The 72,089-nt window shown below is 45.4% G+C and overlaps 1 pseudogene; it reads right to left on the bottom strand.

Moving 5' to 3' along the window:
- Positions 1–21,222: 21,222 nt before the first annotated feature.
- On the bottom strand, positions 21,223–41,375 carry LOC110587837 (annotated as a pseudogene).
- Positions 41,376–72,089: the final 30,714 nt, after the last annotated feature.

Consider the following 72,089-nt stretch of genomic DNA (forward strand, 5'->3'; position numbering starts at 1 on the left):
TGAACTATTGGGACTTCATCAAGATAAAAAGCTTTTGCACAGCAAAAGAAATAGTCAACAAAACCAAAAGACAACTGACAGAATGGGAGAAGATATTTGCAAATGATACATCAGATAAAGGGCTAGTACGTGCACCCCGATGTTTATAGCAATGTCCACAATAGCCAAACTGTGGAAAGAGCCAAGATCGACAGATGAATGGATAAAGAAGATGTGGTATATATATACAATGGAATATTATGCAGCCATCAAAAGGAATGAAATCTTGCCATTTGCAATGATGTGGATGGAACTGGAGGGTATTATGCTGAGCGAAATAAGTCAATCAGAGAAAGACATGTATCATATGACCTCACTGATATGAGGAATTCTTATTCTAGGAAACAAATTGAGGGTTGCTGGAGTGGTGGGGGGTGGGAGGGATGGGGTGGCTGGGTGATAGACATTGGGGAGGGTATGTGCTATGGTGAGCGCTGTGAATTGTGTAAGACTGTTGAATCACAGACCTGTACCTCTGAAACAAATAACACATTATATGTTTAAAAAAAATAAAGAAGATAGCAGGAAGGGAAGAATGAAGGGGGCGGAAATGGGAGTGGGAGACGAACCAGAGAGACTATGGACTCTGAGAAACAAACTGAGGGTTCTAGAGAGGAGGGGGGTGGGAGGATGGGTTAGCCCGGTGATGGGTATTAAAGAGGGCACGTTCTGCATGGAGCACTGGGTGTTATGCACAAACAATGAATCATGGAACACTACATCAAAAACTAATGATGTAATGTATGGTGATTAACATAACATAAAAAAAGTAATGAAATCTTGCCATTTGCAACATGGATGGATCGAGAGAGTATAATGCTAAGTGAAGTAAGTCAGAGAAAGACAAATACCACACAATTTCACTCATTTGTGGAATTTCAGAAACAAAACAAAGGAAAAAAGACAAATGAAAAAACAGATTCTTAACTATAGAGAACAGACTGATGGCTAGTTACCAGAGGGGAGCGGGGCTGAAAAGCACACTTATCTTGATGAGCACAGAGTCATATATAGAATTGTTGAATCACTGTATTGTACACCTGAAAATTATGTAACAGAATATGTCAACTATACTGGAATTAAATAAAAATAGAAATCATCTAGAGAAGTGATTTTGGAAACATGGATGGATTCCAGATTCATTGGCTATAAACATTTTTCCATCTCAGTTTGTTCAAAGAAAAGTTCTCAAAAAAGAGGGTTTGATTGCATGAGAAGGATAAACTTCTCAAATCTCCACAGAAGGAAGGATCCTACCTGTTTTGTTCACTGTGGTGTTTTAAGCACCTAGCACGGTAAGCCCAGAGCATGGATACTCTGAGTATCTAGTGAATGAACAAAAGAATGAGGCTGTATTTCTTAATTAACATATGGGCATGATGAGGTCATCTATCCAAAATGCTGTCTTTACATCCAATATTTAATAAAATTTTGCAAAACATGGGTTACTGTAAACAGTGATTTTTCCCCCCTTCAATAATGACATTTCTGGGCCTTTTTCATGAAAAGATTGGTTGGGATTTTTTTCTTGTGGATTTATTTGTCCTGCCACATGTCACCTTTTGTTCAGAGAATAGCAGTGGTTGGTTCAAGTTCATCGGATTAATGGTTTTCAGGGTTTTTTTTCCTTTCATTTAAGCGAACCCATTAAAAAAAAAACCCTGCATATTAAACCCCAATATATAAAAGAAAACTAAAACCTGGGGGGTTGGGAAGGCTCCTGTAGCTGCAATGGGAATGAAGTTCTGTTTTAGCAGTGCCCCTGACCCTACCTCCCCCAGCCAACCCCTGCAGTTGCTCCAGGGGAGGTCTCCCCTCCAAGGCCAAGCCTCTGGTAGAAGCAGCCAGGCCTTTGGTAGGGTTGGCTTGAGGCCTTGCTAACCAGGGTGCCCAACGTTGAGTTCTAGACCAGCTCTCTGAGAGTGAGATCCCAACCAAGAATGATTCACACCTCACCTGGTCTTGAAAGTCCCAACGGAGACTACAAGGAGGTATGGCTGGCTGGAGGTCAAGGGTTGGAGACTCCTGACCCTATGCATTCATATTTAGTGGGCGTTCTCCACTGTTCTGCCTGGGAGCTGCATGTTGCCCGACCTCTGATGCCCAGTGCTGGCCTTAGAGCCAAGAGACCCAGGTGATCTCTAGCCTCTGATCTGCTACCAATTCGCAGTGTTATTGCTGGAGATCTTTCCCGCATGGGAGCTCCATCTCCTCACCCGCCGGATGGGGAAGGGGCCTTATTGACCACGGAGAGAGGTCCCTTCGAGTTCAGACACATAGGGGCAGAGTCCAAAGTTCCAACTCAGCACCCAGCACAGAACATGTAAGGTGTCAGCTGCTTCCAAGAAGCTATTCTCAAAATAGATCTTTAATGTTCCTGTCTGCATTAGTCAGGGTTCTATCACTGGCAAGTCATACTAAGCCAACTCCTCAAAGAAGTTTACTCAGAAGAACAATCTATTGGTTCATGAAACTGCAGAAGACACAAAGTACAAAGTAAGCTCCAAGTACAAGAACGAGGGTGCTCTAGGGGGTTCTGGAACTGGAGTCTAGATACCCATGGTCCCCTTTTTCTCTGATTCTGTGTCTGTGGGCCCCAGCTTGGGTCTATTCTCCCCTACAGACGGTGGGTACCTCGTGAGAGGGAAAGAAGGCCCCCAGGAGTCCCTGCTGCTTGTCCTTCAAACTGTGTAACACAGAAGAAACATCAATGTCCTTGGTCCTCACTGCCCAAAGAGATGGTGCTCACAGGCAAGCTGGAGTCCCATACCTAGCCCTGGACCTATCACCGGGACCAGCGCACACGGTGCTGTCACTGGCTGAGTCTGGATCATAGGCCCACCTCTGTGGCCAGGGGACTGGATAAGAAACTGTGATTGGCAGCCCCATCCCGATCACAGGATCTGAGTGGAAGAGGAGCATTTCCTCCAAAGGGAATGGACGATGCTAAACACACAAACACAGATGTCCATCCACTTGCCACCACCAACCCCAGACTCAGGTGGCGTCTCGGCCTGCCAGTCCGATTCACTTCTGCTCAAGTGCCCCAACTGCCTCCACCTGCCTCCACCCAGCTCCTCAATAATTCCTTAAGGAGAAGGGTTCTGGGCCTGTCTTGAGCAAATCAGTCTAAATAAGTATCCTATGGATGGTGCAGAAGATTTCAGCCTCACTTAATCAGTCGTGGAGTATTTGTGCTTACGGGACCACAGGATAGATTTCTCCTTCTCTCCTTGTCGTGGGGCACACAGCTCATGAAAAAGGCCCCTATGACTGCCCTCCCCTAATTACAGTGGATGAGGCTAACCCGCCGAAGCATCGTCCACGTTTCTAGGATAGCATCCTCCTGAGGTCCTCCCAGTCTCCCCTCTGAGCCCCCTGCCACCATGCTTATCTGTGAGGAGGTGGCCGTGCCTTGCTGAGTTGGTGTGTTTGCTTCTAAGAAGGGAGCTGATGAGGAAAGAACTGGTTAGCCCCCTGGTAGAAAGCATGGAGGACAGACAGGCTGGTGGGCATCACTGTAGATTGGCGGGACTCTGGAGAAATAGGGGGAATGCTTTTTCAAATCACAAATCGAGACTGAACCCTTTACTAGGAATCTTCCAGGGCCTCTGACCAAAAGAAGGACCCCTCCTCCAACTTCAGAGTCAGATCATCCTGTGTCCAAACACTGGTTTCATGGTGGATCAGCTGAGTCACGTATGGGTCAAATTCCCTAACCTCTCAGGGCCTCAGCCTACCCATCTGTCTGTTGGGGATGATGGTTCCTTACAAAGCTGCTGGGAAAATATTAGAAGGACAGTGCACATATGAAATACACAGCCCCCCGTCTGCACACAGGAGGAGCTCGGTAAACGTCAGCTCCCCTGCCTTCACACCCCAGAAGTAAAAGCTCCTCAAAGGCCGGGCAAGGGCTCTATTTTCAGCACACACTAAAGGTCCTGACACAGAACGCGGTGTTGCCAGTGTTCAGTGAATGATTCTCTAATCCCATAATTTCTCCAGGGGCGCTGCATTGACTTTGCTCTCCACAATCATTCTGTTTGAGACTCGATGACTTCCTTAAGTCTCTATTCATGACAAGGTGCAACTTATCACCATGACTTCTGATATCCAAGGGAGATTTTCTCCAACAGCCTGAACTGCGGGACACCCAGCACTGCCCCCGATCTCTCTGGAGATTCTTGGGGAGACTCAAGCTCGGCTACAACCCTGGGCTCCACATACGCTGAACTGGTTCATCTTACAGATCACCCTTCTATTCTACAGGGGTTTTCTTCCCCCTTCTTTCTGTGCCATACCATACCCCCCACCCCACAATAAGCACCCGAACGCACCACCCCCACAAATGCTACTGCCAAGATATGCAGACAGAAGAGGTTACCAGCGCTGGTCAGGGAAGGGAAGGGAAGGGATCCATATGGAATGTAGTATTAGATACCCCCATTCTCAAAAGCCCCAGAAATCTCCCCTCCACCACTGGATCGGCCATGCAGTCTCCATTCCCAGTCTTCTCTCTCCTTCTGCCCACTCTCCTCTGCCCCGAAGCACAGCGATCCCGCTGCCTCTCTGCCGACCAGTCCCTCAGCGCCCCACATTCCACACCTAATGAAAACTATAAAGGGAGGTTCTCTCATAAGAGGCGCCCTAGAGCCAGCTGTGCAGGCAACATCCACGAACTACTTCCCCACCCTGATTAGTCTGACGGAACTACTCCCTGGCTGCCAAGTGGTGGCTGAGCACCTTGGCTTCATTCCTTAGATAATGCTTGTTATTTTATTTTTTTTTTTTTGGTAAAACCTTTGGGGTCTCCCCTCACCACCACAGGAATGATTCCAGCATCTCCAACCCCCGCCATGGGCACCTGCTGGTTTAACTGGGGATGAACGCTGGGCAGGTAGGTTTCAAGTGTCCAAAGACAAACTTGGATCAACTTCAGCATTGAAAATTGTTCCAAACAAAGAACACACACACTCTAGGGTTGGGTTCAATGAAGTACAGTTCTTCCTGCCAACTTTTGTTTTCCAACCTGGTCTATTCATGGTCTGTATCAGCAGACACTGACATTGCCTTTGTCATCAGAGCGTCTAGGATTTGTTCATCTGATATGGGTATTGGTCCAAACTTAGCTTCCAAGATGGGAAACAGCAGAAGGAACATCCTAGGACATAAAGGACATAGAACTCTCCCTAACTGTACCCTACCTTCAAGTCTGACCTTTATCCAGAAACCTAATTGTTACATCTCTCAGTGCATTAGTCAGGGTTCACCAGAGAAAGAGGACCAGAGGAGACATATAAACATATATATATATGATTATAAATTAACTTATAAGATTAATAGAAATAGGATTTACTATTATTATAAATTAGACTTATTATTTATTTTATTTATTTATTTATTTGAGAGAGAGAGAATGAGAGAGAGCACATGAGAGGGGGGAGGGTCAGAGGGAGAAGCAGACGCCCTGCTGAGCAGGGAGCCTGATGCGGGACTCGATCCAGGGACTCCAGGATCATGACCTGAGCCGAAGGCAGTCGCCCAACCAACTGAGCCACCCAGGCACCCAAATTAGATTTATTATTATAAAGAACTGGCTTACCTGATTATGGAGCCTAAGTCCCAAAATCCGCAGTCATGCCAGCTGGAGACCCAGGAGTCCTGACGATGTAAGTTCTAGTCCAAGTGCAAAGGCCTGAGAACCAGGAGAGCCAGTGGTGTGGTCCCAGTCCAAAAAAAGAACTGATGTTTTGGTTGGCATCTGAAGAAAGGAAAAGACCAATATCCCAGCTCAAGACAGTCAGGCGGGAAGTATTCCTCCTTGCTAGCCCGAGGGTCAGTCTTTCTATTCTATTCAGACTTTCAACTGATTGGATGAGGCCCACCCACAACAGGGAAGTTAATCTGCTTTACTCAGTCTATGGATTCAAACACTCATCTTACTCCCAAACACCCTCACAGAGCTACCCGGAGTACTGTTTACCCAAATATCAGGGCCCAGTCAAATTGGCAAGTAAAATTAACCAAAACTCTGTTTCTCTTCCTTTGTAAGGAGCATAATACCAGCCACATAGAGGCAATCCTGATGCAAACTGAAAAAGACTACTACGGGCTTACATTCCAATCCTCTGACTTATTGGTATTGTGACTTTAAACCAGCCACTCAACCTTGTAATACCGTGTTTCCATTTGTTAAAACAAAACACAAGAATAAGAAGGGGAGAATCTTACCTGCCTTACCATTAGTGAGGGGTTCACCTAAGATGAAACCATGGCTCTCCACGACAGCCACACAATGGAGTTACCTGGGCAGGTTTTTTAGATGCTCATATCCATGCCACGCTCCAAACCAATGAAATCAGAAATCTGGAGACAGAACTCAGGCACTGGTTTTTTAAAGATCCCAGGTCATTCCAATGTGCAGTCAAGGTTGAGAACCACTGGATTCAGCAGATGTGAAACCTTTCCCCCATGTTAGGGGTTTTCATGATTGCCCTATGCTTCCATCAGCCCCTCATGAGGGAAGCAGCAAGCTGGCTTGAGACCCCAGATGGTACCCATATACATCAGTGCCCCACACTGCTAAAATCAGAGCCACGAGGATAAAAGTGAGACCCAAGATATTAACAGAAAGCATTTCAATGTTCCAAATCAACTCAATTTTCCTTAAGAGGTGATCCTTAGAATTGTGTATCCTCCTAAGACCTGGGAAGAAGAGTATAAACACATCATCTGGTCTATTAGCCTGCTTCCAGCCAAAGCTGGATTTCATGAGGTCTCTGGGGTGGGGATGGGGACTCTGTCACCCGCCACCACCCAACCCCACCTTTCTTCTGGATCCTCCCAGGCAGCTTGGCTGGCTTCCCTCTGGCCCTTGCTCATGCTATACAACGCCTCTGCCCAAACCTGAGGGACTCCCCAGCTCTGTTCCAGAGCCAAAGCTAACAGAGAACTTACGTAAGCTTGGAATGCTTCTGTATCCCACAGACGCCTTCTTGACTGTCTTTTACTGGCATCTCCTCTATCACACTGGGCCAATGAAGAGAGAGTGGGGCCAGCACACAGTAGGGAAGCCCACGACCAGGCCAACACTGCCCTGCGACCGGCCTCAGACTGCGCGGCTGGCCGCAGTGCCTTCCCAGCTATTAAGCTTGTCAGGGAATAGGATCACGTGTTCTAGACCCGCCCTCCACGAAGCACAGCATCGGCATCACCTGGGAGCTAGTTAGGAAAACAGCACCTCAGCCTCCACCCCAGACCTACTCAATCAGAATCCTCATTTTAACAAAACCCCCAGGTGATTTGCAGGCCCGCAATGTGAGAGAAGTACCAGTCTATACCTTTTATGTCTAGAACAGATAACTGATTCATTCAAATAAAGAAATGGTTACCAAGCACTAGGAAAGGTACAATGGTAGCATCTAGGAATATAGCTGTGAATGGAAAGCAGTCCTGATCCTCAAGGAACTCACAGGGAGCGGTGGGGAGGGACAGATGGTGACAAGAGGCTGCCAGGTGCTCTGTCAGGGGTAAGTGCAGGAGGCTGGGAGTGTGGACAAGGGGCACCATGGTGGTTTTAAAATGTGTCCACAAATGCTTGGATATTCCTTCTTTCATGAGGTAGAGCTTAATTGTCTTTCCCTTAAGTGTGAGCTGGTTTTTAACGAATCACTTCTAACAGAATATGATAGAAGCCACAGTCTCTGACTTCAGAGCCTGGGCCATCATCTTAGCCTCGTCAGGCTGGTGTAACAGAATACCCCGGGGGGCCTTATAAACAACACACACTTCTTTCTCACCCAGTTCTAGAGCCTGACAGTCTGAGTGCCAGTGCACACAGGGGCTGGTGAGGACCATCTTCTGGGTTGCAAACTATCATCATCCTCTTGTATCCCCACAGGGCAGAAAGAGGGAGAGAGAGCTTTGGGAGCCCCTTTTTTAAAGGCACTGCTCCCATTCAAAAGGACTCCACCCTCATGACCTCATCACTTCCCAAATGCTCCACCTGATGCTGTCACCTTGGGGATTAGGATTTCAACATATAAATTTTGGAGGAGGGGTGGGGGGGACACAAACATTCAGTCCATTGTAGACACAAAAAGCATTGTAGCTTCCTGCTCTCTCTCTCTCGGCCCATCACTCTGGGAGAAGCTGGCCGCCATGTTGTAAGGACACTGCAAGTCCTGTGAAGCAGCCCACAGGGTGATGGACTGAGGCCTCCTGCCAATGGCCATGGGGCTGAGCTATTTTGAAAGGGAGCACCTCGCCCCAGTCAAGCTCTCAGATGACTGAAGCCCCAGGCAACATCATGACTACTCACAAGACACCCTGATCCAGAACCACGCAGCTAAGCCACCCCTAAATTCCTGACCCATAGAAACCATGAGATCTAAATACTCGTTGCTAGAGAATGCTAAGTTTGGGGGGTAATTTGTTAAGCAGCAATGGAGAAATAATACAGGCACCCAATGGCATCCTGAAGAGCCAGGGAAGGCCCCTAAAATAATCTCTAAGTATCTCAAAGCTAAAGCCTGAACGATGAGTGGGAGTTAGGTGCTATGGGCAGAGGAATGTTCCAGAGAGTGCCGTAGCACATGCAAAGGTCTGCTAGGGAGGGTGTGGCAACTCTGCAAGGACTGCAGGTGATCCCGATGGCCAAGGGGAACAGTGACAGATGACACTCGAGGGGCTGGCAGGAGCCATGTGATGCGGGGCCTCATGCACCATGGAGAGGTGCCTCGGCTACCTTGAGGACCATGTGGGAGAGTCATCAGCACAAGAGTGACCTGGTCAGATTCAGGCTTTATAACATTTCTCCTGACATCTTGGGAAGAACGGGTTGGAAGGGAAGCAAGGTGGGAGGTGGGGAAAGCAGAGAGCAGGCTACTGCAGCAGTCCAGGCGAGGAATTACAGCAACGTGGACTAAGGTGAGGCCTCCATGGACAGGACATGCTAATCACTGCCTGGAGACACACCTGCACATGTGATCAGAGCCTTTTCTGTGTGCACGCATATGTGCATATATGCTCAGCATGGGCTGGCTGGGAGCACGCCACCTCAGGTAGGGTTTAGAGGTGGAAGGTAAGGTCATGAAAGAGCGATTATGTATCGGGACACTGGCCAGCACCCCCTCCCACCCCCAGAAACCAAGCTTACAAAGCAATGGAGATTTGGATCCTAGAGGCAGCTCTGAGGGAAACTGAGTCCAAGAGTCCCTCATTTGGGAGGTGAGGATGGCAAAGGCTCCTCCCTTGCCCCTCACTCTCAAAAGAGGACTCTTTCTCTGTCCAGAACAGTCCAATCTGTAGAGACAGAGAGAAGGTCACTGGCACCTAGGGCTGGAGGTGGGGTGTAGGGTATAGGATGGTGATAGCTAAAGCTTATAGTTTCTTTTTGGGGTGATGAAATGTTCTAAAATTGTCTGTGGTGGTGACTGCACATATATGTGAATATACTAAAAACCAATTAACTGTACATTTTCAATGGCTGATTTCTGTAGTGTGTGAATTATATCTCAATAAGGCTGTTTTTTAAAAAGATGACCTTTTCCGTGGGATCAAGCCCTGCATCAGGCTCCACGCTCAGCACTGAGTCTGCTTGTCCCTCTCCCTCTGTTCTCCCCACTCGCTTGCATGCTCTCTCTCAAATAAATAAATAGAATCTTTTTTTTTTAAAGATTTTTTTTTTTTATTTGACAGAGAGACATAGTGAGACAGGGAACACAAGCAGGGGGAGTGGGAGAGGGAGAAGCAGGCTTCCCGCTGAGCAGGGAGCCCGATGCGGGGCTCGATCCCAGGACCCTGGGATCATGACCTGAGCCGAAGGCAGATGCTTAATGACTGAGCCACCCAGGTGCCCCAATAAATAGAATCTTTAAAAAGATGACCTTTTCCCATACTTCATAGAGAATATGGAAGCACTAGATAGAATTGCTGCTTGACGTTCTATCATGTATTCATTTGGTGACTGTTTCCCTACCTCAGATAGAAGGTAAGCTTCATGAGGACAGAAATTTTGTTTATTCATCACTGGTTCTCCAGAGCCCAAAACAGCCTGACACATAGCAGGTGCTAATTTTAAAAGATTCAATGAATAAGTGAATGAACATCTTGACCAAATCCTCAAGCTCACCAGCATCTGAAGCAAACCCTCCTCTTGTTCTAATGCAAGAAGTGTCCCTCCACTTTTCAAAGGTCTGTGTGTGTGTGGTGGGGGGGAGGGGGGAGGTACTGTCTTCCCTAAGAGCAGCTTGGAAGAAGCTACCACAAGTAGCATATGATATGAGCATCCCTGCAGAATCCTGATTCCCAACAGCCATGGATCCAACCATCACACCAGTGGGCTCCTCTTCCATTTGACACCATCCCTTGTAGACTAGTTGAGTCAGCACCAATGAACACTCACTAATCCAATTTTCATGAAATTGGACAAGCAAACACAGAAGTTCACAGAGCAGAACAAATTACCGGAAACCAGAGTGAAATGCCTCTTCTGGCTTCTGAGTCTGCTAAGATGGAAGGGGCCCCTCCAGTGGGAATTGGAAAGCAGGTAGCTGTTCAGGGTCACCTTGCATGCAGACTGCTGGCAGACCATTGTCAGAGGCTTGAGAAATGGGACGTCATGTAATACGAACAGGCCCTTTCATGCTTACGTGGCGCCGGAGTTCAGTGAATGAATCATAACACCCCTTCAGGCCAGAGAATTCCTGATGCCTGCCTGCCCCCACGCATCCTCCCATTCAACCTTGGGATCTGGGCAGGAATGGAATCTTCCATCCGATGGGTGAGGATACGAAGGCAAAGGTATTGGCCGCCTCTCTCTTAGGCCCCAAGTTAGTAAAGGAGTCCTTGCAGTAAACTGCCCCAAGAATTTGGGCAGTCAGACCCAAATCTGAGTACTAACTCGGCCAATTACTCTCTGACCTTAGACTTATTAGCCATCTCCAAGCCTCAGTTTACCCATGTAGAAAGTAAGCAGCCATCTGCAAATTAACTTCATGTTAAACGAGATAATGCAGACAAAGCCTTTACCACAGGGCCTGGCAAAAGTATGCTTGCAAAAAATGTTAGCTTAAGAAGAAACCATCCAGGCCCTTTCTATCATGTTGTGTAAAAAACTCCAACACACCATGTTCTAGTGATAGATAACCATCCCAAACCTTCCTTTCCTTTCCTTAATGACTCCTGAGTGAACCTCAGCTCAGATAATAAAATCTGCATTGAGGGGCGCCTGGGTGGCTCAGATGGTTACGCGTCTGCCTTTGGCTCAGGTCATGATCCCAGGGTCCTGGGATCGAGCCCCACATCGGGCTCCTGGCTCAGCGAGGAGCCTGCTTCTCCCTCTCCCTCTGCCTCTCTCCCTGCTCATGCTCTCTCTCTCTGTGTGTGTCTCAGATGAATAAATAAAATATTTAAAAAAAAAAATCTGCATTGAATCCATAATGCATGTATCCATTCAATCGGTGCAGCTTTGTTGAGCACCTACTGTATGCCAGGCCCTGAGCAAGGTGCTCATGGTACCAAAATAAAAGGCCCTATGCCTACCTTCAAGGGCTTTGTAATATAGGATAATATAGGATGAAGGTGCACACAGAAAGAGGTAAGAAAATGTCAAGTAATATAATTTCCTGATGCTCTGACCTGCCCTCATGCCTCATGGATTGCAAATTCCCTAGTCTGCCCCATCCTAAACCTGTCCCCCATGGCTCCAGAAAACCTCATGTTGGCCCAATCCTCCAAAAATGGGGCTTCTTGAGAACGGAGGGGTGGCTGAGTCTTCCAACTAATACTTACTTAGCACCTCTGAGTGCTGTGAGTCAGGCACAGTTCAAAACACTGGGCTAAAAACGGTAAAAAAACAGACATGGCCGCACTCCTTGTGGAGCTTCGAGTCTGCTGTGGAGGACAGCTGCTAATATAATAAGCGTGTAAATAAATGAAAATCAGCCACTAGGAAGCAGTGAGAGAGAGTATATAATGCAATAAGCATGTATAATAAGAGGACGGGAGCTCGTCATGAAATGATAATACTGAAGCTCAGAAGAGATGTACTGACATGAAGAAAGGGAAGGGTAGAGCCTCTAGGGTGAAGCAAAGCCCATGATGGGGAGAGTCCTGCATGTATGGGAGGCAGCTGGACCACAGAGATGGGGGGTCAGAGGAGATGAGGTCGGAGTGGTGGATAGAAGCCCAACTGTGACAGACTCAGGGGCCTTGTTGGGATTCTCATCCTCAGAACCATGGGACACCAGAGAAGATCCAGAAGAACTGGGAGCCTGGAAGGGGAGATGTGACACAATCATATTTGGTGTGCATTTGCTAGAAGGGCTGGTAAGGCAGGCATGGAGTGAGCACAGGGAGAGTGGGCTGTTGTTGCTGTTGGGGTGGATGGCGGATCACGCACAACCTTGCAGGCCAGTTTGAATTCTGGTCTAAGTTCAATGGGAAGACATTGGTCTCTGCTCTGGAGACGATAAACTGAAGGGGGCAAGAGTAGGTGGAAGGCGAACAGTTACTATTGTGATAGTCCAGATAGGATCAGATGAGAGCCTGACCAGGATGGGGGGAAGGGACAAAAGAGGATGCGGGGGAATGGAGAGAAATAGTAAGATTCAAGAGCTACTTAAGACACCACAGGGTTCCCAGACAAACTTCCTATGACTCCAATGTCCCTGGGAGTGAACATATCTGGGGCAGGGAGGAAAGAGGCAAGGTGAGTCATCTTGCTGGTATTTAGGAACTGACCCTGGAAGGTGCTTGGGGACCAAAATGGTGGCTCTCATCTCAACCTGATACCGTATCAGGCATAGCTCCTTTTAATCAAGCTGGGGGATCCAGCACCTTGGCTGATCTCAAAAGAATTCCTTAGAGAGAAGACTTTGTTCTGCTCTTATCCCCACTGAGGAATCTTGGGTGGAATTTTGTATAGTGAGGACACATTCCAAAGGCACTAAGCCTGATCTGCATTCCAGGTTAGCAAAGGCTTCTCTGTCAGAACTACTTCTTCCGTAAGGCTCGGAGATGTTTTCTAAATAAGCCACACTTCTCAGAGGTGATGGAAAGAGTTCCCGTGGGGTAAGATTCTATTTCTAATTTCAAGAATTCCCCAAGTCCCTCCCTGCTTTCCAGCATAAGAAAACAGATCTCCAGGGAACGAAATGTCTGGAAATGCTGCTATTGCTACAAAAATGTAAAGCCCTGGGTTCATTTCCTTTCTGGTGAAATGTGGTGGGTGAATTTCCCTTCCTGAGGACCGTGTTCCTATAAACTAGGGATTCTCACCTGGGGGCAATTCTGTCCCCTTCCCCCCAAGGGGACATTTGACAATGTCTAGAGACACGGGGGTGTCACATGGGGGTGCTACAGCAATCTAGGGAGAAGCCAGGGGTGTGGTTCCGTAGCCTACAATTCAAATGGCAACCCATCATTATAAACCTTGTCTATATCTGCTTTTATCATAGCTCTTGTTATACCAAATACAGGGATCATGTTACTGTTGTCCTCCTCCTTCAGAAAAATGTCAGATGGATGGATGGATGGATGGATAGGTAATTAAGAATTAGTCACTGAATGAATAGGTGAACGAAGAATGACTAACTGGAATTAACAAGTTATTGGTTAAACAGCTAACATGTACATTTACAATCTCTGTACACCATACACACACACACTTGCTATTAGAACATAATCTCCATGAGGGCAGGGATTTTGTCTGTTTTATTTACTTCGGTGTCTAGCACCAAACAAAGTGCCTGACACATAGGGAACCCTGACCTTGGATAGCTGTCTGTTAAAGTTCTGTTGTACTGTAATGCTCTCAGCAAACCAGTGAGGAAGGTAGTTTTTGTTCTTGTGTGACAGATGAAGAAACTAAAGCCCAGAAATGTAAGTTGTCCAAGGACATACAGCAAACAAGTGACAGAGCCCAGATTCCCATGGACCCTAAAGGACACTCTGGACTATCAAGCAGTATTACCTCATTTTAGAATGAATGAATGCAAGTCAACTCCTTCGAAGACTGTCCCAGGCTTCAGGTGAAGTTCTAGAGACAGAACACAGTGAGCTGGTCTCCCACCTGTCGCCCCAGCCCCCAGTTCCTTTTCCTTCCCAGGTGAAAAAATGATTAAACAAGGATTGCTGAGCTTTGGCAAAGAAGAAAAGACCCGGTAGCCCCCAAGCTAGTTCTCTTAGAGGCTGGCTGGACCCAGAGGAATGTGCTCAAGGAATGACAGTCTTGAGTCTCTTTGTTTCAGCTTACAAACTTCAATTGGTTGCTAAGAGACTGTACAAAGGGAGGCCCATTAGAAGCCCTCAGAACCCACACGCAGTTACATAATACCAGGCCCTTCCTTTATAGAAATGCAAATAGTGCGAGTCCAATTCCTGTTGGCATCTGTGCTGCATATGATAAGGGGATTTCTTGTTGGGGCCCCCAAGAAATCCTATCTCATGGGGGATGGGCTGTGGAGGAACCAAAGGGTCGAGGGAGGGTTCTTCCTTCCATGCCACTTCCAAAGGACTTAAATATTAATTAACATGCAATCCAATCCCCACTCCACAATAACCGGATTTTACACAATCGGTATCCACACTAATTAATTCAATGATCCCAGTGTGTTATTTCCCGCATTGCTTTTCTGGCATTTCCAATCAATAAGCAGGGAGAGCATTTATTTTATGGCTCCAAATGTTGCAAAACCATGGTGCTTTCTAATCAGGTTGAGTAAGTACCTCTCAAATAGTACTCCCAGAACCATTTCCTAATCTGTGCTTACCAAACCTAATTCAAGAATGGGGGCCCCTAAGAATAACTAAGCAACCTCTGGATAGCCCTGTAAAACCCAAGCCAGCTTTGGTTGGAGCTCCTGATTTGGACAAGAAGAGGATTCCTGCTCAGCACAGAAAGGCAGATTTTCTGATTCACTGTTCAAAAAGATAAGAGGAGTATAGCCAGGATAACTAACCCATAATCCCGGCTACCCTAACCCATAACTAATCCCATAACTAACCCAACTATCTAATTCATGGACACTGTAGTGCCTTACATTCAACATATTTTATTCCCCACATATTTACAGAGCACCTACTATGTGCTAAATTGTATTGTTAAAAACAAGGCGACAGGCTCAAAATGGACTCATTTATGCTGAAGTCCACTTCACCAAACTGAGACTTAATTATAGTTTTAGCTCTCCCAGAAATGGAATCCTAAACCAGTCAATCAGGAAATCTGCCTGACAGACCCCTGCCATCCCCTAAAGGAAAGTGACCTTGCAATAACCAGCATGCTTGTGTGCCTAGTACTACTTCCGGTTCCCACTCCCTTCTACCTGTGAAAATTAATAAAGGAGGAAACTCACCAAAATGTAGTCGGTAGGTTCAGCAGGAGGAACTCTCATGCCCTACCACTCCTCCTCAAGTGCACATCCAACAGGAAGAGACCACCTTGCAGGTGGATACTACTTTACTATCCGAGCTGGAGAAAGAAAGGTTTCCTCCTGCCCCAGCAACAGCCCAGCCAATGAGAGACTGTCACAGCTCAGCCCAATGAGAAGCCACTATACTTCAAGCTCCCAGTTTACTCCAATGGGTTTCTTGTTTAGAACAGCCCTCACAACTTCCTCCTTTCTTATATAAAAGAGCATTCTTCTCCTTTGTTCTGAGGACTTGCCTATGTTTTTGCCAGAGCTTCCTCATCCTGGATTGCAACTCTCTGCTCTTCCCTAATAAACCCATTTTTGCTGGTAAAATAATTGGCAGTTTTCGTTCTCAGGGTTATCATACCTATAAAAGTCCTTTTGTACAGCTCCTTAGAGCTCCTTTCTATCTGCTAGATTGGATGCCGCCCAATTCATGAATCATTTAATAAAGCCAATAAGATCTTTATCATTTACTCAGTTGAATTTTGTTTTTCAACAGTATTCAAGGGGATGAGGGTCTACCAGTGAACCAGAAAGACAGCATCCCCATACTCTTGGAATTTACATTGTAATAGAGCAGAGGGCTAAAGAGCATGTTAACAAATAACATCAGTTAATGAGAAGGGCTATGAAGATAATACAGCACAGTGATATGATAAACAGGGTGTGAGTAATGGGAAGGCTCATCACACATCTTGACTCACCCAGGACTATCCTGCTTGAAACCTGCTATCCTGGCTTACTTGTTAAAGATCTCCCTTTCACTCCTACAAGTGCTCTAGATTGGACAATAAATTGTAGGGTCGCCTTGTAAGTGACCATACAGTGATGGGCTACACTAGACAAGGTAGTCAAGGAAGGCTTCTCTGAGGAGGTGACAGTTCTGCTAAGGCCTGAATAATGAAAATAAATCATGCCAGGAAGGGCATCCCAGGCTGAAAGAACCACAAGTGCAAAGCCTGGAGGGAGGAATGAGCTTGTCTTAATGGAAGAGAAAGAAGGTCAGCACAGCAGGATCATGAAGAACAGAAGGTAAAGTACAAGATGAGACTGTAGAGATGGACAGGGGTCAGATCACATGGAACCACAAACACCTTAGATTTAATTTAGGATCTTAAATTTATTTCTAAGTGGCATGGAGAGCCACTGGAAGTTTTAAGCAAAGGGGTGATGTGAGTCAAAATTTTAAAAGATGACTCCAGCTTCCATGTAGAGAAGAGATTTTAAAAGGCTATGAGTCAAACAGAAGGATCAATTATGACATTATTGACACAGCCAAGTGGTAATAGAGATAAATAAATGAGAATGGACTCAGCATGTTTTTTGAGGTAAAGCTCATTGGACTTACCAATGGATTACATATACAGGGCATGAGAGAAAGAGAAGAATCCCGTTTTGACTGGAGTGACTTTTGAACTGGGTTGCATGACGCCCAAGAGTTGAGTGGAGATGAGACTCCCAGCACAGATTGAGCACAAGGCTACCAGTGGCAATTTGTTGAGGGATTGGTATGAGCCAGGGACGGCGCTAAGCACTAAGCACTGTACACCTGAACCCCACTGAATCCTCACCACAACCCCATATGGGTAGACTCTGAGGGAGAGCAGAATTTGCCACCCCAAACTATGTCTCTTTGGCACAAGGATTATTTTAGCCTCATTATTTTTAAGAAACAGCAGACATAGAAAACCAAGTAGAAGCTACCCTTTCTAAGAGACATTTACATTAATAAGGGAAATTTCCATTTTTTTTAATTTAAATTCAATTAGCCAACACATTAGTTTCAGATGTAATGTTCAATAATTCATCAGTTGCATATAACACCCAGTGCTCATCACATCACATGCCCTCCTTAATGCCAATCACCCAACCACCCCATTCCCCACCCACCTCCCTTCCAGCAACCCTCAGTTTGTTTCCTAGAGTTAAGAGTCTCTCATGGTTTTCTGGGGAAATCTCCATTTATAAGGATGTCTCCCTCTCTGTACTAGGAAGAGGATGACTTAAATCTTAACTCTTATCAGTGGAGAAGGCAACTACTTAAGTCTGCACAACACCCTTACCCTGCTTTTCCTGGGTAAACTCCCATAACTGGCCTTCCCCTAACCCCCAACATCTTTTGTCTTTCGCTGAAGATGGTGTTTGAGGTGGTACTTTGGGCCATTTAAGGGAGTTGTTCAGTTTTCCTTGGTATCTCTCAGTGTATACAGGAAGTATATATATGTCATTAAACTTCTATTTGTCTTTCTCCTGTTAATCTGTCTTTTATTATGGAGTGTAGGGGTGCGGGGTCTCAGCCAAGAACCTAGAAGGCTAGGGGGAAAACTATTTTTCCTCCCCTACAACACTATCATTGCCTCTGACAAGTAAAAGGAGAGGTCCTCAGAGATGATACATGATTTGTAAAAGTCATTAAGCTGAGGCTCAAGGATATGTACCAAGACTCATGTAACATCAAATCCTAGAGGAAATAGGGCGTAATTTCTCTCTCTCTCACACACACACACACTGTGTGTGTGAGCACACATGAACACATGCCAACCCCATTTTGCCCAGATCTAGGATCTTTGCTTTGAAATGATGGATAACCTTTACTAAACATTTAAGTGATTGGATGGAATTAATCATAGGGAAATATTACAATATTTTGGATGGGGTTGAGGAGAAGAGAGGGATGTCCAAGACTGTACCTTTCTTTCAGATTCTAAAGAACATGAAACTTAGTTCACAAGTCTTGAATGAGCAAGAGCAACTGAAAGAACCTGAAAAGATACTGTTAAGAAACAAAATTCAACTGAGTAAAATTTAAAGACCTTATTGGCTTCATTCAGTGATTCATGAATCGGGAGCATCCCATCTAGCAGACAGAAAGGAGCTCTGAGGAGCTGTACAAAATGAAAGACTTTTGTGGGCATAAGGCAGTAGTAACAAGGAAGTTATACTAGACAAAAAATGTGGATTGGTTGTGCAAGGTCACTTTCCTTTAAGGTAATGGGTCTATCAGGCAGATGATGTGACTAGTACTAATCAGGAAATTTCTAATTGACCATTGTAAGACTCCATTTCTGGGAGATCTGAAACATAATTAAGCCTCAGTAAGCATAAGTGATTTCTTTTGGGGCCTGTTGTCTAGTTTTTAATAATAATATAGGAAAAAATGCTTGGAATGAAGGATTCAGCCTCCAGGATCATGCTGGAATCACAAGGCTGAATAGAGAGCTTTTGATCAGGAACTTTAAATTCTCAATGTGAGTTGCACTTTTTCCTTTTGAAATCCCAAGCCCTACTCAAATTCCCCCACCTCTGAAGCAGACAGAACAATGACATCAGAAAAGGCTTCCTCGGACCAATTGCATGGACTGAAGCTTGCTTGCTGCTGGGGAGTTCCAATGTCCTGGAATGTCTGCTTTGCCCAGATGGGGCTGCCTGTTGCAAACCCAACTGTCAGCCTCACCTTAGGAATGTCTGGCTTTAATCCAAACTGGTACCAACCAGTCCAGCCCTTGGTGACAGTACCATCATTTCTCCCAGGGGCCATGTTCTTCCCAGCCATCTGGCAGGGAATTATTTTATTAGCTGAAATACAATGACCACTGGGCTCAGGAAGGAGAGGAGAGCATACACCATGGGCTCAGGGAACAACAGGAAGCTGAACGCTCGGTCTGAGACAAATCCTATTAGCAGTAACATGGATCTGTGGAAAGATTCTGTACAACGACTCTAAGGACAGACAGGAATGTGACAGGAGAGACATGCCGAACCTGTCAGGTAGATGATACAAAATTGGTTCACTTTCAGTTTTCTAGATGTTGGACCAGTGCTTCCATTCTCACTTGCTTTTTAGCCTCAGTGAGAGAGTGATGCTAGCCCAGAGGTTGTCAAAGCCCTCCCAAAGCATGGTGTTTGCTTTTTATTTTTTAATTAAAATACAGCCGTGCTCTCAGTATGGGAGATTCCAACTCCCAGGGGGCATTTTGGAAATGTGTGGGATCGCTTTTGGTGGACACAATGGTGGGGATAGGGCACTATGAATATTTACAGGGTCCACACCACGCCATAGAAGGGACAACCTCAGGCCACACAGAAATGCCCCACACACTGGCTGGCACTCCAGAGTCTCTCTGGACACTCAAGTGGATGAAAAACTCATTTATAAACTCTCTTTTCCCTCTAAACACGAAGTTATTTTTCACAGTCTTAATTTACATGGAAGCCTCCAGGTCTGGACTGAATGGTAAATCTCACATTGTTTAATTGAGAACTTGACCAGCAGTCGTTCACCATTCCAGGAAACCCCCCCCCCCCCGCACTGGTAGCAATGCCACTTAAAGTATTAGAGCCCTCAACAAAACACAGCTTATCAGTTGGCTTTGGTAGGCGTCCCATTCATGGTGATTCTAGATATTGGTGCGAGCATCTGCCTAGTTTCTCATGGCTTCTATATTCACAGTCAAGCAGCTACATATTGAATTACATATTATTTTATGTAAATTACTTTCCTTCCATTCTCCCTTACAATACAGCTAGGGCATTATATTAAATTTTTATGAAATTATGTGTGCAAGTGAGCTATATCATCTATGATTTTTATTTCTAGGTAGTAAAGGGGATGTCACAAAATAATAGTTCTAAAAAGAGGGCAGTGGGTTTGACAAGGTTGAGAACCATAGAAGTACAGTGAAACATTATGTTTTAAAGATTTGAAGAGGAAAAAAATCACTCTAGTAAGCCATGTTCAGTTTTTCAATATCCCTCCCAGTCCTCTTACCCCATGCACACCCACTTTTTTTTCTAGGTTTATTTATTTGAGAGAGAGAGAGAGCACGAGCAGGAGGGGCAGACGAGAGGGAGACAGAATCTGAAGCAGACTCCACACTGAGCGTGGAGCCAGACGCGGGGCTCAATCTCACGATCCTGAGATCATGACCTGAGCTGAAACCAAGAGTCCAAAGCTTAACCAACTGTGCCACCCAGGCACCCCATGCCCACTTTTGAATAGCTGCAATTATAGTTCACAATGCTATTTACACAGAGTTACAGTTGCCATTAAGAAAACTCCTTTTTGGGGCGCCTGGGTGGCTCAGTCGTTAAGCATCTGCCTTCGGCTCAGGTCATGGTCCCAGGGTCCTGGGATCGAGCCCCACATTGCTCCCTGCTCGGCAGGAAGGCTGCTTCTCCCTCTCTCACTCCCCCTGCTTGTGTTCCCTCTCTCACTATGTCTCTATCTGTCAAATAAATAAAATCTTTAAAAAAAAAAAAAAAGAAAACTACTTTTATGGATATGGAAACTGAGGCTCAGAGAAATTACGCATCTTTGAAGAATCTCTGAGTAGCCGAGACTAGTTTTTAGTCTAATTTTGACTCCAAAATGGGCTGCTCTCAAACCAAATCCTGTTTTCATAATAATTGTTAGTTTTTACTGGTATAAATGATCCTTGGATAAGCATTTGGAAGAGGAGGGGATGAAGGAGGAGATGGAAAAGAAGTAACACAGGGGTAGAGAGTGGAGGAGGAGAAGGTGGAGGGGAAGGTGATGAGTAGGGGGTGGGGAGGACAGAGAGAAAGAGAAGGAGTAGATGAGTAAAGTAGATGTTGTAAATCAAATGTGATTTGATTCTACAAGCCAAGATGAAATAAGGAAACATGGAAAACCAAACAAGACGAGCAGCCCAAGACTTGACCCTGATGATCCACTGCAGCCTGGTCCTGGCTGAGCCTCATCAGCCAGTGGTCCCTGGGGTTGTTCTGGGGTCCACTCAGAACCTCAGAGCTTGAGGATGAAGCCAGGACCCACGTGGCCAAGGCCCCCTGGTTTGTGGTCGGCGGGGGGGGAAGCTGGTGTCCTCCACCCAGGGACATCAGTGGGGAACTTGTTCATGAGGTCAAAGCCCAGATCTGAGAATTGAGGTGGTACAGGGGCTCTTGATGAAAGTCATGTTCTTAAGGGAGGTCATCAGAGCCAGGCCAGATTTTCTCGCTGGGGGTCCCCTGGTCCTTAAACACTTTGTTGATCTGATATATTTCCAACTTGCCAGGAAACAGTGGCTTCTGAGTCAGCAGCTACCCAAAGATGCAGCCTCCCACCCCATGTCCACAGCCAGGGTGTACTGTTGGCACCAAGCAACACTCTGGGGTGCAGTACCACATGGTCACGGCGACCAGAGTATCAACTTCACTGCGGACCCGTACTCCCACACCAGCCCAAAGCCCCCCGCCCCCCTCCCCCACCCTGCCTTGAGGATGCCGGCTGGCTCAGCAGCGCTGGATGCCTTGAGGTTGAGGTGCTTGATCCAGTTGTGGGGCAGGTGCATCATGTATACCAGCTGGGCATGAGGGGCTCCCCTCCCCGGATGGGACCGGCTTCACGGTCAACTCCCCGCTCCTGCATCCCACACCAAGGCCGTGCTCCGTGGAGGTCATCACCATGAGGATCTTGTCTATGCTGCCAAGGCACAAGACTGTCTCCCAGGGAGCCCAGGTTGGGTGCTGGGCCCTGAGGATGGCGTCCACCTCCCTCAGCGCCATGATTGGAAAGCCCTCCTTCTCCCCGTTCAGAGCCTGTCTGTCTGTGTTCTTGTCCTTTGCTCCGTCCACACCCTGCACGTGCCTCCTTCCCTCCGGCAGCTCCTGTTTGTCAGCGGTGACAAGGCTAGGGCCTCGGTGCTATCTTCTTGGGTCAGTGCATTGTCTGCAGGGTGCCCTCACCCCCTTCTTCACTTGCCCCCAGTCTCGGGACAACTAAGATATGCTTCCATTCTTTCGTCTTCCGTCTTTACATTTCTTCTTCACTCACTTCTTCGGCCAAGTCCAGAAGGGTGGTCCTCCTCCTCCTCTTTCTCTTCCTCCTCCACCCCTCCTCCTCTTCTTTTTCCTCCTCTGCCTCTTCTCCGTCTTCTTCCTTCTCCTCCTCTTCTTCCTCCTCTTCTTCCTCTTCCTTCTCCTCAGAACCCGACCCTGATTCCACTGACTAGGACTCAGCTGAACTGTCTCCCTTCCACTGTTGCCGATATCCTGTAGGTGGTGAGCAGGTGTCTCTTCTCCCACCTCAGAGGCCATATTTGCTCTGGCTTTGTGGCCAGAGTCCTTTCTTTGGCAGGTTCGGTGATGTGCAGAAATTTCCCTTGGAGCCTTGCACTCCCTGCGCTCTGCTCCTTCTGCTCTTCTGCTGCCACCTCCTCTTACTTCCTTTTAACTGATCAAGGCAGTCCCTCTCTCTGCTGGAATGTTCTCCTGCCATCTCCCTCCTGTTTTGTCTTTCCCATTGCCAGCGAACTTTATCCTGCTCTGTGTTGTTTCTGTGTCCCTATTCTCTTTCTTCTCTCATTCCAGCATGCCTCCCCCTTCCAAATGGCCATCAACTCATCTCTTTCTCTCTGTCCTCCCCACCCCCTACTCATCACCTTCCCCTCCACCTTCTCCTCCTCCACGCTTTTTCTCTTTCCTGTGATGCCCTTTATCTTTTGGACACATTTGCTGGGGTGGTTTGACAGACAAAATCTCACCATCCTCCCCTCTGCCTGCCATGGAGTCCTCTCTTCTTGTCCTGAGCTCCTCAGGGCCATCCCCATGTGGGAGTCCCTCCACTTCCCCCCACCCCTGCCGTCAAAGCAATTGTGCTGGCAATCATGGTCATCAGAATCTGTTAGCCTCTTATCTCGGTTTTCTCCTCTCGTTCCTTCCGCCGTTCCTTTACTTGAAGAACTGCATCTAGTTTCCACTTTGCAAGAGTGCATCATCCATTTGAGTTAACATACCCTGTGTGGCCACCGCTGATCCCAGAACCTGAGACCAGAACCCAGTCACTTCCTGCATCCATGCATATCTCTCCTTCACCAACCTAAGCTATTTATTTAAGCCACTCTCTGCCATAAGCAAAGGGATGGAAGATCAGTTTTCTGGCAGAAAGGGAGGAGATGGGGGAGGGAATGGATGGAGGCAGAGAAGATGCAGGTGAAGAAGTGGGAGTGGGGAGATAGAGGAGGAATGGAATTTCTGTGTCCAGAGGCAAGTTGCTTCACTCTGTATCTACCTCTCCATTTGCATGGCTCCCTGACCAACGGCACAAGGTAGAAGTAAAGCCAACCAGCACCACAGAAAGGATAGAACTCTGGTAAAGCTCAAAGATGTGTGACAAAAGTGCAAGGAGGCACGTTCTCACTTCCTGACAGAGACCTCCCAGCTGGGTCCTCCAAGGGCTGCGAGCCCATGTGTGCATGCTTCTGTGGATCCTGTGGGTACCTTCTCCCAAACCCCCACCCACACAGAGGTCATTTTGGAGGAAGCAACTGAAATCCACCCATCACCAAGCAACTCGTATGCTGTGGTTCCAGCTCACCGTCACTCCTGAACCACAAGCCAGCCCTGGCCAGACCAGAGCGCTGTCCAAAGCATTTGTCATTGAGGCCCACTGCATTTTATTAGCAATTTCCTCCTCTGTTAGCAATTTCACATTGCATATTAGCATTTGTTTTCATATCATATTAGTATTCATCACAAAAGGCTAATCCCATTAGCACTTTTCACATTGTATTAGAGAAAACAAATAATCACTCGGTGCCAGGGTGCCTCTGCAGCAAGGATGGTCCTTTCATCTGCTGTTTTTCTGTTGCTCCAGGTCTGGCCCACCTCTCTCTGCAGAGCTACCTACAGTTAGGGGGAAACTCACAGTCTCAGACTCGACGAACTGCTCTGAGCAATTCCAGAGCTGGCATTTGCTCTCCCAAACATCCCCATCCATTCATTTACTCGTTCATTCATTCAGCTACTATTTATCGAACATACACCTGTACCAGAAATCATGCTAAATGCTAGGATACAGTGGGGAATAAGACTCTATGGGAAAAAAGGCAAATAAATGTTCTCCCCAGGTTAGGGTATGTATACACAAATTGCAAGGGACTGCTTAAGCAGACTTTTTGTAGAGCACTTTGTAGTTGTTCGATTGTCAACAGAATTGATATGCCAATGTCAATGGCTTCACCTTGATCTGTTCATTAAAGCAGGTCCTTTAAAGATCTCTAACAGGCAACGTTCTGTTAGCTTAGCTAGTGTACCTGGCTGAACTTAAAAGAAAAGAATCCTGCATTTTTAGTATGTATCGATATATATAGGTCAAGATTTGCCTTATTTCGGATTTGTTTGTGAACAAGGAAGGTATTTTTAGAATTTTGAGGTTTACAAATGTAGATATTTATAGCATGCACAGGAAATCTAAAGAGTTTTTATATCTTTAAAAAAAGAGTCTACTTCCTTCTATTTTCAGACTATTCTCAAGGTAAAATTGACCACTCCTCACTTATTAGGCTCAGATACTGAAATTATCACAATTTCTGGGAAATGCCTCATTTACCAGAATGGCTTTTCAATACTAGGAATGGCTTTTAGAAACCTGACTTTCAGTCCTGGTACATCACCTGCGGGTCCCCATGGCTCTGCAGATGAAATATAAAGATCTGGGGTGGGGGGGAAGTTTTGTATACTGTAAATCTTTCTATAAATGTGCAGGACCATGATTACAAACCACAATGATGTCTCATGTCAGGGGAAAACATGATGAAGACCAAAGAAATCTTCATTGTTTAGTGCAAAGGAAAGGTTTTTAGATTCATAAAGTAACATACATAGTATTCAAAAGAAACAGTATATTGAACGGCAATCACCACCATACTTCTTAAAATGGTGATAGACCAAGACATAAGGTTCTTTAAAAAAAAATTTTTTTATGGAAAACTTCATCCCATTGAAATGATTAGTTGCTCCAGTAATGACTAGCACTCTTGAAGAGCTTTATAAAGAAATCACTTATTACTTAAACGTAGTTCAAGGTAGGGGCACCTGGGTGGCTCAGTAGGTTAAGCATCTGCCTTCGGCTCAGGTCATGATCCCAGAGTCCTGGGATCGAGCCCCACATCGGGCTCCCTGCTCAGCGGGAAGCCTGCTTCTCCCTCTCCCACTCCCCCTGCTTGTGTTCCCTCTCTCGTGTCTCTCTCTCTCTCTGCCAAATAAATAAATAAAATCTTAAAAAAAAAAAACAAACCTAGTTCAAGGTAAAAAGAGGTCTGGCCCATAGAAGTAATGAGGTTGGTGAGGATGATGAGGATGATGATGCTAATTGTGTAGAATAATCTTTTGGGCCCCAGTTCTTCACCTCTCCCTGTATCTACACCCTTGCTATAAAACTTTCCAATTCCTCCCACAAAAGGGAGGGTGTATTTTTTTCTACTCCTTGCCTTTGGGTTCAATCATGTGACTTGCTTTGGCCAAGGGGATATTAGCAGACATGACACAGGAGGGATATGAAATGTGCTTGTGTGGTTGGACATACCCTCTATGACTCTGTCATCACCATGAGAAGAGCTGCCTCTGGGCAGTAGCTTCCCCTTCAGCCTGGGCCCCAGAATAAACACCTGGGGATCAGAGCCACCCTATCCTGAAGTGAAACAGATGCTTATTATTGTATGCCATTGAGACTCTGTCGATGTTTGTTAGGCAGCAACAGCTGACTGATACATAGTGATGACGGCAATGGTAATAATAATAAATTTCTTTTTTTTTTAAAGATTTTATTTATTTATTTGACAGGGAGAGACACAGCGAGAGAGGGAACACAAGCAGGGGGAGTGGGAGAGGGAGAAGCAGGCTTCCCGCCGAGCAGGGAGCCTGATGCGGGGCTCGATCCCAGGACCCTGGGATCATGACCTGCGCCGAAGGCAGGCGCTTAACGACTGAGCCACCCAGGCGCCCCAATAATAAATTTCTTTACTTCTATTTATAAAGAGTTCATTTTAATACTACTGAGGAGATAGAAAGTACAAGGGCCCTGAATTGTGAGGTCTGAATTGGTTCAAATCAAGGCTCTGCAACTTACTGGGTGATTCGGGCATTCACCCTCTCTTAATCTCCACGTCCTTGTGTATAAAATAATATTTAACTTACAGTGTAGTTGTGTAGAATAAATGAGGTGATGCCTATTAGGTGCCTGGAAGAGAGTAAGCTCTCAACAAAACAAGAAGGGAGAGAAGGAGGGAAGAAGGAAGAGAGGAAGGGTGGGAAGGAGGGAGGGAGAAACAGAGGAAGGAAGAAGGAAGGGAGGGTGGGAGGGTGAGGGAGGAGAGACAGAGGGAGGAGGGAGGGAGGGAGGGAAGACAGAAGGATGGAGAGACAAAGGGAGGGATGGTGAGACAGAGGGAGAGAGGAAGGGAAGTTCATGAAAACAGCAAGTTCACCTGGAATTGGGGGAGAAGGTTCCCAGCTCACACTTCACCTGCCTGAGTTCTTTTCACTCAGCCCACACTCTGAGCAGAAGCTGTGCCATCCCGGGGCCTCCCAAGGCATGCAGCATATCCAGGAGTACCATGCCAGGTGTTCGATGCTTTCACAAGACTTCTCTTCCTTTTAAACCTGTTGCCACAGGAGTAGAGCTCCCGTACAGGCAAAAGACTGGCAGAAAGAATGGGGGGGTGGGGGGGAATCCACCCTCATGTATTCTCGCTGGGAAATTATCCCTAGCCTTTGATATATTAAAATTGAAGAGCTGTAAATGCCGGTTGTCATGGTGACATTTTGCATGCCGCCCTGCGATTGGTGGTGTAAGTTCACTTTCCTTTGGGTGTTGCAGCCTAATTAACTGTTATTTTTGTCAGTGTGGAGGAAGAGCCCACACTTGAGGTTTTTGGCAGTGATTGCAGCCCCTGCGGACTGAGTTAATTTTCATAGACTACAAAGAGAGAAATGGCTGGGCCCCAATCATATTTATAGCCTCAGGAAAATTGCCAATGTTTAAGTAAGAGTCAGAGAAAATATTGGAGCACCCCCCACCGCCCCAACTTCTCTCTTTGGCAATTTCAATTTTCTCTAGCAGTCACAAAACTTATTTGGGTTGGAGAAGGGATAATAGGCAGTGGTTAACCCACACCAAGAATCAGCCTTTGTTCCCGGTTCCGGCTGACTTTGCCGCCCCCACCAGACACGCAGACACTTGCGTGCCCATCCTCACTGGAATGTTCAGGGCTGCACCGTCATCCCATACGGGTTGCCAGGGCACCCGGACGGAAGCGAGGCCAGCAGGGACATGAGAAGGCCGTTTGATCTGCTGCTCTAGCTCCACACACAACTAGGTCATACTTATGTCGGCTAACGTGGTGGATCCAGCCAATTCCCAAAGGACCTCCAGGAAAGAAATTCCATGTCGCCAACAAGCCTGAAAACCAGAAAGCTATCCTGCTGCAATTTAAACCAATTTGTTTTCAATTTTGATTTTTAGATGAGCTGAAGTTAACCTGTGTTACAAAATGAATTGCTCAACTCATTCTCTTTAAATATTTTTTTCTCCTTCCTTCCTTCCTTCCCTCCTTCCTCCCTCCCTCCGTTCCTCCCTCCCTCCTTTTCTTTTTTGCTTCCTGCCTTGCGTTTTTGGAAACCGAAGGCTCCCTTCTCCTTAGGAAAGAGGAAGGCAAATTTTGCGCTGCTAATAACCCGGGTTCTGTTCTTAGGAGAAACTAAGCTCCCCCTGAGAAGCCAGCTGTGAGAGTGGCACTTGTGCTCTGGGCTGAAGAATGCAGACGAACACTTGAAATTAATCCGGGAAGAGGGGAAAAAGTAGAAGAAATGGTGGACGGGGCCCAAGATGCACAAAAGGTGCTCTTAGAAGGTACGGTGGGCATTTTTCAATACTTTTTAACCACCCTGCTCCTTTGCATATTCTTCCTCTGTGGGGAAGTCTACTTTACCGCGGAATCCTCGGACTCTTTCCCAGCAGCCCCTGCAGCGAAGGCACAGGAATTGGCACACACTCTGCCAATCAGCAGAGCCCGTGCAAGTCCCCCCGCCAATCAGCAGAGCCCATGTAAGTCCCCCGGCCAATCAGCAGAGCCCGTGCAAGTCCCCTGGCCAATCAGCCAGGGCCCATGCAAGACTTGGAAATGGGAGCTGGTTGCCACTTTTGAGGCAATCTTTGAGGAGCGCCATTCTAGAAAGCTTGTCCTTCGTATTGCACAGAAATCTGTCTACTTGAAGAAAATGTGGTATTTCTATTTCTCCCACTGAAACTCCCCAAAACAGCTAATCTCTCCTTCCCCCAGTGGCCCTCGAGGGATCTGAAGGGTCTCCTTATCCCCCAAGGTCTTTGATCCTTGATAAAGAGACAATTCCTACAAGAGTTCATCCATCACTTACATGTTAGCCAGCTGAGGTGTTTCAGCTCATCAATGCTCCTCTCACTGGCTGCCTGAACTCTAAACCATTAGGTATTTCTGCAGGACCAACAGAAATGCACTCTCGGGGCGCCTGGCTGGCTCAGTCCTCAGAGCGGGGCAGCAAGAATGCTCCACTTCCACAGGCAAGAAAGGCAGGGATTCTTAGAACAGCACCCCATGCCCAGGGCCAGCAGTTAGACCAGGGCGTCAGGCCCGGGGTGGCCACCGTGGCAGCTCCACCTGCCTAAGTCTGTGGCATAATTTCAGGGATGTTTTTGAACCCATGGCCTCTAAACCAGGTTCTCTGGAGATTCCATGAGTGTGCATGACAAATATCCTAAATGTGTGCATGTATGCATGCGTGCCCATGTGTGTAGGCATGTGCATGTATATCTGTGTCTGATATCGCTTATTGGGGTTGGTAGTAGAATAAGGCTGGCCCAAGGAATAATTTGGAGAGAGAATATGTATCAGTTTCTTCTCATGAAACAGGTCCCAGCTCTCATCCAAGAGACCACATGTGGGATTATCTTTGACACCATAACCAACAGTGTTACTCAGCCACTGTTACCTCAAACTAATAGTTAAATCAAATTTGGTAAAGCCTCACTTCTTGGAGAAAGGGATTTTCTGGTATCCAGGGAACATGAGTTTGGCCCTGAGTTGGGCTCAGTCATATGCTTCTCATTCTAGACTTGATGACTTGGCTGGCTAGGTCTGAACCTCTCCCAGGCATTTTGCATACTGTCCGGATCTATCAACTCTAGCACGGGACAGATATTGCTGATGTAAGTGACACGGAAGGATGGCTCTCACTCAGATGTGAATGCCTTGCCAGCATTATCTCTCATGAGTCACGTGTGTATAGACATCTTCTAGCTTCAGAGAACGGCTGCTCATGTGCTTCAGACACCACATAGGCAGAGAGGGAACACATCCCTGTTTGCTTCCTTCCAAATGAGAAAAAAGATTGCGATGAGGCATCAGAGATGAGACTTGGCAGATCGGAGACTCTGGGTGTTCTTAAAGCATCAGTAGCACTGGACAAGGCAAGGGCCCATGGTATGAACAGGCTCAGTGAGAACCTGCCAAAGGCAAGGTAATAAGCTCCTTGCCTCATTAAACTAAACAGTGATTTCTGTTGCTGTCAGCTCAGAAGCCTAACTGCTGCACAAGGGCTTGGCTGCCTGTGTTTTGTAAATAAAGTTTTATTGGAACATATACTCATTCATTTACATTTTGTCTATAATTGCTCTTGCACTGCAATGGAGGAGTTGAACAGCTGTGACACTGACTGACCCACGAAGCCTAGAATATACACTCTCTGACCCTTTACAGAAGAGGTTTGCTGAACCCTGGTCTAGGGCATTGTTACTCAACATGTGGTCAGGGGAATAGCAGCATCTGGGAGGTTACAAGAAGTGCAAATGGTCAGGACTCACCCCAGACCTACTGAATCAGAATCTCTGGGTATAGGGCCCATGAATGTGTGTTCTAACAAGCTCTCACAGTGATTCTTGTGCACATCAATCTTTGAGGAGCGCCATTCTAGAAAGCTTGTCCTTCGTATTGCACAGAAATCTGTCTACTTGAAGAAAATGTGGTATTTCTATTTCTCCCACTGAAACTCCCCAAAACAAAGCTAATCTCTCCTTCCCCCAGTGGCCCTCAAGGAATCTGAAGGGTCTCCTCATCCCCCAAGGTCTTTGATCCTTGATAAAGAGACAATTCCTACAAGAGTTCATCCATCACTTACATGTTAGCCAGCTGAGGTGTTTCAGCTCATCAATGCTCCTCTCACTGGCTGCCTGAACTCTAAACCATTAGGTATTTCTGCAGGACCAACAGAAATGCACTCTCGGGGTGCCTGGGTGGCTCAGTCCTTAAGCGTCTGCCTTCGGCTCAGGTCATGGTCCCAGGGTCCTGGGATTGAGCCCCGCATCGGGCTCCCTGCTCCGTGGGAAGCCTGCTTCTCCCTCTCCCACTCCCTCTGCTTGTGTTCCTTCTCTCACTATATCTCTGTCAAAAAATAAATAAAATCTGAAAAAAAAAAAAGAAAGAAAGAAATGCACTCTCATGTGGGGAGCAAATACCAGAGTGCTTAAGTGACCTTGGAATCAGACAGTTGAATTTATACCCTGGCCTTGCCCTATTAGAGGCATGACCTTGGCCAACTTACTTAATCTCTCCAGCCTGTGAAGTAAGCAAAATAATTAGAGCATCCACCTCATGGGGCCATTAGGAGAGTTAAATGAGTTAATGCACAAATACCTGGCTCTTGATAAATGTTGCAAGAGTGATGTTATTACTAACCAGGGCCCCATCACAAACATTTTACCCCTTCTGTTAGAGTTGTGTCACAGCCAAAAGGAGAGCAGTAAGTGGTCATCCATCTTTGTACACAAGCCTCTCTATCATGAAGGGATCACCAGTTCTCCCAGTGCCCCCCAAAAGCCCTTAGCTTCCTTTCCATGGTTTAAGATTTTACAGTCGTAATTTTATTCTATTGCTTTTCCCTGGTTGTCATTCAGCACTTTTGGTTCCATTTGACAGTTTGACAATTGTTGGGTCTGTACTGTGTGCCCGGCACTGCGTTCAACACCGGGCAGACAGTGATAAGCAAAAGGACTTTATTCTTGAGAATATCTTGCTGTAGAGCAATGTTTGGCAGAGGAACCCCTTTTGTCCCCCAAACAAGGTCTTACATAGAAATGTACTGAAAAGAAAGATGGGAAATGGGAACGAAGCCAGGAGGGGTCTGGGCTTTACCCACTGAGCTTTCTCCAGATTCCACTTTGTAATTGCCTCTGAAAGAACCTGAGGAATCCTCCCCGAGCTTTGGGTATCTGTAGAACAAAAACTGAAGATCACTGGCCTGTGCAGACATGGCTGGGCTTTTAAAGCATTTCTTCCTGTGTTCTCTCTCTCGAGGAGCTGAAGAGAAATCTTTTTGGTTCTTTTCTAATTCTGTGTTTCCATTTCTGAGCAAACCTCTCTGAAAGGATCCTTCTATCTTTCCCTCTGATTTTCTGTTCTCTCCTGCGTCCCTCCTGAAATTACTCTCTCTCTCTCCTATAACCTCTAGAACCCAGAGGATTTGGGAGGCAGAGAGACATGTCAAGTGTCAAGAGACTTGACACCTATTGGTTTTGTCTGGTCAACATCTCTTTCCCCTTCTTCTGGCCACAACACCCCAATTGTGCTGACAGCAACCACCACCTTTCTCTTGCTCTCAGACCAGATCATTCAGGTGGCGAGGACTTCATCCACACCTCCAACAGTAAGCACGTGACTCAGCCTGGTCAATCAGAGTACCATATCCCCTGGCCTTAGGGACTGGTTTAATTTCGGGCAGGAGACCCAATCAGAGCTGAGACTATTGAGAGAAAAGCAAAAGCTTTTCTGCTGAGCTTGAGTGGTGAGGTTTTAAAGCCTGGTTCTCCCAGAGCATGGTGGACAGGGGAATATGGGCCCAGATGGGCACCTGTGTTTGGCCCTGTCAGCACCTCATCTCACAGAGTGGAAAGCAGGTGGAGGAGGCCAGAGGACCCGACTGACCAGCTCTAAGGGAGGTCCTGTACCAGGGTTTCACTTGGTCAAACTTTGTGCAATCATCCCTAAAAGGACACCCCTCTCCAACATTAGATCTTAGAGCTTAGTAGAAAAGAGGGTGGTCCCTGAAGTCAAGCAGACCTGGCCTCTATTCCTGCCTCTGCCAATCACAGGCCGTTCACATGACCTTAGACATTTGACTTAGCCTCTGAGCGGCTCGGTTTCCTCCTCAGTAAATTGGGGGTACTAGCATTTTTGTCATTGATCATTGTGGGAATTTAATGAGGTCGTAAAGGTAATGTGCTTGATCACAGTACCTTGTATCTAGTAAACATCGTAAAATGTCATTATTAGCTCAAAAAAGCAAAACCAAGAGCAGATATCCACGTTTCCAGAAGACCATGAGCTTTCCACAGGCTTTGGAGGAATGCTACAGTAGATGAAGGGAAGCCGGTTTAGTCTCTCCATTGGAAAGAAGAGGGATGGGGAGCAGGCAATGATGACAGGGATACAGAACGTTAAGAAATGGCTTAAGACTTAGTCTTCAAAGAGCTGCCACTCCCTGACAGTAGCCATTTCATGCTTGACTGTCAGCTTTGACAAGCTGGAAGCGGCCAATCTTTGCCGACGGACAGATAGTATAGCTATCACATTATCATGCTATAAATTAACATTTCAACATGAAACTGGTACTGGAAGGCAACTCGAATCAATTCCCCCATTCCCTCCTCAGTCTCACCTCACGGTTACTGCCCTCTGATTCTTACTGAGCAACCAACGAACCCATGTGGTCTTTATTGCATTTCTGCTGTTGGCAGGGATGGGGGTGGGGGGGAAGAGGACTCTGCTCATCCCCAAGTAATAACTCGAAACAATGATGTTGCTCGTGCCAGTGGCCGGCTCTTTGTTGTTGTCACTGTTGTTCCATTCTTGGCCATTATTATTGGCTTCTATTGTAGACTCAAGCGGTGTCTGAAATCACACCCCCTTTCATTTCTCCTCTGCTTTGAAAGGAACAGCTATGCTCAGCCCACCAGTGGGGAGATGTTCTTCCTCTATCATTTTACGCTACATTACAACAGAAGTTGCATGACTCCAAAGGATGCTTTTGACTTTAAAGTTCTTGTGATCTATTTGTGCAATACACATGTTAAATTAGAAATTCATTTGTCACTCCCAGATAATAATGTTCAGAATGGCGCTTCCTGCATGAATCATTATCTTCGGCCTGGGGTTGTTCTACTGATGAATATGCATGAGCCCAGAGAGGGAGAAGAGAGATTTGCACAACCTGTTTCCCGGAGGAGCCTACGGATGGTTCAGCTCAGCGTTCTGAGTCTGAGCTGCCAGAGCCAAGCCCAGCGTCCACCTTGCCACCCACAGCTGGTCAGTCTTCTCAGAACACCTGTCCCCTCCGCCGATGGTGAGTGCCCCACGGTACCAGGGAGCCCACGCCATCAGGGAAAAGCTGCTGCTTGTTCATTCATGAGCCATCATCAACAGAGCAGAGGGTTGGAAGGCAGTGAAAATGCAAGTGGCCTCCCAGTGGCCTCCAGAAATCCTGGCTGGAGAACTGAAAAGCCATGAGAGGGGCTTGCTGACTTTGCCTCCAGGAGGCAAGAATTAGAAACAGGAGTCTCCTAATTTCAGAGCGAGGCCAACGCTGCGTGCTGGTGTGGTGAGTAAAGGTGGCTCTTCCCAAAGGAGCAGCTGAATGTCTGGAAGGAGGAACATGCATCGCGGCGAAGCGAGCCACCCTGGAGGCCCCACGGCAGCATGGCCACACCTGTGGGAAGTCGTGGCTTTGGGTCCCTTTCTCAGGGTCTAGGCTTCAGACTCTGACACAGAACTTGTTCCCTGCCACTGAGCACGGTCCTTCAGAAGAGCTCGTTCCGTTTGGATGGGTTTCACATCCGATCCAAGTTTCTAAAAACCGAAGCTCTCTTGCATCCTCTGCAGTGATCGAAAGAGGTCATGTTGACGGATCTGTGGCTCTGAACTAGGCCCTGTGCCAGATGTGAGCACAACCAGTCCTGAAATGCAGGAGTGTCCTCTCTCCTCAGCTGGGGCATCCGCCGCCTTGGGAAGCATTGAGACAGTCAGGGCAGAAGCACAAAGAGAAGGGAACAACTTCCAGCTTTTGACTTCCAAAATAGGCTCTTGGCACCCTTGATAAGGCAAGAGTCTCCCTTTCTCTATGTATAGATAGACTGATCAATCAATAGATATAGATGTATTAGTGTTCTCCAAAGAAACAGAACCTAAATATACATCCTAAATAGAAGATATATCTGTATCCATAGATACAGCTCCTACTGGTTTTGTTTCTCCAGAGAAATCTATTTTTCTACCTATCTATCTATCTATCGAGAGAGAGAGAGAGAGAGGCTGATTGATTATAGGAATTGGCTCATACGATTATAGAGGCCTGGAAGTCCTACAATCCACCGTCTGCAAGCTGGAGGCCCGGGAAAGCTGACCCTGGAATTCAGTCTGAGTCTCAAAGGCCAAGAACCAGGAGCATTGCTGTGTAAAAGGAGAAGAAGACGGATGTCCCAGCTTGAGCAGAGACAACAGATTCCACCCCCACCCCCCACTCCCGCTCTGCCTTTTTCTTCTATTCAGGCCCTCAACAGATTGGATGTTCCCCAGTCGCACTGGTGAGGGTGGTCCTCGCTACTCTGTGTACTGATTCAAATGCTAATCTCTTCCAGAAACACCATCACAGACCCACCCAGACATAACGTTTTACCAGCTGTCTGGGCCTCCCTTAGCCCAGTCCTGTTGACACATAAGATTAACCATCATAGTAGTCACTCTGCAGTAGACACTGGCATGGAATACCCAAGGTTTGAAACACCTGAACTTCTTTTGAGCCCAGACACCACCTTCAAGAGGTGGAGGAGAGGGTCCCAGAGAGAGGACATAAACCACACCAAGAAGGCTTTGACTGGTGACTGATTCTCTGCCAAGACCGAGTTAACTTGAATCAATGATGCAAACCCAGTATCTCCCACACTCCTGTCCTAGATATCTGCCCACACCTATCCCAGGGGTGGGGGCTTGGAGCACAACGAGACGGGGTACGGAAAATGGAGGAAGTTACACAGAGCCCTTGCACGCGCAAGGTCTAGTGAGGAAATCCCACATCTCCTGCACACAGGGGCTGGCCCAGGGCTTTAGAGGATCCCAAAGCAGCACATTCCGGCCAGGCAAGGCTGGGGGGTTGTGGCCTGCCAATGCAACAGCCACTGCTTTGTCTAGCAACGTGCAGGGCCAGACTGAGGAAGGCAACAGTGATAGTGTGGGGCATGCAACAGTCTTACTATACTTACTGGCCTGGAATGTTCGATTTTGTGTTTTCATTCTTCCATGGGAAGCCCTGAAATGGTGCCCAGTATAATGGAAGGACAAAGGCAGAGGTCATTAGGCTCTAAGATGGGAAGAAGCCCATTAGAACTATGACAGAAGGCTCTGTGGTTCTGTGGGAGCACAGAGGAGGAGCAACTCCATCTGCCAAGTGGAAATGAGAGCACTTCGTGGCATGAGGGGCATTCTAAATGATGCACATGCTGCATGCATCCTAGCTAGTCAAAGTGTGATCCCTGGACCCCCAGCACTGGCATCACCTGGGAGCTCATCAGAAATGCAGAGTCTCAGGTCCTACCACAGATCCCCTGAATCAGATTCTGCATTTTAACAAGATGCCCCAGGTGAGTTACATGCAAAAGTGAAAGTTCAGGAAAAATAACAAGCCTTGGGGCACCTGGGTGGCTCAGTCGTCAAGCGTCTGCCTTCGGCTCAGGTCATGATCCCAGGATCCTGGGATCGAGCCCCATATCGGGCTCCCTGCTCCATGGGAAGCCTGCTTCTCCCTCTCCCACTCCCCCTGCTTGTGTTCCCTCTCTCGCTGTGTCTCTGTCAAATAAATAAAATCTTTAAAAAAATAATAATAATAACAAGCCTGGCCCTCTACAATGAGATAAAGAGCCTGGACACTTTTGGGCCCCTGAGATCCATCCGTGGTCCCACAGGAAAGAGCTGAAAGCCCACCCACCCACCCTTCTCAGGGCTCGCAGAGCCCGAGCTGTGTCATGACCTTTCCAGGACATAATCGAACTAAGAGTCCCCTGAGGCACCGATGCACAAACTGTGAAAATCAGATTTTCCTTTAAATCAAGCCTTACAAAGTGTTTAAAATAGACTTAGAAATGCCACAGAATCCCACCTGCTAAGAGAGACGAAACAACACGGAGCCAAAGAAGAACTTGTCACAGGGAGAAAGAGGTCCAAACCACACCCGCAAAACCAAGAGACAGAGAGAGAGAGAGAAAGTGAGAGAGTGAGGTGTGGGGGGAGGGAGGGAGAGGCAGAGACAGGGAAGGAGTGGGGAGGAGGATTGGAGATGGACACAGAGACGGACAGACAGAGGTCAGAGTCAGAATGGAAACAGAGAAGGAGAGGAAGAAGGGAACCACCAAGAAACCTCGTTCCACAGGCCCTGCTCACTGGCGCTGCCTAGAGCCAATCACAGGAAGAGGCCTCCCTGGTCCAGAACCCAAGGTGCTTTGCAGGGGCCTTAGCTCACTTTCTAAGACGTCTTCACCTCACTTCTAGCTCTGGCCACCATCCCCACCCAGCGGGTGCCCTTCTCAAACACACCTTGCTCTCTCACACACTGTGCCTTCCCTGCGCTGGGCCACAGCCTGACCCACCCTTCCTGCTTATCCTGGGCAACTCCTCATTTCCGGTCCCAATCCCAGTGCACCCATCCCAACTGGCTTCACAGAGATTAAACTGCTCCAGGCCTGATGATTTCCTCTCTGGGCCTGCTGACCTCCCCAGCATAGATTCTTCCATACCTGTGTGTCTCCTCTATCAGACTGTGAGCTCCGTCAGAACAAGGAGTGATGCCTCATTCAGTTCTATGCACTTTGTCACAGGGCTGGCCCTCAGTAAGTGTTGGAAGAATCGTTTTATTCTTTCTGAGAGGTACTGGAAGCAAATACCATCACAGCCTCAAAGTCAGTGCAGTTCACCTTAGGGCAAGTGAGTGGAAGGCCAGAATGGGAGAAGATATTTGCAAATGACATATCAGATAAAGGGCTAGTATCCAAAATCTATAAAGAACTCATCAAACTCAACACCCAAAGAACAAAGAATCCAATCAAGAAATGGGCAGAAGACATGAACAGGCATTTTTCCAAAGAAGACATCCAAATGGCCAACAGACACTTGAAAAAGTGCTCAATATCGCTCGGCATCAGGGAAATCCAAATCAAAACCTCAATGAGATACCACCTCACACCAGTCAGAATGGCTAAAATTAACAAGTCGGGAAATGACAGATGTTGGCAGGGATGCGGAGAAAGGGGAACTCTCCTCCACTGTTGGTGGGAATGCAAGCTGGTGCAGCCACTCTGGAAAACAGTATGGAGGTTCCTCAAAAAGTTGAAAATAGAACTACCATATGATCCAGCAATTGCACTACTGGGTATTTACCCTAAAGATACAAAAGTAGGGATCCGAAAGGGTACGTGCACCCCAATGTTTTTAACAGCAATGTCCACAATAGACAAACTGTGGAAAGAATCAAGATGTCCATCAACAGATGAATGGATAAAGAAGATGTGGTATATATATACAATGGGATATTATGCAGTCATCAAAAGGAATGAGATCTTGCCATTTGCAACGACATGGATGGAACTGGAGGGTATTATGTTGAGCGAAATAAGTCAATCAGAGAAAGACATGTATCATATGATCTCACTGATATGAGGAATTCTTAATCTCAGGAAACAAACTGAGGGTTGCTGGAGTGGGGGGTGGGGTGGGAGGGATGGGGTGACTGGGTGATAGGCACTGGGGAGGGTATGTGCTCTGGTAAGCGCTGTGAATTGTGCAAGACTGTTGACTCTCAGATCTGTACCTCTGAAACAAATAATGCAATATATGTTAAGAAAAAAAAAAAAGAAGAAGGTAGCAGGAGGGGAAGAATGAAGCGAGGGAAATCGGAGGGGTAGACGAACCATGAGAGATGATGGACTCTGAAAAACAAACTGAGGGTTCGGGGGGGGGTGGGAGGATGGGTTAGCCTGGTGGTGGGTATTGAGGAGGGCACATTCTGCATGGAGCACTGGGTGTTATGCACAAACAATGAATCATGGAACACTACATCTAAAACTAATGATGTAATGTATGGGGATTAACATAAGAATAAAAAAAAAATGAGTGGAAGGCCACAATCTAGAGCCCACAAAACCAGTATGGGATTAAAGACATCCCCATTCTCCATGACCATGCCAGTGACAGGCATCACTAATCAATCAGTGCTCTCCTTCTCCCCGAGCTTGAGCATGACCTCAGAACCTCTCCTTACACCACTGTAACCCAGACACACACAGCCAGTTGACTAGAGGTAGCTTACTGACTGCTGAAGAACCAACAAAATTGATTCTGTTGGACAAAAACAACATTTTTACATGCTGTAAGCATTCATGAACAAATGCACAGATACATGTTTATATTACTCATAACATTTATTGATGGTTGTGTGGAGCTTTCTAGACATCATCTCAATTAACCCTCAAAAACCTCATGAGTTTGATACTACTACTACCCCCAATTTACAGATGAGAAAACTGAGTTCCAGAGAGACTAAGTGGTTGCCCTACGTCAGTAAAGAGAATGCAAATTTAAAGCCTCATTTGTCTGACCTCAAGATCAGTGTTCTTAAAAATGATGCTACAGTGGACAGAAATCTTCACTGGGAAAAACAAGTCCTGTCATCAACTTTCATGTCATCAGCTTTTTTTTTTAAAGATTTATTTATTTATTGTAGAGAGAGAGCCAGGGGCGGGGGTGTGAGGGAACAGAGGGAGAGAGAGAGAGAATCTCAAGCAGACTCCCTGAAGAGCATAGAACCCGATGCGGGGCTCAATCTCAGGACCCTGAGATCATGACTTGAGCTGAAATCAAGAGTCAGAGGCTTAATCAGCTGAGCCACCCAGGCACCCCTCATGTCATCAGCTTTTTAAAGACCCATTAGAAAGCCAGACGCAGTCATCCCCTCTGCGTGTCTCCATCCTTGAAACCAGGTATAAGATTTTGCCCACTACATAAATCTGTCATCCTAACAGTTCTCGCTTCCTGCGCCTTGCCATGTGCCCAGCGCTGCGCTGAGTATATGTGAATCACCTCACCTGATCCTCAGCATCAGCCTCCGGGAAAGGCTAACTATCAGATGCCAAAACAGAGGATTCCAAACCTGCTCCAGACGGCACAGCTGGGAAGAGGCAGGATTTGAACTCAGGCCATTCGACTCCACATCCTGCATCCCTAATCCCCCACACGGTGCCTCCCATTGGTCCCAGCACGTCTCTCACCCGGACACAGCCATAAACATGCAGGAAAAAAGACATAACATAGTCCATAGCGCACACAAACTAGAGTTTATTTTTACTTCCTGGTAAAATTGTTCCCCAGCACTGACTTACTTAGCAAAATGCTGGGTTTTTTGAATCCCATCTCTTTGCTTTAGTTAAACTAATTGCCATTCTTTGCCTATAATTTTCAAATTCCCATTTTCCACTTCAAATCCACCACGTAAGTCTACGCGGACAAGGAGAAGAGTGTGCAATCGCTACTGTAAGTGGGCCTCTTCCATCTGGCATTTCTCTCTCCACCTGCCTCACGGCAGGGGCCATCACAGCCTGGTAATTTAAGCTCTGTGGTTCCTTGCCATTCAACTTCATAAAACTACAGCCTTTTCCTCAACATGAATATCCCAGTTTTGTTCTTTCCAGAGGGATTCAGCTGGCCGGGGGAGGGGGGGGGGCAGCTGGAGGCTGCAGAGTCTGAACAAAGGTGGACATCTGGAGTGGGGAAGGGCAACCCAGCCTTTGTGAGAACTTGCAGACAGGAGAGAAGATTGAGGCCCCTGGAGCACCACTTTGCAACAAATACATCATTTATTACCAAATAAGGACACGATGATGCCTCTTCTCCCCTGGTCTGCTGGAATAGCAACCAATTGCCTCTTAGGCTCTGCTGATCTTGTGCCAAGAGGCACTATAACAGACCAGCTAGGTCCAAATCCAGCTTTGCTCTTTCTTAGCTGTGTGACCTTGGAAAGGTTAGCCAACCTCTCTGGGCTTCACCTTTCTCAGCGGTGACATGGGGATCAAGAACTTACAGCCATGTAAAGGACTTGTACCAGTTTCTGCCACACTGAGAACTCCGTGTGAGTGTTAGTTATAAATAGGACACATATGAATATACCGGGTTGATGGAATGTATCAGAAGTATAGATACTGAAGGTTCGATGAGACATGCAGGCTCCAGGGAAAGAAACAGGGACTCCCCTCTATCATGGCAGCTTAGGAACATGAGGAGTGCAGGGGTCTCTCATCCTCCTGCCCTTTCCTTACACTCATATCTTGCCTTGAGTGACAAAAATGGGTAATAAGAATATGTTCAGCCATGTCTTAATATTTCATAGCTTATGACGTTCCAGACGCTGGGATGGGCAATTGCATGCAGCCCTTCCTGTCCCTGATAAGCAGGCAGGGTGCGAACTATTAGCTCTGCTCGCTGGAGAGGGGCGAGGAAGCTAAGGGCCACGCCAGGGGCACAGGGCAAACAACAGAACTGGGATTCAGACCGGGTTCTGTCTGGTTCCACAGCACCCCACCCCCATCTTTGCAGGCACTCACTCTCCTAGTTTGGGTTTCCCTGAAAGCAGAGCCTGAGACATGGGCATGGATGCAGGTAATATGTTTGCGAAGTGACTTAGGAGCCGGGAGTAAGAGATGGGGGAGAGAGAGACAGAGACAGAGAGGCAGAGAGACAGAGAGACCCACGTGGCCTGTGCCTCAGATTCATCCCCAGAAGGATGGGACCTGGGGCATTTCTCCACCGATGCCCACTGGTTGAGGGCAGGTGCCCAGACAGCCCCTCCGCACACAGCCAGGTAACTCTTGTGCGGGTGCTGAGCCGCCTGACCACAGAAAGCTCGGGTCTGGAGGCACAGAGAGATACCTGGAGTCTCCACCTGACATGACACACCTGGGACGAGCACGCAGCCGTCCGCCTCTGAGAGCCGGCGAGCCCATCGGTGTGGCTCTGTGACCAGCCCCTTTCCGTAGCGCCTCACTGGATTCTTGGACATGGTCTCTAGGGGAGCTTGCGCTTCCTGAGGGGAAGGTGCCGCCAAAGAGTGAATGTCTGCATGCCCTCAAAACCCGTATGTTGAAACCTAACCCCCAACGTGATGGGCTTAGGTGAGGCTTTGGGGAGGAAATTAGGTCATGTGAGTGAACTTCTCATGAACGGGATGAGTGCCTTGACAAAAGGGGCCCCACAGAGCCCCCTCACCCCCTCACCCCTCTGCCGTGTGAGCACTCCGTGAAGAGATGGGTGTCTCAGACCCAGCAAGGGAGATCTCACAGACACCCCATCTGCCAGCACCTTGATCTAGAGTACACTTTTCACTTCCAGCCTGCAGAACTGTGAGAAATAAATGTCTGTTGCTTATCAGCCACCCAGTCTGTGGCGTTCTGTTGAAACAGCCTGTATGGATGAAGATGGGTATATACGTGGGTTTTTTTCCTTCTCACAACACCCAGGATGAAAACAGGCAAGACATTATCACCTAAAAAATTCAGTTGAGAAATAAAGGAGTCTAGATAACACAGTCTCCTCTTGTGTTAAACAGCCTGGCTTCTAATTCAGTTCTGTCACCGACTAGAACTGTAACTTGGGGCAAGTTATTTTAATATTCTGCATTTCCTATTTCCTCACCTTTTAACAATAAATATCTACGGAGCCCCTATGTGTACCCAGCCTCATTCTAGGTACTAGGGATACAACAGTGAACAAAACAGACCTCCCCTGCTAAATATCTCCACTCTCACTGACCTCACTTTCCACTGGGTGAAGACAGACAATACACAGGAAAAAATAGGAAAAATGTTTGATATAGAAGAGACCATAAATTAAAGCCTAGAGGGAGACAGGGAATATGTGGGGCAGGTGGGAATGAGGCAGGGGGCAATTTGTGTTAGGGTGACGAAGAAAGACCTCTCTAAAAGGAGGCATCTTTTTTTTTTTTTTAATTTAAAAGGAGGCATCTGATTAAAGATCTGCCAGGAATGCAGGGGGAAGCACCTGGCTCTCTGACAGGAGGGCTTTCCAGACAGCGAACACAGCAAGTGCAAAGGGCCCGGGGCAGGAATCTGCCTGACGTGTTCCAGGAATATCAGGGAGGCTGTGTGGCTGAACTGGATTGAGCAGGGGGTGTGAACGGGGGATGAAATCAGACAGGAAATGTGGAGAGTGGCAGATTGGAGCCTCTGGATTTCACCATGAGTGGGATGTGAAGCTGTAAGAGGGTTTTGAGCAGAGAAGTGACGTGATGTGTCTTATATTTCTATAACATCATTCTGGCTGTTAAGAATAGGCTGTGTGGGGGCAAGGGCAGAAACAGGGGGAGCAGTCAGGAGGCCACACCACAATGAGGGTGATAGGTGATGGGGGCTGGGGCTAGGGTGGTATCCATGGGGGTGGCAGGAAATGATGGGTTCTGTAAAATGTATGTAACGCTTTCCAGACCTGAGACACATTATTTTGTCCAATTTTCATGGACACTGGCCTGAGGTAGGGATTTACCATCTCCCATTTTTACAAAGAACAGGAAGCTGAGTGCCTGCCCAAGGATCACACAGCTAATCCGCGGTCAGACCAAGCCGAGGACACGGGTACCCTGAATCGCTTCCTTAGGCTATTTCCCCTAACCCGATGACCCTTCTGCTACATTTCAGGTGACAGGTTCTATTGTCTCTGAAGACTCCACTTCTTGAGAACAGTGTTTCCCACATGTTCTCTACCCCAAGGCCCCCGTTTCCAAAGCCAGTCAGGACTTGAGAATGAAAATGTTCCTGGCAGATCGGAGACCACAAGAGAAAGCGGGAGAGGGAGAAGCAGAGAGAGGGAGAAGCCACTGAAAATTCCAGTGCTTTGCAGGCAGGGATCAATTCCTTAGGGTATTTTTTTTTTCCCTCTTTCAGTGGAAACTTAATTAAAAGTGTGACTCGATTCAAACAGGGGCATGGAGGATGTGACACTTTAAAAATACCACAGTGTTGGGCTTGGCAATGATCCTGAGAAAATGCCTCCCCGAGACTTGAGACATCTGCATGCAGGATGATACATGCAGGGAGACCGGCAAGAAGGAATTATACCAGCCAATAGGTTATGGCTGCAAAACTTCCTTATCCAGCCCCGACCGCCCCCTGGAGCAAAAGGCTCACTTATGGATCTGTGTACACCCATATCTCAGCTTCAACAGAATCGGCATTTCAGACCTCTAAGTCCAGAGGCAGGGGGCAATTTGTGTTAGGGTGATGAAGAAAGACCTCTCTAAAAGGAGTTCCCACCACCCCAACCTGCTCCTTCTGATGTCTTTCCAGCTCAGTGAACACCACTGCCACCCACTCAGTGCTGCAAGCGGAAGACCCTGCAGTTGACCTCGATTTCTGTCTCTCTCTCCCCCCGACATTCAGTGTCTCTTAAATGTTGCCTGCTCTGCTTCCGGAAAGTTTCTCATGCCTTTCGTCCCACCCCCACCCGAGAAAAGCCTAGGTGTCCCCCTCTCCAATCCACCTGACAGCCAGTGTGAGCTGTTTAAAACGTGAAGTGTATGCATGAACGGGTGTTCCCCTTGTCTCGATGTGTTCGATGGCTTCCCGGTATTCTCAGAGTGAAAATCATTTAAAATCTGTGTGACCCAGCTGCTAACTTCTCTCATCTCTGCTTCTGCAGGGATTAGCTCCCCTGCTCAGAGCCTTCCTGCCACTTGGTCTCTTTTCTGATCCTTGAATGCAGGAAGCCCTTTTCCCTCCTCTGGGCTTCGCAGATGCTGTTCCCTCTGCCTACAATGCTTTTAGGTCAGGCAGCCGTAGGATGGGTTTCTTCTCATCCTCGAGCTTTCAGCTCGAATACATACTTTTCCTTGGACAGGTTTTCTCTCATGACCATATCTCAGAGTTTCTCAACCTCAGGACTACTGACATTCGGGGCCAGATGTTGTGGTGGGCGGCTGTCCTGTGTGTTGTGGGATATTTAGAGGCATCCCTGGCCTCTACCCACTAGATGCCCTTAACCTATCCCTTGAAGTTGTGACCACCAAAGATGTCTCAAGACACTGCCAAATGTCCCCTGGGGAGGGGATGGAGCAAGTCACCTACAGTTAATAACTTTTTCCCATTTAAAATTTCTCCTAACTGGGGCACCTGGGTGGCTCAGTCGTTAAGCATCTGCCTTCGGCTCAGGTCATGATTCCGGGATCCCGGGATCCAGCCCCACATCGGGCTCCCTGCTCTGCAGGAAACCTGCTTCTCCTCTCCCACTCCCCCTGCTTGTGTTCCCTCTCTCACTGTGTCTCTGTCAAATAAATAAATAAAATATTTTAAAAAATAATAAAAAAAAATAAAATTTCTCCTAACAGCAACCTGTGCTTTATCTTTTAGCCCTTTTGGCTTTTTTCATGCACTTTGCAGTCTCTGCAGTTAATTTTCTTGTTATTGTGCATTGTCATATTGCCCTTAAGAATGTGAGAATTTTGACTATCGTGTAAGAATTTTGACTATCTCACTCATAGTATGAATCCTCTGAACCTAGAAGAGGTTCAATAAATATTTGCTGAATGAATAAGAGCTGATATTCACTAAAATGCTTCCATGAGCCAACCTCTGTGCTAAGCAATGTTCCTGTGTTAGTTCATTAAATGCAGCTGATGTGGTAGATAATACTATTATCCCCATTTTCAGGATGGAAAAGTGAGATTCAGAGAGATCAAGTCATGAAGCAAATAAGGGACAGAACCAGGATACAATCCCTGAGTATATTTAACTGCCAGGCTACATGCATTGCCTCCAAATCTCCATGGATGAAAATACCAACCACACAATCTTCCAAATTAGAAGCTCTGAATTGTTCTTGACTCTTCTTCCTCCCTCCTTTCTGGGTCCTACCCGTCCTTCAGTCCTCTGAATTGGACCTCACAAATGCTACTAAATTAGCCTCTCCTCTCCACCTTGTTGCCATTGGATTCATCAAGGGCCTCCTCAATTCACACCTGGTTCTAGGAACAGCTACCTAAATCTGGTCTCTCCACTGTCAGTCTCTCCCCACTCTACCACTTCTATATGGCACTGCACTCACGTCTCCATCAGCTTGGGTTACACTCTGGTTTATGAAAATGTCTGTTGGCTCCCTAGTACCTACAAGATAAAGTCCAAACTATTCAATGTGCCCTTGGGTAGGTGACTTGATCTCTCTGAACTTCAGTTCCCCTTCTGTAAGAATGGGAATCTGAAAATAACCTTTTCAGAGATGTTTTTAGGATTCAACGGGATAAGCCATGTGATAAGTTCTAATGGATGCTCAACGGTGTTGATTTCCTAGTGAATCTGCTAATTATCCTTCAAACTGCAGTTCAAATGCCTCTGATACTGTCAAATACCGCCCCCCCCCCCCACTGTCTCTGGCAGAGCTGATGGCTCATCATCTGGGGTCTCAGATCTCTACTCTAGCATTTAACATGTTGTGTCTTTCAACATTGTGCTATTATTACTTGTTCTGGTATCCTCCTCCATCAGACTAAAGGCAAGGATATATGCATTTCTGGATCCCTGTACTAAGAATGGGTGAGCACATAGTATGTGCTCCATAAATGACTATTTTGGAAGTAGGGAGATTGCAACACAATTCTAGCATCACAAAATATTGGGAGTCAATGCTGACTCTGCCCCAAATTTGCTACATAATTGATATTTCCTTTCTGGGCCTTCGTTTTCTTCATCTCTTAAGAAATAGAGGTACTCACAATGCTATAAAACTAGAAGTCAACCACAAGAAAAAATCTGGAAAGACCACAAATACATGGAGGTTAAATAACATACTACTAAGCAATAAATGGGTCAACCAGGGAATCAAAGGAGAAATTAAAAAAATACGTGGAAACAAATGAAAATGGAAACACAATGGTTCAAAATCTTTGGGATGCAACAAAAGCAGTCTGAGGGAAGTTCATAGCAATACACAACAGAAATACAAACAATTTTAAAGGATTATTATGAAAAACTATATGGCAACAAAGTCGACAACATAGAGGAAAGAGATAAATTCCTAGAAACAAGTAAACTACCAACACTGAAACAGGAAGAAATAGAAAATTTGAACAGACTGATAACCAGCAAAGAAATTGAATCAGTAATAAAATATCTCCCAACAAACAAAAGTCCAGGACCAGATGGCTTCACAGGAAAGTTCTACCAAACATTTAAAGAAGAGGTAATACCTATTCTCAAACTATTTCAAAAAACAGAAGAGAAGGAAAACTTCCAATTCACTATATGACTCCAACATTAACCTGATACCAGAAGCAGATAAAGACACCACTAAAAAAGGGAACTAGAGGCCAATATCCCTGATGAATGTAGATGCAAAAATCCTCAACAAAATACTAGCAAACTGAATCCAACAATACATTAAAAAAATCACTTACCATGATTAAGTGGGATTTCTTCCTGGTTTGCAAAGGTGGTTCAATATTTGCAAATCAATCAATGTGATACACCACATCAATAGGAGAAAGGATAAGAAACATATGATCATTTCAATAGACACCAAAAGAGCATGTGACAAAGTACAACATCCATGATATAAACCCTGAAAAACTAAGAGCTTTTCTCCCAAGGCCAGGAACAAGACAAGGATGTCCACTCTCACCACTTTTATTCAGTGTAGCACTGGAAGTCCTAGCCTCAGCAATCGGACAACAAAAAGAAATAAAAGGTATCCAAATTGGTAATGAAAAAGTAAACCTTTCACTAGCAGATGACATGATACTATATATAGAAAACCCAAAGACTCCACCAAATAACTACTAGATCTGATAAACGAATTCAGTAAAGTCACAGGATACAAAATCAATGTACAAAAATCTGTTGCATTTCTGTACACCAATAGTGAAGCAGCAGAAAGAGAAATTAGGAAAACAATCCCATTTACAACTGCACCAAAAATAGTAAGATATCTAGGAATACACCTAACCAAAGAGGTAAAAGATCTGTACTCTGAAAACTATTAAACACTGATTAAAGAAACTGAAGACAACACAGAGAGATGGAAAGACATTCCATCTCATGGACGGGAAGAACAAATAAAACGTCCACACTACCCAAAGCAATCTACAGATTTAATGTAATCCCTATAAAAATACCAAGAGCATTTTTCACAGAACTAGAACAAACAATCCTAACATTTATATGGAACCACAAAGACCCCAAACAGCCAAAGCAATCTTGAAAAAGAAAAGAAAGGCTGGAGGCATCACTATTCCAGACTTCAAGCTGTATTACAAAGCTGTAGTAATCAAAACAGTATGGTACTGGCACAAAAATAGACACACAGATCAATGGAACAGAATAGAAAACCAGGAAATGAACCCACAACTATATGGTCAATTAATCTCTGACAAAGCAGGAAAGAATATGCAATGGGGAAAAAGTCTCTTCAACAAATGGTATTGCGGGGTACCTGGGTGGCTCAGTCGGTTAAGGATCTGCCTTCAGCTCAGGTCATGATCCCAGCATCCGGGGACTGAGTCCCACATCAGGCTCCCTGCTCAGCGGGGGAGCCTGCTTCTCCCTCTCCCTCTCCCTGCCGCTCTGCCTACTTGTGCTCTCTATCTCTCTGTCAAATAAATAAATAATAAATAAAATCTTTAAAAAAAAATGGTATTGGGAAAACTGGACAGCTACATGCAAATCAATAAAACTGGACCACTTTCTTACACCATACACAAAAATAAGCTCAAAATGGATGGAAGACCTAAAGGTGAGACAGGAAACCATAAAAATCCTAGAAGAGAACACAGGCAGTAACCTCTTTGACATTGACTGTAGCAACTTTTTTTCTAGATAGGTCTCCTGAGTCAGGGGAAACAACAGCAAAAATAAACTACTGGGACTACATCAAATAAAAAGCTCCTGCACAGGGCGCCTGGGTGGCTCAGATGGTTAAGTATCTGCCTTTGGCTCAGGTAATGATCCCATGGTCCTGGTATTGAGCCCCGTACCGGGCTCCTGCCTCAGCGTGGAGCCTGCTTCTCCCTCTCCCTCTGCCTCTCCCCCTGCTCATGCTCTCTCTCTCTCTCTGTATCTCTGCATCTCAAATGAATCAATAAAAAATTTAAGTAAATAAATAAATAAATAAAACCTGGAATTCTCAATGCTTGCTTATTAAAAAAAAAAAAAATCTCCTGCACAGTGAAGAAAACAATCAACAAAACTAAAAGGCAACCTACAGAATGAGAGAAGATATTTGCAAGTGACATATTTGATAAAGGGTTAGTATCCAAAATATAGAAAGAACTTATAAAACTGAACACCCAAAACCAAAATGGGCAGAAGACATGAATACACATTTCTCCAAAGAAGACACCCAGATGGCCAACAGACACATGAAAAGATGCTCAAAATCACTTATCATCAGGGAAATGCAAATCAAAACCACAATGAGTTATCACCTCACACCTGTCAGAATGGCTAAAGTCAACAACACAAGAAACAACAGGTGTTGGCGAGGATGTGGAGAAAGGGGAACCCTTTTACACTGTTGGTGGGAAGGCAAACTGGTGCAGCCACTGTGGGAAACAGTATGGAGGGTCCTCAAAAAGTTAAAAATAGATTTACTGTACTATCCAGCAATCGCGCTACTGGGTATTTACCCAAACAATACAAGAACACTCATTCAAAGGGATACATGCATCCCTATATTTATAGCAGCATTATTTACAATAGTCAAGATATGAAAGCAGCCCAAGTGTCCATGGCTACATGAATGCATAAAGAAGATGTGGTATAGATATACAATGGAATATTACTCAGCCATCAAAAAGAATGAAATCTTTCCATTTGCAACCACATAGATGGAGCTCAAGGGGATTATGCTAAGTGAAATAAGTCAGTCAGAGAAAGACAGATGTTATATGATTTTACTCATATGTGGAATTTAAGAAACAAAGCAAATGAGTAAAGGGGAAAAAAAGAGAGAGGGACAAACCAACAAACAGACTCTTAACTACAGAGAACACACTGATGGTCACCAGAGGGGAAGTGGGCTGGGGATGGGTGAAACAGGTGATGGGGATTAAGGAGGACACTTGTCGTGATGAGCACCGGGTATTGTATGGGAGTGTTGAATCACAATATTGCACACCCGAAACTAATGTAACACTGAATGTAAACTAACTGGAATTAAAATAAAAACTAAAAACATAAATAAATTACAGAGAAAAAAAATGGAATAGAGATAGTTATATCTTCCTCAATGTATGGTATAATTAGATAATTAATGCAAAGTATCTAGCATAGGCCTGGTACATGATTAGCACTCAATAAATGGCATGCCATTATTATTACCCAAATTTATTAATTACTGTCCTCAAGAAATGAGGGTCTACTTTGGAGATTAGGAAAGCTCAAATATTGATACTTGGAGCAATCTGGAAGTAGAATAAAGCACTGTGTAAGATGAGCCTCACTAAGGCCCAAAACAATAGTTGCAATATGTTGGTAGGGAAGAGGTCTGGAGACATCAGGAAAGACTTCCTAGAAGAAGTGGCATGTTAGTCTCCAAAGATGGCCACCACCAATTCTTCCCCCACCCCCTGTATGTATGTGCTGCTCCACCCATCAAGAGATAAAATCCATTTCTTCTCCCAGTGAAATCTAGGCTGGCCTGGTGACTCATCAATAGAACGAAAGCACACGTGATACTGTGCCACTTCTGAACTAGCCCTCAGGAGGCCGGGCAGCTTCCACGGTTGGTCTTAGAAGGAGCCACCATGACATAAAGACACTCAGACTAGACTGCTGAATGAGGAGAGGTCAGGTAAAGGAGCTGCCGAGGCCTCAGCCATGTGGGGGAAGCTTCCTGAACCTTCCATCCCAGCCCAGTCAGCCAAGAAAGCAGCTGGGCTCCCCCAGCCAATGCCACCTGGAGCCAAAGAACCACCATGCTGAACCCTGCCCCAATTCTGAACCCACAGAGGCATGAAAAATAATAAATCATTGGCTTAAGCCATTAAGTTTGGAGATTATTTGTTAAAAAGTGACAGATAAAATAAACAGGTGGGAATTTGAATACAGGCAAGCGTGGTGAGAAAGGCTTTCCAAGTAGGGAAATGCAATGTAATAAATGAATCAATCCTAGTGGTGGCCCGAGGCGTATCTCCCAAACTCTGGACCCACTTCCACTCCCCTGCTACACTCCAGCCATGCTGAACTGCTCTCGGGTTCTCTTTCAACTCCGGCCGGCCTCGACACCTGCTCCCTGGTCCTCTCCTAGGTCACCTGTTAGATCTCAAATGTTGCCTCCTTGGGGAAGCCTCCCTTTGCCACGTCCATAATTCCAGCACATGTCACAGTGTTGTTCCCATTAATCAAATGACCTTATTTCTCCATTGTGATGAGTAATTAATTAATGGAAGGAAGGGAAAGCACTTATTATAGAATGCAAACTAATTAACAAAGAAGGAATAACGGAATGAGGAAATTACCATTTGCAACCATCGGAATAATAACTGATCCAGGCACAAATCATCAACAGATGCTCACAGGAGTGGGTGAGAGTTGGACAAGGTACAGGAGACTTGCACAGCCTCCAAGCGTATGCCCTAAAACTATTTATTAATTACAAAGACGCAGAAGTAATTTTATAATGGAGAAAGCTGCACACATCACTTTAATCGAGCAATCAAAGTTAACCCCAATAATGATGGAGCAAACCGACATCATACACTTACTGAACGATCACTGAGACGGGCACAACATCCCTCGTTAATGATCTGGCCAAAATATAAAACCTGAATCTAATCGGGAGGCATCCAATGAACCCAAATTTATGGACCTTCTAATACTTTCCCAAACATGTCAATATCCTGAAAGACAAAGACTGAGGAAGCATTCCAGATTCAAGGAGACTAGTGATACATGAAAACCAAAGGCAATGCACGATCCTGGACTGAATCCTGAGCCTGAAAAAATATGCTCTAAAGGGTGTTACTAGAACATTTGTAAATTTTTAAATACATTATCTATAGATTAGATGATTAAATTGATGAATGTTGAATTTTTTCTGATTTTGATCACGATGCTGTGGTTATTGAAGAGATGGCTCTTGGCAAACATAGTCTGAAGCATAGCGTGGTAAATGGGGCATGATCATGAAACTGATCTCATATTGTTAAAAAAAAAATAAAGCAAATGTGGGAAATTATTAACAGTTGGTGAGACAAATACTGGATGATCTCACTTTTGTGTGGAATCTAAAACAAAAACAGGAACAAATCGAACTCTTAGAAAAAGAGATCAGACTTATGGTTAGCAAAGGCAGAAGCCAGGGGGACAGTTGGGGGAAAGGGGTCAAAAGGCAAAAATTTCCAGTTTATAATACGTACTAGGGCTGTGATGGCCAACAGGATGACTATAGCTAATACTGGTGTAGGATTTATAGGAAAGCCATTAAGAATAAATTCTAAGAGTTCTCATCCACAAAGTGATCTTTTTTTCCTTTTTCTTTTCTTTTTGTTGTATCTGTGTGTGAAGATGGATGCCAGCTGGACCTATTGTGGTACAATCTACATAAATCAAACCATCATGCCGAATGCCTTCAACTTTTACCCTGTTGTATGTCGATTACTTCTCAATGTAACTGGGGAAAAAAAAACAGTTGGCGAGTACGGTTGAAGAGTATACAAAATTTGTACTAGTCTTGCAACATGTCTGTAAGGTTGAAAGTATTACAGAATGAAAAGCTGGAAAAATGAAATAAAATATCAGATATCTGGGGGATAAAATACAATGTGATATGAAAAAGATGGACGATTACCAAACAAGGTTAAGGATGTGGAGCCACTGAAACTTACCTATCCTGTAATTGTTACAGCCACTTCAGAAAACAATTTGGCAGTGTCTGCTAAGTTGAACAGATCCATACCCTATGACTCAGCAGTTTCACGCTAAGTTATAGACCGCATATATATGCAAATTCTATTTAAAAATATGCACTAGAATGTACTATAGCATGGCTATACCTCATAGCCCAAAATTGGAAATTCCAATGTGATGTGGCATATTCTCACAATGGAGCACTACAGGGCAATGAAAAATGAATTACTTCTACCCACTAAGAGAATGAATCGCACAGAAATATGAAGCAAAATAAATCAGACATAAATAGTGTATCTTACATGACTCCATTTATATAAAGTTCAAAAACAGGCAATAATGAACCTATGGTTGTTAGAAACCAGGACAGTGGTTACCCATTTGGGGAAAAGCGGTTAGTGGCGAGAAGTAAACATGAAAATGCTTCTGGAATTCTGCTAATGCTTTGTTGATCTGGGGGTTGCTTACGTAGATGTATCACTTTTTGAAAATTCGTTGAGCTTTACCTTCATGATTCAGGCATTTTTATGAATGCATGTCACTTTTCAATTAAATGTTTACATTAACAAAGAAAACAGGATGATGATCATACTGCATGAGTTGGTTACACTGTTGTTGTAAGTGCTTTCCGTGGATTAAATGACATTGGCAAATCATGAAATATGCACTATCAGGGAGATGTCACTGCCACACACCCTTAGTTTTTGCAAGTGGAGACACAGAGGCCCAGAGAGGTTAAGCAACTTTCTGAGGGTCACACAGCAAGTGGCTGATCAGAACTCAAACCCAGGTAGTCTGCGGGCCTACAGTCTGCATTCCTAGATGCTATGTGCCACTGTGTCTTAATGAAGAGCCCTTTGATGTAGAGAGGATCTTCATTTCTTCATCAAAAGGCCTCCCGCATAAACCCAGGATGTTAGGAATTATGCAAATGAGCTTAAAGAATCAGAGACTCTAGTAATAAAGATGGAGAGAGGAATACAGTTCCGAACTAAACCGTGATAATGAGGCTGATCTTAATGCCACTTCTCAGTCCTTATTTGCAAAATTAAGATCTAAGGGGTTGGGGGGGGAGAGAACCACCCCAACTATAAAAGGCAGGGTGGATACCCATGAGATAAGAGAGTTGAAGAAGTGCTAATGATCCAATTAAAAAATGGAATGCAGCTCTGTGATCCTCGTTCCAATTATCATAGATTCTGAGCCCTGTAATATACTCACTGCAGCAAGAGAAAGTGTAGGGAGAAATTTAATGGTTTGGTTTTGTCTTCTTCTACCTGTGGCAATAATTTTTTTGAATTATTAATCTGTGATTTCTTTGCTGTATGTCTGGTGTTCCACCCCAAAGAGATTTCAGGGATTTTTGCAGAGCAGGCTTTTCAGGTTCTGAATCTATTCATATTCTGTTCAAGTTTAAAATGGGCTGGATTCACCAGATTCAGGGGAGGGAGAAACTGGCAGAGAGAGTGAGGGGTTCCCTCCAGAGACAGGAAGGGGAGTGAAGATGGAGAATGAGCATCCCTTGAAGAGTGGGAACACTGGCTCTCTGTAGGAGCAGCACCCAAGCATATTTGAACTCAGAAGGACAAACTACAAGAAACGCCTCTAGAATCTGGGCCCCAGGCCCAGAGGCCCTCTGCCCTACCAGAGGTCTTGGGCCACAAAGCTTGAAACAGAAGCAAAGATCCACAGACCATTTGAATCTCAGCAGTGGGTCCCCTATAAGTACTCAACTCAACAAATATTAAATATACTCAAGGGGCAAGGAAGCTCAAAATTGACTGAAAAGTTGTGTGTGTGTGTGTGTGTGTGTGTGTTTCCCAACCTAGCAATTTGAGGGCTTAGGGGGAAGTTGAGCTGAAATAAGGAAAATAATGAGTGATATTTCCTTCATACCTGAGCCTGAGGATTTAGATGCATATCTCCCACATATGAAATGGGACCCCTGTGTGGACTCCAAAGAGCATTTTGCATTGAGAAAAATCACTTGCATAGAAAGAACATTATCTCCTCTGCTTTTCCCGGCGCCTGCTTCATAATTCCCCGAAGCCCCACTCTGCTGTGACAAGCAAGTCTGGCTTGGACTACACGTTCCCTTTTCTCGACCTTGGGGTCCAATTGCTCATGAATTCCTGATGTTAGTATTTCTGTCAGGCAGGGCTGTTTTAAGATGACTTCAAGTTTTAACAAAACCGAATTATATATTCAAACCGAGTATCTCCCTCCTGTGAGTAAAGATTTGATTGAAACTTGTATGGTGACTGCTATTATCATCACACGTTATAAGTCAGGTGTATCAACCAGGATATTTAAATTTACCTAGAAGCCGCTGTTACTGCTACCAGGGGCAGCACAGAACCATTCAAGTACAGAACTGGGTAAAATAGGAGAATCATCGTGGAAGCTGGAGCCATTAGCCCAGATGTGTAGAAGGCTTGCAGCGATGATGATTACACATCATTAGTGCATCTGCGGAATGAGATCCCTTCTTCCAGCGGGAGAGGAAAATCCACCCAGCATAGGTGAACACACAGCATCATGGCAGCAATGCATTGCCATCTGGACTCTGGGAAAAGGACATCCTTCCCCAGGAACAGTGTCTGTGGATGTGAGGAGACTGGAACCTTCAGTGAAGGGTCATTGGCTAAGAGAAAAGGGCTGTTGTCTGGATACCAGACAGGGCTGCATAAGCAAGGTGTCAAAGGTGGGTGGGTAGCAGAAGAGGATGTCTTGATTAAAAATGAGGGGTGCCAGCAGGTGCATGGGAACTTCATCTGCAAATCCCCGCTCACGTGGAGTCAAGGAAGGGAAGGGACTGAGCTGCAGGGCAGTTTCTCTGATACTTTCTGGTGGGATGTATTTGTGTGAATGATCTAAGCAGCCCCAGTCTATGGAGAGACAACATTTGGAGTTGAAATTGCGACATCAACCATGTAGGGATTCAATTCATTGAGGAAACGGAGCCAGTCGGTGAGGGGCTTTGAGGGCCTCTGAGGGCTGTGGGACTATGTCGATAATGAGGTGGTTATGTTTGGGTGCTGCTCTGGGCAGGCAAGATTTGAGTCCAGATACCTCATTTATTGGCTGTGTGACCTTGGGTAATGACCTCACCTCCCCGAAACCTCCAGATCTTCATCTATAAAATGATAACCTGTCTCAAAACATGACTTGAGGATTCAGTGAGATATTCATGTCAAAGCACATGGCATGTGTCTGACATAACAGTGCATGCTCACAAATGTTAGCTATTATTCTTACCAAAAAGTGTGCAGGGCTGTGTGACATAATGAGAAATATATATTTGGTCTCTGCCTCCAGCTCGTGACAAGGAGTTTCTGAATCCCTTAGAATGTCCTGGGTCACAGGAGTGTCTTTTGTTCTAATGAGATAACTCTCAATGGGCTCCTGGATGGGGGTTGGTCACCAGAAGGACCAAGCCTGGACCTTTCAACCCCATCCCCCATCCATCCAGGGAGATGGAGTAAATGATCGATCATGCCTATGTGATAAAACCTCCATAAAAATGCCTAAACAATGGGGTTTGGAGAGGTTCCAGGTTGGTGAAAACATCCATGTGCTTGGGCAGGAGTGTACATCTACTCCATGGGGACAGAAGCTCCTATGCTCAGGACTTTTTCAGACCTCACCCTTCATCTGACTGTCCATCTGTATCCTTTAGAATATCCTTTTGAATAAACCAGTATGCATAAGTAAAGTGTTCCCCTGAGCTCTGTGAGCCACTGTATGTAGGAGGGGGTTACAGAAACCTCTGATTTCTAGCCAGCTGGTCAGAAGTACAGATGACACCCTGGGACTAGTAACTGGCCTCTGAGTTGGGGGGAGGGTGGGCAGTCTGTGGGACTGAGCCCTTAACCTTGGGATCTGCTCTGACTCTGAGTTGTTAGCATCAGAAATGAATTGTAGAAAGGCGCCTGGCTGGCTCAGTCGGTAGAGCATGCGACTTTTGATCTCAGGGTTGTGAGTTCAAGCCCCACGTTGGCTACAGAGCTTACTTTGAAAAATAAGTAAACAAAGGTATCATCTATTTAAAAAAAATAAAGAAAGAGTTGGCGTCTGGAGAGTTAGAGAATTTGGTGTGGGGAAAATGCCCACACACATGGTATCAGGAGTGTTCTGTGAGCAGAGAAATAGTTTTCCTCGAGGGTAACGTTCTAGCCATCCTGTGGCCGTGTGAATATGAAAAACACAAAAGGAAGAGCACAGATAAGGAAAAGCAAATATAAATGCACCCTGAGTTTCCCTAAGGCTCATCAGCCCGAGGGAAAAATGAGGTCATGACCAATGATAATTCATATTTCCCTGGCTCTGGACTTCAAATGTAAAATCCAGGACCTCTGGACCCACCTTAACGTTTCATGTGGTCCCTTGTGAAAACAGTTATTTTGCCCTCTTCCTACAGCCCTCCATGAGGGAAGGTCAGAAACAAGTTCACAGGGCCAGGTAAGGGGCGGACATTACAACAGCAGATAAGGTTTACTGAACACTTACTCTGTGTGGGCAGTATGCTGATCCCCTTTGCATGTTGGACCATAGTGAACCCCCTAAACGACTATAGGAGGTTGGTAGGAACTGCCCTCATTTTTTAGATGTACAAAGCCCCAAAAGTTAAGTAACTGGCCCCAAAACATAGAGATAAGAAGTGGGACCAAGAATGTCTGCCCCCAAAGTGGCAGTCTTCATGACTATGTTGTTCTCCTGGGGGACCTTATTTGTTAACCATCATCTCGACTGCCCCTTACAACTCTAACCCCACCATGGAAATCAACTCATTCAAATAGATGCTTGATGGGATGGCCCATAAGACATGCTCAGATGCTTTGAATCCAATTGGGAGCCAAAATTAGGCTCAAAATGAGCCACCACATCCCCTTGACATAAATCAGGTCATTCATAAACAATGGAGAAATTGCAGATGAGCTGAGAGCCCAATGGCTTGCCCCAAATCCAAAAGATGCCATTAAAAAAAAAAAATTTAATAGACCTGGAGCAGTCTACTGGGTACAAAGGCCATTCATATAAAATAAATAATGATAGTGAGGTGGGTGAGAACAAGCTCATAAATTCTCACTTGCTTATTAAGGGAGGTTTCTTTTGGACTCACATTCATAACATATATGACTGCATATAGATGAATTATAGATGTATGTTTTCCTTAAATACCAAACACTGGCTGCTATTCCTCCCTGATACAGAAAAAAATGAAGTCATAAAGGAATGAATTAAGATTCTGTTTACTTTCCTATTATCAAAGAGAATACTTCATAGCTAGAGGGGAACTTAACGATTATCTATTCCAACTCCCTCTTAACATACATGAGAAAACTTCCAGTTCAGGCCACACCAGGATTTCAGGTGATTTAAAATTCAAACACACTAGTGGCGCACAAACACATTTTAATTTACTTTGTACCCCTGACAGCTCTAATCAAGGTATGAGTCTTCTGTTCAAAGCCAACAACTGATTAGCCTTAATGATGAATGGACATAGAATCCTAATTTGTATTGATTCCAGCTTCAGGCCTCTGCTGCTATTTCAGTCCTGAACTTGCACAATTATTATCCATATTACAAAGCACTATTGATTGTTCTCCATCTTCATCTGGAACACCAATTGACCTATTTTTGAGGACAGTTTTGGTTTTTTTTTTTTTAAGATTTTATTTATTTATTTGACAGAGAGAGACACAGCGAGAGAGGGAACACAAGCAGGGGGAGTGGGAGAGGGAGAAGCAGGCTTCCTGCCGAGCAGGGAGCCTGATGCGGGGCTCGATCCCAGGACCCTGGGATCATGACCTGAGCCGAAGGCAGACGCTTAACGACTGAGCCACCCAGGCGCCCCGAGGATAGTTTTTTTTTTTTTTTTTTTTTTTTAAAGATTTTTTATTTATTTATTTGAGAGAGAATGAGATAGAGAGAGAGCATGAGAGGGGGGAGGGTCAGAGGGAGAAGCAGACTCCCTGCTGAGCAGGGAGCCCGATGTGGGACTCGATCCCAGGACCCTGGGATCATGACCTGAGCCGAAGGCAGTCGCTTAACCAACTGAGCCACCCAGGCGCCCCAGTTTTTTTTTTTTTGAAGGTCATTTGAAACCACTAGGATTATACATGCTGACTGTAGGTAAACCAACTAAATATGGTCTAAGATGATGAAAGAAACCACAGATGAGTTTATCCCAGACCAGAAAAGCCACTGCTTTATGTCCCAGGAGGCCATAAGATTGATGGAGCAGCTCCTTATCCAACATTGCGTCCAAGCCATAGGGTAGCAGAGGCTAAGGGGACGGTCTGGGTGGACAGGAATGAGGGCAACCTTGTAGATCCTGATTTTGGCAGTATGGTATACAGAAAGCATTTGGGAGCTCTCAATCTCTTGTGACGGGTACAGAAGGGTCTGTGAGAATCAGGAGACCAAAAATGTCCTCATGGTTGGGGGTTCAGGATGTGATGCATGGACCTGATAAACCAGAGGCGACTACAGAACCACGGCCAGCATCAGCAGAAGCAAAGGGAGTGCATATGCCCGGCTATACTAAGTGGAGACAACAGATAACGATACTTCTTCCCACAGTCTGGCACATCCCAATACTAAGGCTTCACGTCACACCGGGAACTTCAGGTATGCCTGGTGAGAAGGACAGAAAGGAGTGCAAGGGTGAGAGAAGCGTGGGTCAACTGACTAGTATCCAAAAGAGACTGAATCTTAAGCTGGAAGTGACTTCATTTCCTCTAATGCAATTCTCCAGTACGTGATGGAAGTGGATGCTTAAGAGTAAAATTAAATTAGGTTATGAGAAAATATGGTTCCATTTTCACCCATCTAAGTGTCCTGATTGTGAAAATGTCTGTTGCATAAAATAAGCTCCTAATACCGTCTCTGGCTTAATAACATTTGGCTGCTGTAGCTACTGTTGCTATTACTATTACTATTGTTGCTGTTGCCCTTATTATTATATTATAATCTCCTGGAAGCAGGTACAGTATCTTTTGTTTCTGTTTCTCCAATGCTTATCATAGAACACTCTCCTCAGTTCACATGTGATGAACAAGCGAACATGCACTGCTATCATTTGGAACCAGATGTCCAGGCAGAAGATCCACTGGCTCGGGTCCCTGAGTGACTGATGAGAGGACTCCAAGGACCAGTGCTAGACATACGGCACAAATAAAAAGTGAATTTCTGTTGTGCTAAGCCATGGAGCTCTCGGGGCTGCTTGTTATCATAGCACAACCCAGCCCATCCTGACTGATATCACCTAAACTGTGAAATGTATTCAAGAAGTACCTAGCCTGTGAAATTCCCTCTTAATTATATCTTTTATGAATTTAATCTTCACTGTCTGTATTTTATAGTCAATGAATCCAAAGCTCAGTGATATTAAAGGATCTGTCTCAGGTCACACAGTCAGTAAAAAATAGGACCATCTGAGTCCAAAATCCTAGACTCCTAGACTGCCCCCGAATTGAGTCCTTCTTGTACTTACTTTTCAACTAGACAGTTTACTTTGAATTTCACAAGAGACAGCTACTGGATTTATATTCCTTTCCAAGCCATCCTAAAGTAAGTAAGGTTTGGGATAGAGTACCAGGAAGGAGAGATGACAGTTGGAAGACACACAGAATAGAAATGAAAAATCCTTACTTTAAAATTTGGGGTAACTCATGGAGCGGTGAAGAGTGTTCTGAGTTCCTGTAGGCTGAGATAGAATAAAAAAGAATGATAGAAGTATTGGCAAAAATGTGGAGCAACTGGGACTCCCACACATTGCTGGTGGGAGCGCAGAACACTTCAGTCACTCTGAAAAATAAATTGGCAGTTTCTAATAAAATTAAATATACTCCTACTCCCATGATCCTACAGTTCCAGTCCGAGGATGACACTCAAGAGAAACAAGTGCATATGTCCACAAAAAGATTTCTACAAGAAGCTTCACAGAAGCTTAATTCATCATAGTCCCAAACCAGAAACAATGCAAGGAAAACAGATAATTGAGGTATATTCATACAATGTAATACTAATCATCAGGAAAATAGAACAAAATATGGGAAAACATCACAAGGGTGATTTTCAAAAACATTATGTTAAGCAAAAGAAGCCAGACACAAAAGACTATCTACTGTATGATTCAATGTGTGTGAATAGCAAACACAGACAAAGCTCATCTGCAGTGATTGAGGTCAGACAGTGGCTACATCCAAGGGTGGGGGGTACTAACTGGAAAAGGTCACAAGGGATTTTTCTGAGATGAAGAAAACGTTCATAACTACATCTGGATGGTGGTGACTCGAGGCATATACGCATGCATAAGTCCACCAAGCTGTATACTAGATTTGTGCATGTTACTGTATGTCAGCTATGCCTCAAAACATACAAAAATAATAAAAATTAAGAGAGGATGATAGGGGCACCTGGATGGCTCAGTCGTTAAGCGTCTGCCTTCGGCTCAGGTCATGATCCCAGAGTCCTGGGATCGAGTCCCACATCGGGCTCCCTGCTCTGCAGGAAGCTTGCTTCTCCCTCTCCCACTCCCCCTGCTTGTGTTCCCTCTCTCGCTGTGTCTCTCTCTGTCAAATAAATAAATAAAATCTTAAAAAAAAGAGAGAGAGGACGATAAAAAAATGTATCTGCATCTTAAGAGGGTGAGCAGGGCATTTGGGCCCCAGAGCTTTGGTTGCCAAAACTCAGCAACAGAGGGGAATGGCTCTGGAGTTTGAGTAGAGAGGACGTGATCCACACTGGGGTGGTAGGTCGAGGAGACTAGCAATGAGGATTCTGCAAGAGAATGAAGCCTTAGGGATGACTACCTGTGAATGCAAGGAAGACTCTAGAGTATGGAGGTGGGTATCTGTGGTTGTCTGTGGTTGCTAGAGGTGATGCTCTGAGGGGCATCTCTGAAACATCCAGAACAAATGGCCCAGGGCCAGTGTCCACAGCATTGCGGCACAGCTGGAAAAGCACCATTAAAAATGAGCCCTCAGGAAACTCAGAACCAAGTCTTGCTTTACTTTCCTAAATACCTCACAGGTCCCAGGACATTTGCATAACCCCGAGATGGGCCAAAGGACCCTGAAGAATGACTGATAGTGAATTTCTCATCAAATCTGGTGGGCTAAGGCAGAGAGCCAATTCAGTTTTAGTAACTTATTCCTAAGTGTTACGGAAACACTGAAGTCACTTTCTTCAGTCAGCCACCCTGAAGTTCCCTGTGAATGTCATCTGTCAGAAAGGGGAGGGCATATTTAACTTCCTGCCAGAAAGGAGAAAGCAAATTTAACTTCCTCATAACTGGAACACTTGGCTTCCCATCCGGTCTCAGGCCCTTGCTGTCCTAGAACCCCAGGCAAGTCGCTTCTCCTCTCCGAGATTCAGTGTTCTCACCTGCAAAATGGGGATAATAGCTCTTACGTCCTTCCTGAGTTGTTGTGAGGGTTTAAAATGAGAAAGTGTGTAATACAGAAAGCCGCATACAGGCCAACTGCTTGGTTGACTCAACACACTCTCCAGCTGTTTGTTAAGAGGCTGTGTACACAGAGACTGCAGTTAAGTGTGAAGACAGGTCCATTTTCAGAAATAAACTCTCTGGGGCCCCCAGCTGGGAGCCTGAATTCACTCATTGACACTGTGGCTATTCAGACGAAGCGAGGTGGAAACAGAGGCGCAATGACCCAGCAAATTCTAGAGCTGGGAAGGAAAGCATCCAGGCACACTAGAGAAAAGAAAGCAACAGGCTTGGGGCCACTTTCTGAGGAGGGTGGTGGGAGAGGCTGAGTTTGCCATGCTGCCTGTGGTGAAGCTTTCTGGCATCTTCTTCCCGACAGAGTAAACACACACACACACACACACACACACACACACACACACACACACACACTGGATTTCAGGGCTTGGAGACAGGGTGGGACATCCTAAAATCTAGCTGTGAATCTTGTTTCACACTGACACCCAGATTTCTTCCTCTCTCACTGCCCCAGATCAGCCCTCCCCAGAAACATCATCCCCTTTGGAAACTCGCTGTGTGTCAGATTTCTCCAGAAAACAGCAGGCTGTGAGCACACGGGTACATAAGCAAACCCCAAAAGGACAGTAGCGAGTCTGGGTCTAGTCCTGGCCGGTCCCTAACCTGCTAATGTGACAGAGGCGAAGTCACATCACCTCTCTGAACTTCAGTGTCTCTAGCTACATAATCAGGGCTTGAAGAAATCAATCATTCCAGCTCAGATAATTCGTGATTTTCAATTTTTAAAACTTGTAGGCGTGGGAAACTGGCAAATGAAACCAAGACTTAGAAAATGGAACGAGACTTAGAAAATGGAACGAGAGGATACTCTTAAGTCACCATTCCATAAACGTTTGTCAAGCTACAAACTGAAATCACGGTGACAATGGAAAATGTGTCACTTTTACTTAAAGAAGCTACTGACTAGTGAGGAATGACAGAATGCACAGGGGTCTCAGCTCAGCCTGCCAAACCAGCCCCACAAGAACACACCCTGGAAGCACATGAGGAGAGCATTTCCGAGGACCAGGGGACAGGGAATCTTTTCAAATGATGTAATGCTTCACCTGAGTCCTGCTTTAATTTTTTCCTCATTGTAAACATATAGATAAATGAAAAGAAAATGAAAATCACCTATAAACCCACAACTCTGAAACAATTCCTTCAAACACGCAATCTCTCTCTCTCTCACACACACACACACACACACACACACAAGGGATGTGTATCCATCCAGTTTTTTGTCTGTCTATATGTACAGACCTTCTTTGAGAAGCTGGGTCATGCAACCCATACATTTTTTTAATCCATCTCTTTTTCACTTAATATATTGTGAACATCTTCCTCAGAAATTAAATCGTTTTAATCATCTTCAGACTATTCAATTAAATGCATGTACCACAATTTGTTTCATGAAGACTCTAAATGTGGACATTTGCGTTGTTTACAATCTTCCTTTCTACTACCAACAACCACACGTGGTAAATGTTTATAGCTAATTTTTTTTGCACACACCCTCCTTTATTTTCTCAGAAGAAATTCCGAGCGGTGAAATCATGGAGTCAAAATCACAGATTTTTTTAAGGCTTTGACACATGGGGCCAGATTTTCTCCCAAAGGTTTTGCTCATTTTCAATTCCATCAGGGTTTCAGGAATCACTAATTTCTCCCACTGTCTCGACAATTTCTCCCACTGTCTCCTGTCAGTATTGTTACATATTTATTGTTACATATGTAAGCTGCGCTTACTCTGGCCTTTGAAAATGGCCTGTTTGTTAATATTGTATCTCCATGACGCTTCCATGTTAAAAAGTGTCCTTTGTGCGTCTTTTCCTTCTACATTAATTCGAACTATCCCTTTATATACGAAGAATATTGTCATTTTGATCCCTCGTGTGGGTTACAAATATTTTCCCGGCTTTTCACTCACACAGCAGTTTGGAAACTGTTTTTCTCACAGTAAAATGAGTCTGGTGATTTAAAGTTTCTGCTTTTGTTCTGCCTAAGAAAGTCCTTCCTTACCATTAGATTTTTAAAAAGACTCTCCTGTTCTTTAACCTAACACTTTATAGTTTGGTTTTAAAAATATTTAATTAGCAATAATTGCGCCTCGGATAAATCTTTATTCAAATGAGTTACCTCTAGGACACAATGGAAGATGATAAAGGGTAGGTTTTATTTTTTACTTTTAGATACTTCTGTAATATTGGTCTTTGGATTCTGTACAATGAGCGAGCACTACTTCTGTCATTCAAATAATTATGAAAAATGTATCACCACTTGGGCTTTTATTCTGGAATCTGAGAGGTAGGAATCTAACTTGTTGGTTCTCTAAATGGTTTCTCGGATGCTCCAGCACCCGTTATTTGACTTGGAGCTGAAATCCAGAAGGCACGGAGGAGCGAACTGGGTGAGAAAGGGGAGAAGTACATGCCACTGACGAGAAACAGTGTGTTCAGACAGGTAAGAAACTAGCCAGTGGGTTCAGGGAATTCGGGTCAATCCGTGTGACTCGAGTAAAAGGTGTAGATAAGAGTCTTCTCAATTTTGGGGGGGTTTAGGGAGGATATATTTTAAAAATTCAGAATTCAAGAATTTATGCATCATGACTTGTGACACTGGTCCGCACCTCCTAGAGCTCATTAACTCTTTAAACATTTGCTATATTTGCTTGATCTTTTGTTCATAGAAGAAATAAAATATTACAGAGGAAGTTAAGGTTCCCATTGATGGTCATATCCCATTCTATTCTCTCTTCCTGTGTTCCATGTATTTGGTACGTTCCCACTTACGTTCCAGAAAGTGATACCTATGGCTCTGTGTGTGTGTGTGTGCATGCATGTGTGTGGTGTGCATGCATGTGTGTGTATGTGCATGAGTGCGTGCATGCATGTGTGTGGGGGTGTGCATGTGTGTGTGGGCGTGCACGTGTGTGGTTGTGCATGCGTGAGTGTGGGTGTGCATGAGTGTGTGCATGCATGTGTGTGGGTGTGCATGAGTGTGTGCATGCATGTGTGTGTGGGTGTGCATGAGTGCATGCATGCATGTGGGGGGGTGTGCATGCGTGTGTGCATGCATGTATGTGGGTGTGCATGAGTGTGTGGGGGTGTTGAGTGCATGCATGCCTGTGTGTAGGTGTGCATGAGTGCATGCATGCATTGTGTGGGTGTGCATGAGTGTGTGCATGCATGGGGGGGCGTGCATGAGTGCGTGCATGCATGTGTGGGTGTGCATGAGTGCGTGCATGCATGTGTGTGTGGGTGTGCATGAGTGCGTGCATGCATGTGGGGGGGGGTGTGCATGAGTGCGTGCATGCGTGTGTGTGGGTATGCATGAGTGCGTGCATGCATGTGGGTGTGCATGCGTGTGTGTGGGTGTGCATGAGTGCGTGCATGCATGTGTGTGAGCGTGCATGCATGTGTGTGGGCGTGCATGCGTGCGTGCATGCATGTGTGTGGGCATGCATGCATGTGTGTGGGTGTGCATGAGTGCATGCGTGCATGTGTGGGGGTGTGCATGAGTGCGTGCGTGCATGTGTGTGGGTGTGCATGCGTGGGTGTGGGTGTGCATAGTGCGTGCATGCATGTGTGTGGGGTGCATGAGTCCACGCATGCATGTGTGTGGGGGTGTGCATGAGTGCGTGCATGCATGTGTGTGTGGGTGTGCATGCGTGCGTGCATGCATGTGCGTGTGGGTGTGTGTGCGTGCGTGCATGCATGTGTGTGGGTGGGCATGCATGTGTGCATGCATGTGGGGGGTGTGCATGCGTGTGTGGGGGTATGCATGAGTGCGTGCATGCATGTGTGTGGGTGTGCGTGAGTGCGTGCATGCGTGTGGGGGTGTGCATGTGTGTGTGCATGCGCGTGTGTGTGGGTGTGCATGAGAGCGTGCATGCATGTGTGTGTATATTTTTTTTTTAAAGATTTTATTTATTTATTTGAGAGAGAGAGAGTGAGAGACAGAGAGCATGAGAGGGGGGAGGGTCAGAGGGAGAAGCAGACTCCCTACCGAGCAGGGAGCCAGATGCGGGACTCAATCCCGGGACTCCAGGATCATGACCTGAGCCGAAGGCAGTCGCCTAACCAACTGAGCCACCCAGGCGCCCCATGTGTGTGTATATTAAGACTACATTTGGCCCCATGGAAAGAGCCAAGATGTCCATCCACAGATGAATGGATAAAGAAGATGTGGTATATATATACAATGGAATGTTATGCAGCCATCAAAAGGAATGAAATCTTGCCATTTGCAACGACATGGATGGAACTGGAGGGTTTTATGCTGAGCGAAGTAAGCCAATCAGAGAAAGACATGTATCATATGACCTCACTGATATGAGGAATTCTTAATCTCAGGAAACAAACTGAGGGTTGCTGGAGTGGGGGGTGGGGTGGGAGGGATGGGGTGGCTGGGTGATAGACATTGGGGAGAGTATGTGCTATGGTGAGCACTGTAAATTGTGTAAGACTGTTGAATCACAGACCTGTACCTCTGAAACAAATAATACATTATATGTTTAAAAAAAAAAGAAGAAGAAGAAGAAGAAAAAAATAGCAGGAAGGGAAAAATGAATGGGGTGGAAATCGGAGGGGGAGATGAACCATGAGAGACGATGGACTCTGAGAAATAAACTGAGGGTTCTAGAGGGGAGGGGGGTGGGGGGATGGGTTAGCCTGGTGATGGGTATTAAAGAGGGCACTTACTGAATGGAGCACTGGGTGTTATACACAAACAATGAATCATGGAACACTACATCAAAAACTAATGATGTAATGTATGGTGATTAACATAAAAAAAATGATTACATTTGGCCACAAAAGAAACCCTGAAGTAAAGTGAAGAGGGGTCTTTAAAGATAAATATTTATTTCTCTCTTATATATAAGTCCTGATAGACAGTCCAGACCTGATGTGGCTTCTTTATGATTCAAGAACCCAGCTTCCTTCTATCTCATAGCTCCTCCATACATGGATTCCATTCTCAAATTTATTTCTTGGTCCAATATGGCTGTTCTAGCTCCTGCCATCACATCCATATTCCAGCCAATAGAAAGGATAGAAGGGATATAGGAGAAATATAAGAAGGAAGAGAAGAAGGGGTTGTGGATTGAACTGTGTCTACCAAAAAGATATGCTGAAGCTCTAACCCCCAGAATCTGTCAATGTGACCTTAGTTGGAAATGGGGTTTCTGCAAATGTAATCAAGATGAATTACTGTGGGGGCGCCTGGGTGGCTCAGATGGTTAAGCGTCTGCGTTTGGCTCAGGTCATGATCCCAGAGTCCTGGGATCGAGCCCCACATCAGGCTCCTGGCTCAGCGGGGAGCCTGCTTCTCCCTCTCCCTCTGCCTCTCTCCCTGTTCATGCTCTCTCTCTCCCTCTCTGTATCTCTGTGTCTCAAGTGAATAAATAAAATCTTTAAAAAAAAAAAAAGATGAATTACTATGGATCCTAGTCCAATATGACCAGTGTCCTCATAAAAAAGAGGAGAGACACAGATTTAGACACACAGGCAAGAACGTCACGTGAAGACAGAGGCAGATATTGGAATGATGTGTCTCTAAGCCAAGGAAGGCCGAGGATCGCCAGCAACACCAGAAGCTAGGAGAAAGGCATGCAACAGATTCTCCCCTGGAGCCACCAAGACAGCATGGCCATGCTGATAGGACTTCTGGCTCCAGAGCAGTAAGAGAATAAATTTCTGTTGTTTAAAGCCACTCTGTTTATGCTACTTTGTTATGCCAGCCCTAAGAAACCTGATACAGAAAGCCAAGGGGAAGACAAGGAAGACAAAAGGGAGCAGCAGAGCTCAAAGTTTATCAGCTACCCTTACAGAGGGTTCCAGGAAGCTGCCACATCCTAGTGCTCACATCCCACTGAATGTAGTTAGACGTGGTCACAGCTCCCGGCAAGGACATCTTTATTCTGGAATCCCTGTGCCCAACTCATATGTTTCTCACAATGGGGGGTGGAAAAGGGAGAACAGTGATCTTTCTAAAAACTTAGATAAATGGCATCAACAATGGTGTTCCTTTTGCAATTAAAAAAAAAATCATTGTTTGAAAGATTTATCCAGGTTGAAACGTGTAGCTCTAAATCACTATGTTTACAAGCGATATACTAGTCTACCGTGAGAATTTACCACCACTTATATTCTGAATAGGATAACATTTTTTCACTTTTTTTCTCTTACAAACATCGCCGCAGTAAATGCTGTACTATCTCCGCGAGCATCTGTGGGAGAATCTCCCTAAAAGCGTATACTTCAGGTAGAAGGTCCAAGTGACAGCATCTGTACATTTGCAACTTTTAAAGATATTTCTGAATCGTTTTCCCAAGTGGTTGTGCCAGGGTATACCCTCTCCTGCAATATATCCCATTTTACTACCAACATATGATTTTATTGGACTTTCTAATTTTTTCCAAAAGTATAGATGAAACAATAAAATGTACCCATTTTAAGTGTACAGTTAAATAAGTCTCGACAAACGTATACCCCCATGTCAGTACTGCCACAAGCAAGACACAGAATATTTCGATCAGAGAAACTAATCCCTTCATGCCCTGTAAAACAGTCTGAAGCCAAGAGATTTGAAAAATTTAAATGAAATGCAAATACTTCTTTAAAAACAACTTAGCAAAACTGACACAAGAAACAGCAGAAAATCTGAATACTCCTTTAGCTGCAAGAATGCTGAATGCTCCTTTAGATACAAGAAATTGTATCTGCAGTTATAATCCATCCCTCCTGCACACACACACACACACACACACATGCACACACTCCTGGCCCAAATGAGTTTACTAGCAAACTCTTTTGAGTTAAGGAGGAAAAAAACAACAATCTAACAGAATTCTTAAATTCAAAACAATCTCATTCAAAATCCCAGCAGGTTTTTTTTTGTTGTGGAAGGTCACTACAGGATTCTAAAATGCATATGGAAATGCAAAGGGTCAACAGAGTAAAGATAATCTTGAACAAGAACAAAGTTGGAGGAGAGCTGGTGGGGGTGGGGGGCGTCAGTAACCGGCTATGCCTTGATCAGGTGGTGGTCTCATGGGAGTCACCACTTTAGAAAAATTCAAGGAGTTGTTGGCTTGAAGTTTGTGCATGTTGCTCTATGTGTGTTATATGTTAATAACAATGTTGACAAAACAAAATAGGCTCCACAACAAAACCCTCTATTTGCCAGGAGCAATGGTTTCCTGGAAAGCATCCCGCTATTTGTACCCACCACTATGGTGGGGTATCTTTCAGTGGTTAAAAACATTAGCTGAGGAATCAGCCAGACTCACCTTCAAATTTGGCTCTGCTGCTTGGATTGATAAAATGACTTTGGAAAATGGATTGGTGGTAGCTAGCAGTGAATGTGTGCACAGCCTAGGACCCTGCAACCAAGCTGCTAAGCATCCACTCAACCTAAATGAGATATACAGTCAGAAATTTGAAACAACTCAAGTCCCAAGGACTGATCACCTTCGGGCAAGTTGCTTTACCTCTTTGAATCTCAACTTCCGTATTTGTGAAATGGACATCCTAACACCTACAGCTACCTCGTAGGCTTGTGTCCAGGCAAGGAAAGCAGTCAAGACTAGCATCTAACATACAGTACAAGCTCAATAAATGATCGATGATATTCTCATCTGACTTTTAAATACAGATGCCATCATCTGCCCTAATAAAGTATAAGATGCCTCCCCCACTGCTCCTACAAGCCCTGGACTTCTCCCGACCTCAACGTCCACATGATGTTTACCGAGTGAGACAGCTAGGGTGGGAAAGGTTATTCTATTTGAGAAATCTCGACCTAGGTCTGCACAAAAGTTCCCGGTGGACTAAATGGGGAAGGAGGGGTGTTGCGGAGCTCCCTCTCCTCTCCCTTGTCTGAGACCACAGTACCCCCATCTGTTCAGCAAAGGCTTCAGGTCACACCCTGTGCTCCTTCCTCCCCCAGAATCGCCAGCCATCAATGAGCTGCCTCTGCCGAGTTCACTCCATCTGGAATCCTCTGGGAAAACAGACACGGATTGTGTACACTGCAGAGTTAGCCTTTATATTTCACTGTGTGTCTGTTGAGGCGGCGGTGAACCAGATGTGGTTTTCGGCAGACATGACTTCAAAAGCCGTAAACACACTTATCAGTAAACTGCAGAGCATGAGGCAGCCGGCAACAGTCAAGGTCACTGACAGGTGACATGGCAAATAAACGGAGATTAAAAGCCATGCCTTGTCTGACATGGGCCCATTTGATACTTACCAATGGCAGGATACGGAACATTGCTTACTCTTGATGGGAAGTCATTGAACATAGTGTAATTTCTTGCAAAGTGAGTCCCTGCCATTTTTCTCTAGAGGAAAAAAAAAAAAAAAAGGAAAAGAAATAAAACAAAATACAGGTAAGCTCTCTGCTGCTCGTCTACGTATTTTTGTTTATGTATTACTAACCTTTATTAAGAGTTTGCCATTGGCCAGATTTTCTGCTATGGGTCCCCCCTTTTGATCCCCAGTCCGACCATCTTTATCCTCATTTTAATAATTATTCTCTCTTTCCAGGAGGGGAAACTGAGACTTGGGAGACTTACGGTAACCTTCCCAAGATAGTCAGTGACCAGCCAAGACTGGAACACAGAGATTATAACACTTATGCATGATGACAGAGATTTACTCTCGGTGAAGGTGAGAGTGTATTAGGAGGACATCCAGATGGCTTGGCTTTCTGGCAGTATGAACAATTGGCATGCAAACGGAATCCTACCTAATTTTTGGACACCATCCTCCTCTGCAGTCGAGAAATGTGCACACTAAAAAATTGCTAGAAATGGTTATTTGCATGTCGGGGCAACAGAACCAACATCCCTCGATTCTGCATCTCTGTGGCATAAGGAGGATTTCCATAAATCAAGCTTTCTTCTATCCCAAATAACACCTACGTATGCCAAGGAAATGCACTATTTGAAAAAGGCTATTCAAAGACAACTTTCGCTTTTCACTCACTAATCTATCATTAAGTGTAGATTTAAAAAACCAGTTTGAAAATCAGGTCTCAACCACAAGGCACATCCACTAAGAATAAACCAAATTAACATGGTATGATTCTCTAAATATTTGGTGTCTTAAAGTTTGTCCCAGACATACGTAAGCTAGAGTCACCATTTCCTTTGAGTTTTAAATATATTTGACCTAAGCTGCCATCCCAAGTCCTCGGAGTCTAACATCCTCCCAAGATTTTCGTGGAATCATCAGGGTTTATGTTCCTCTTGATTACATCTGCCTGTAAGTTCCTACCCCCTGTTACTCTCCCTGTCACACACATTTTATCTCTCAAGGCCCTTCTCTTCTCTGCACTGTGTGGACCCAGGGAGTCACAGCTTCCTTTTCTGGTGTTCCTTATTATGTCTGTCATTGTCAACACTTTGAGCTGACCAAGAGGGGTTCTACCACAGCAATGCCAATACCTTAAAATTGGCCATCAGAGATCTCAAGTCTACTTGACCCCCTAACTCAACCTCTACCTCACACTTCCAGAATGACAGAATAAGCTCTGTTCCAGCCTCTGTGGCCCTCACGGTTTCTCAGTCATGCCAAATTCATTCCTACCCCAGGGCTTTTGCACTTGCCAGATGATTGTCCCTCAAATAGCCTCAAGATTGCTCTGTCACTTCCATCATGTCTGTGTACAATGTTACTGTACTGGAGACATCTTCCTGATCATTCTTTATAAGCACACCTTGATCTTCCCTTCCTCCTTTGTCTCTGTACCTCTCATCAACACCTGCCATACTGCATATTTTTTTGCTCACATTTTTTTTTTCATCTGTCTCCACTGCCAGAACTCATGTCTCGTAAGGGTGGTGATTTCGCCTACTGAGTTCTCTCCTGCATCCCCAGGATCTAGGACAGAGGAGTACATATAGTGGGGGATCAATGCAATGTGTTGATGGAGTAAAAGAATCAGTAAACACACTTTTCAGTTAATTAAAGTGTTGTTGTTTTTTTTCAGGAGCCATGTCAACATGATCACCTCGAAGTATAATTAAGTAATTAGGGTGATATTTTGCCACTACAGAGAAAGCACCACATGGACAATGTTACATTGGAGGAGGACTCGTGATCTGGGCTAGAATCCAAAGGCTTCCACCAAAAAAAAAAAAAAAAGTAAATTATCTCATTAATAATTTTAGATTGGTTAGAGGTTGAAACGATCATATGTTGGGTATTTGGGGATAAATAAAATATGCTATTAAATTAATTTCACCAATACACTTTACTTTTTTTCAAGATTTGTTTGTTTGAGAGAGACAGAGAGAGAGCAGGGAGGAAGGGCAAAGCGAGAGGGAGAGAGAGTCCCAAGTAGG

Source organism: Neomonachus schauinslandi, chromosome 5, assembly GCF_002201575.2.
Source record: "Neomonachus schauinslandi chromosome 5, ASM220157v2, whole genome shotgun sequence".
Classification (NCBI taxonomy): domain Eukaryota; kingdom Metazoa; phylum Chordata; class Mammalia; order Carnivora; family Phocidae; genus Neomonachus; species Neomonachus schauinslandi.